We start from the raw sequence: 50856 nt of genomic DNA on the forward strand, positions 1-50856 counted from the left end.
ATTAAGAGCAAGAGAAAGTAGAAAGGGACATCATGTAAACAGTAGGTGGCGGTAATGCGCATAAAAAGCTGAGGGCCAGACGTCATGAAATGGGAAGAAGAACAACAATGGCCAGGTGACTCACAAACAAATACAGATGAACTACAATGACTTATTTCAACAAAGAAATAACATAAAAAGCAATGCATTTATTAAATGAAGAAAACGTGTTTACAAAGTTGCTCCTAAACTAATTTAAAACTAAACATAGCTTACTGTGTTTTAGGGGCAATGTGGAATTCAGCCATCAAATTGTTCACCTCTTTAAGTACATGACAGCTAGGACTTTTCTACATTTCCACATTTTATACTTTCTATAACATTCAGCTTTGCTATTAAAAAAAAAAAACTGGGGAGGAAAATCTTCAGCCCACTCCAAATTAAAAACCTTTCACTTCAGCATTCTTTCACCTACATACTTCAATTAAGCTTCAAATTGTGAACAAGACTTTAATCTTTTAAGCTTTAGTTTCACCTTTTTGTATCACAAAGAGTTGAAGATATCTCCAAAGTCTACCAAAAATATTCGTCTAACTCCATGATTTTAACTCTACATAATAAACCATCTACATGAAGGTATAGGCTACTTGGTGGTGATATACTACATCACACTTTTGCCAGTAGAAGCATAACGCTGGGAGCTGCACTTTTTTGTCCGGGGCAGCCACTTGATAACGCTCTCTCCTCATTGAAAACAATTGACAAAATGTTAGGTGCACAGGGCCGAACGCAAGAGGAGCTTGACCAACTGCTTTATACTGCTCCAATGTTGCAAAAAAAAATCTATTTTAGCTCTGATTTAGATCATCAGGTTTGGCACAAAGAGCTTCAAGGTAACAGAAGCGCTGAACAAACTGTCTTCTGAAATTTCAAACAAAATCAGAAGTTTCTCAAGCAAACCATGTGAGAGCACTTTTGCATCCCTTGTCAAATTTCTGTCCATGAAAACCTTTCTCTGGTGTCTGTTTAATGACTGATGTATGTCTCTTCTGCTGTCCATTCTTCAGGAGTCACCATTCACCATAGCAACTTGGCCTATTTATTGTGTGTTTCTGGTCAATGAACCTATAACGAGTAAGAGTAAGGTCTTTTACCTGCTTTTTGTAAAGTGTCTCGAGATAACACTTGTTATGAGTTGACGCTATAAAAATAAAAATTTATTGAAATTGATAACCAGTTTCCACATGCACATTGCAAAGGGGTTGTCCAAGCTGAGCAACGTTTTCATTATACTCTTCACTGCTCGTTAAGATGTCAGTATATCATTTTCCTTTGTTGTTTTTGTCATGTGCGACAGTTTACACATAAATACAGCAGACATTAAGTACAGTCTGTAAATGTCTCTCTGAGTCATGACTGTCTACAATGAGTGAGAAACGTGAGTCCCGCCAGCTGTGTTGTTGTGGGAACCGTGTTTACATCATGTTTAGATGGACGGGACGGCCTTGCGTATAAAGCTGTTTTAGTCAAGGACTAGAGAAAAGAAGAATAACATAGTCTCCTCACTGCTTATGTGGGTGTCACATAAGTGTGTTTAGATCACGGCCATTCTGTGTCAATTTATGTGCAATATGAAGCTATGTGTTAACCAGTGTGCTAAGATTAGCCTGCTAACACAACAATGCAGGCCACAGGCAATTGCAACTCGAGCACAGGTCAATTCTGTCCGCTGCTTGTGCTTAATGGTGCTTAATTATGGTGCGTTCTCATTGATAACTCCTTTGTGCGAACGCGAGTGGAGAGGGGTTAGAGGTGTGTCGCTGGAGGAGAGTGGAGGCTTCAGACTGGCAGTTTGTTGTTTGTTTTGGTTTAATGCTAATGCTCAAGGTCGACATCTACTGGATCAAAAAGTCACACATTGTCCCTTTAATGTTTTAGTGATTTTACAGCAGAAACAGTTACCATCACTGAAGACTTCTCCTCCCTCTCACCCACCACTGCCTAAACTGAAGTTCTTCCAAGTCATGAGCTGTAAAGCTGTAAACACAAGAACAAAAGCTTGACCATTCAAAATCAGATCATGGTGAATGACCTCCTTCTCTCTGATCAAAAATAAAATTGTCAAGTCTTTAACACACATTTCGTGGCAGCTGGTAACGTCTTTGAGAACGTCAGCCTAGATCCCACCTCCTGTGACAACAATGTCACACAAATTTGCAGCAGTCTTTCAATGTACTGCAGGATACCCTAAATGACCTGCGATTAGTCCTCAATGCTGACAAAACTAAATGCATGCTTTTCCCGAGAGCTACAGAAATGAACGAAAACGATGTCAAGATAGTTGCCAGAAATGGGCTAATGATTGAGAGAGTCACAGAATATAAATATCTGGGCATGTGGATTGATGAAAGACTGACATTTAACTTCAACATTAATAATCTTACAGGAAGATGTTCCAATGTTTCCAATGTTCTGTAGGAAGAGGGTTGTGGAGTCTGTTTTTATGTCAGTCTTGGACTATGGTGATGTCATCTATAGGCATGCACCTGCCACAACGCTTAAACGTCTCGACTCTGTCTACCACTCTGTATTAAGATTTATTACAGGTGACCCCTATGATACACATCATTGTATCTTGTACAACAAGGTTGGATGGTCATCTCTAACAGAAAGACGTGATATGCGCTGGCATCTTTTTATTTATAAAGCTCTCACAGAAAAATGACCCTCATACCTGACAGAACTTATCCATCTTTCGACTGGGCGTTACCAGACACGTTCCTCAAGACGTTTACTGTTGAATGTTCCTCGAGTCAGATCGGAACTGGGAAAATCAGCTTTTTCTTATTCTGCACCGGACTCTTGGAACAACATGCAGCATCTTCTTGAGGGAAATGAACTTTTACCTTTTGGGCATTTTAGAAACCCGATTTTAAGCCTCCCAACCTCTGTTTGTAACTGTTTTACATAAGTGTGTTTGTTTATTGCTGTCGCTTAATTATCTACGTGCATTTTAGACTTTTGTAGACTGATTTCAGCAGTCTTGTATTATCTGTTCCCTGTTTTTCTTTTTGATTTAATGTCTGTTTTCTAATTATCTCTGTAATGACTCGATGTCATTGTAAATGAGGGTTGCCCGTCAACGATCTTCCGAGTATAAATAAAGGTTGAATGAATGAGAGCACGTCAAACTTTCCTACACTGTGAGATGAAAGTGTGAAAGCATCTTTACAGGAACATATGGACTGTACTTTTTATTCGTTTGAAAAAGTGTAATTTACAATATTTGTCTGATAAAAAAGCTTTGTTTTAACATCTATGTTCATTGTTCACTTATCCTGTTGAATTTCTGACGTCCCTGGTAACCTAAACCAATAGCTTTGTAACATTGTAAGATGGAGTTCATGACAGTTAGCATCTAAATAGTTTAAGAAATAAGTTTCACTCCAAACATCGACAAATTGCTGTCCAAGTTTAAAAACATTCCTGATACTTTTGCTAAAGAATTCTGCAAACCAATCACAGGAAAAAAGTCTCTTCACTTTTCAGCTTTTACATTTAGTGTTAGCATCCTCTGCCTAAAGGCTGCAAGTGTTCAGTGTGGACCATGGATCTTTAGCTGCAAGAGTTAATGCTACAGAGTCGTCATTTATTGGCGAGGCATTTGTAGCCTTGTAATAGAGGCGACTCACCAAGCAGTGCATTTGTATGCTAACAGCTTACTATAATATTGTTAGAAAAACATTTTCTTCATTTGTCATATCCAGAGCCTTAGTAACCACATCACTCTAAAATCCTGTCATTTTAAAAATCTTTTTTAACCTTTGTAATGGAACAGAGTGCCTTGGATACCTTTTTGTGTTTGCCTACTTTTACTCATCAGATGATTTTTTTAATTCCATGGAAACATAAAGAAGCTGTTTCTTTACTCAGGGATTGTCACTTCGCTCGTTTGCCAGTTGCACGGTCGCAGGATATAAACGCCATCATCCCCTCCCACCGGCTTAAAGTGAATACCTTTTAATATTACCTGCTACCTTAACACGTTAACTCACACTGACTTCAGACAGATCATACCTTCACACACTGGTGATGACAGAGGCTGCTATGTAAAGTGTCCATCAGCATTAACTAATCCATTCACTCACATTCAGACGCAGCCGTGAAGCAGCGGGAGCAACTTGGGTCATGTATCTTGCCCGAGGACGCATTGGACATGTGGCTGCAGGAGCTGGGAATGGAATCCCCTACCTTCCAGTTCAGAGACAACCGACTCTACCACTCAGCCATATTTTTACCAATTGAAATATCTCGATGGAGCTATACAAGCCATTAAACACACTGCTGCCTTTTCCAAAAAGTGATTGCAGTGACTTCAAGATGTTCTCTGCCTTTAATATTTCAATTTGTCTTAGATGTCAAAGTAACAGGCTGGTTTATGACAATTAGGGTCACAAACTTCAGACTCATAAACAAAGCTGAAGTGTGTCTTGCTGCAGATAAATGATGTAACAATCAGCAGGCAGATGAACAGGAAGTCATCGCTCAGTAATGAATCACTCAGTGTGAAAGATCACACATTTAAAGAGGATTGTGGTATTATGGGTGATGCAGGATGTGGTTAAAGACATTTTGGGTTGCATGAGAAACAACTGTCTGATCTTCTCAGGATCCCATGAGTAACATCATATTCTCAATGAACTTTCAATGTATGAATCCAGACTTTAGGTGACAGCCATACTAAAATGGAAAACTGAAACTGCTTTACTGATGAACATCATTGACCATCACAGGCAATTAGAGCAGTTAATATTTTATTTTATTTTTAATGGAAGTTTACACATTACACTATATGATCAAATACATTATTTTGAGACACAGACATCATATTTAAAACATCAAAAGTATCAAAGCAAAAATCAATTAAAATGTTATTTCTTTCTTAGAAAATGAACATTTGAAAGTGTAGATAAGTAGAATAATGTAAATTATGAAAGTAATGAATGGAATTTATTACATCCCTACACACACACACACACACACTGTCATCTCGACACACACATACACACACACACACACACACTGTCGCATATCTGCGATAACATTAGCCGATTCTGATAGTCACTGAATACGCTAATATCGGCCGATTAATCGGTCGGGCTCTATATCATATCATATACTGTATATCATATCATGTTAATATCATTTCAATATTTACATAGCAAAACAAAACATTTTGTCATTTGTGTTTCTTTTGGGTCTTTGGTGATTATTTAAGGGACATGGTTTCAGGATTCTCCTCATCTTTTTTCCTCTTGCTTCTTGTGCATGCCATATATGCAATCAGTACAATGAGTAAAAATGCGACGATGCAATTTCCGAAACCCTAAAAAGTAGGTAATTAACAGAGATTTTAGTTACATACAAACATCAGCATCGACATTGTCATGCATGGCTATTTCATGGACAGTGAATGCTTTATTCATCCATCTCTTACCTGAGAAAAAATGTAGAACCTGTGTGATTGATTCAGCATTGTTGTATTGTTTGCTGTATTGATCGGTTCACACCATTTCAGGTAAGTATCTTTGGTAGTAACAAACGTGCCTGGCCAGTCTGTCATTGCACAGACCAGGTATTGTCCATCCAGCAACATCAGAGCCAGCCACACAATGGGAGGGAGAAAGCTACACAAAACACTCTTATACCCACTGCAGCCGTGAATCAGCAGCATGAGTGTAGAAGCTGTGCAGGCAGGAATAAGGAAAAATGGGGCAACAAACAAACCGTTCCAAGTGGGATTACAAGGGCAAGCAAACTCCACCTCCAACATCTTCTCCACGCCGGCCAAGATGAAGCCAAAAACCACGTTCGACACAACAGGACGGTTTTCTAACTCGTTTTTGAGTCCTGCAATCAGATTCCCCTCTACTCCCATGATGATGATGGTAATCTAGAAAAATAATGCCAGATGAAAAGGGACTTTAAAGAATAAAGTCGTTATTTGAGTCTATATCAGAAGAGCAGCAGACAGCCTGTTCTCAAATGACTCACGTGGAGCATCTTGTTATACTTTAGTGAAGGTCTCACTAATAAGGAAAAGCTACTTCCTCGTGTACAAAAAACAGAGAAGTTTATACTTCAACTTGCAAGACCTTGTTTATCTGTAAAATGATGTATGAACAGGACACAAACGGTCTCTGCACATGAGACACTTTAACAAGGCAGACAAGTGCAGATAACAGACACAAATAGTTGTGTTGGGGCTTTACTGACTTGGAGGAAGTTGTGTCTGCAGAGGAAAATACTTTTTTGAACTCCTAAATTTACGATATTATTCTCATAAATTTACGAGTTTGATCTGGAAATCAAAATTTTAACGTGGCCCTAATCCTCCATTGTAGTTATAGAATAATTAAATGAATGTATAATAAAACCTATTTTGATATTATTTGTATTTATGGAATATTATAAAGGAGACCCAAGTGTTGTATTGTATATATAAACATTATATTTAATAAAACCTGGAACTAATTAGGTTAAGTTGTCACCTGATAGGATTTGTATATTAAGATTAAAAAATGACCTACCTTAAAATGAGAATACTTAGAAAAATACTCTCTGTTGTTGAGGAGGTGAAATTTTATACTTTCCCTAGCACTTTTGTCTAGCACTTCTGCTTCCCTTGTCTGTTTCTACTGAGGGAGTTTCTTCTCAACACTTTTGGTCAACCTGTCACACTTCCGTTGAACTCTCAAAGCCGTTTTTTTCAACCCAGCCCAGAAAAACATATAACCTCCATCTAAACATTATTTGAAGACGAGAATCTAAAAAGCTAACACTCTTTAAAAGATGAATCATACTTTGGAGAGCACAGAGATGTTGTCTGTAAAAATCCTGCTTTACCAAATCTCAACACAAACTCTGCATTTTGTTAGAGATGACAACATTACGAAAGTTATATAAAGTAGATATGTGCTAAGACATTTCCTGTGGCTTCTCAAGTAAACTGACATCAGTCACGTTCACACAAAAGAATCAAAAGACTGCATGATGCATGGTGTCTGCAAAAGGGAAAGTAAATAACATCAGCATTTTAAGTGTGAATTAAACTGAAAGACAGTTTTACATGGTGAGATTTTATGTAAGAAGTCAAAAAATTGTTTTTCTTAATTACACTTTCCACTGTTTGTAATTAATTATTAATTTTTTTTTCTCACAGTTGTATCCACATGAATTTTAGGGACACCATAATAATCTAATAGTCATTGTGACAAACTGGTCATAATGTTAAAGTAATATAGGCTATATGAGCATTAGCCATTAGAGAACAGCTTGATGTCTTGTCTTTATGCTATGTCCCTTGCCTGTTACTAGTTGAGGCCAGTCAACTATAGGCTCAATAAATTATTGCCTCAGCGTATTTAAACAGCAAAGGTTACACTGTGTTGTAGGTGTGAGGCCGCCATGCCATTACCCCATATATTAGTTCAAAGAGAAATAGGATTAAAAGTCTACTTAAAGCCTCAGCTCGTGTGAGGTCAGGGCTTAGTTGGCCTGTGAAGCCTCTTGACCAACTGCACCATTTAAAGCCTTGATGCATTAAGCACGATATAGCCTAGGCTACGGTTGGTCTTGAGTTGGTTAATTCTATATACAAGGGAACAGGCTGCTTGTCTATGTTTGGCTGTGAAAACTGGTGAAGCAATGTTCTGGTCAAAAGTGGACTCAATTAATGTTAGCCTATATAGGCCTATAATTGCCTCATTAGATTGCAGGTAACCATTGCAGTAGACCTACTAGGTTATGTAACCTACATTAGTCCTATATTTCACTCACAAAAGGGGGGAGGGCTAAAAAGGGCTATCTTAAACATGGGTTAATCTAGAAAATATACAATGTTTGCACGTGATGCCATTGTTTAATGCTTATCTTGAAACGCTTGAGAATAAATATTGTCCTTATCGTTTCTTTTTTGACTGTGTTTCTTTCTAATTGATTTCAGTTCTACTTGGGACGCTTCGCAGTGAAGTGTCTCAGCTGTGTGCACCATGGTCTGCACTCCCCCAACATCTCGCGAGATTTCAGATAACACGGGTTTAAAAAAGGTGGTTCCCTTACTGCACCGGGCTGACAGGCAGCAGAGAGCTGCACAGGTACCCAGCGGAAGTCCCTGCCAGTCTACCCAGCGACACTTCCCCCTTCTCTGCGCGACCCTGCTGGCGTGTCTCGAGGTGCGACCGTTCGGCGAATCCACCCCAGCATCACCGCATCCCGTTCAGGTCACCTTAGCGCTCGTCTACCGGCATTTTCCATCTCCCGTCTCCGAAGATGATACCTGGCAAACGAAGAGCTGCAGTCATGTCCTTCTCCTTGGCGGTATTTGGAGCGCTCATGCTGCAGTCCGTCTCATCCCAGAACGGTAGGAAAATGAGCTGTCCTCTCATTGGGAAAAAAAAACAAAAAACATTACGCCAATCTCACATCATGGCGAAAATTCGTTTTGTAAGGATGTCGCTTCTGCATTAGGGGCATTTTTAATGAAACCTTGCAAGACGTTTTCTGTTATTAAGAACGCTGTCATTCCGTCACGACTGTCTCTCCAGCAGCCAAGTGTCAGTAGATAATCCCCAAATGCTTCACTTAAAGAGACGCATAATAATCGAATGAAGCGCTGTTTTTTTTTTTTTTTTTGGCTTTTGAAACGAAGGGCCAATAAAACATTAATAGGCTACAATCTGTTTTCGTTGCAGGCTGAAGTGGGCCAAACGAAGGCCCGTGCGGTGTCCCTATTATGTCCTTTGAAGTAGGCTATAGAGCTGAATGCACGAGCCGTTCAATCAGCGAGGACAATTTAAGTGTTAATGTGGCTGTGGGATTGGAAAAAGGTGCATAATGGGGTAAAAAAAAAGATGTACACAGGCACACACAATCAACATGCTGGGGTTGCACAGGTATGTCAGGATGAGGCTGAGGAATTCAGGATTTAGTATCCAGCAGTGTATCCTCTCCCACTCTGTGAGATAAATCCCTGCATCACTCCAGCTCTCTGTAGCAGAGTGTAACATGTATGCAATTAGATGTAGGACCTCTGAAGATGTGCGGCTCTGTAAATAGCATCAGTCCATTTTGCTGCATGCTTCTATTTTTAGAGCAGATATGCTGCACTGGGAACCATGGCTTTAATGTCCTCTTGCAACAGTGAATCTGTTAACTCTTCGTTGAGATGCACTGCACCGCAGGACGGCATTGATTTCTCAGCACGCTTGTTCTTGTCCTAATGACCCCTCTGCTCATAAATCTCATCCCCAGCAGCAACCAGTTAAGTGCAATGTGAACCCCGTCTCAGCCGAGTGTTAGTGGGTCTATTTGGTTTCCTCTTCTTGGAAGCGTTATGTTAGAATGAGTGAGAAATTTTCAGCCTTGGCATATCGCTGGAGTTGACCATGTGTAGGAATGCATCACACATCTCCTCCTCCTCCTATACTGCACAGTGCACACCCACCCGTGACATCTCCTCTTCAATCAGCGTTCCAGCAGAAGAACCTCACAATGCTGGTTAAATGGCTGTTTATCAGACTGGTGGCTGGAAAGTGTTTACTAGTGAGTCTCAAGAAGCGAGATGGTTTCAGAGAGGTCCATAGTGTGCAGTAAATATATTTTTTACATGAATTATTATTATTATTATGCAATTAATTGTCATAATTCTAGCTGAGTCTGATATCTGCATTTGTAGTTCTTTTTGCGTACAGAAGAAATGATGAAATCATTTAAGTAGGCTATCTAATAAATGCAAACGGAGGATCCAGTTACCTCATCTGTGAATGGTTTATAGACAGTGAACATTTAGGGATAATCATTCTCGGGTCTGTTCTAATTCATGAGTAAGCAACTAGCGAAGATTTAAAGATGAACAGTCAGGGCATCATGTCAAAGATAAATAAAGAGAAACATTTTCGAAATGACAATGACCTAAAAAAAAAAAAAGACAACTCATCATACGCCTGAAATTATTGATTATTATATTATTGATTGATCCATTGATTACTTGCTTACTTTTCTGATTAAGTGTTCAGTCACCAAAAAAAATACGAATTGGAAATCAGTGCTAAAAATTATTTTGTTAACTGACTAAATGATTTCATGTCTTAATGTGTCAGTTCTCACCTGATATCACCTGTTATATTTAACATTAAATGAATCCTAACTTAAATGAATCCTAACTTTTGATTTAGCCTACTCTATAATGACTCTTTGTAAACCGCCTCTGTTACTGTCTGCCAGGCTCTGGTTCTGCATTCATTTAGCGCCACAATATGTGATGCAATAGTTTTTGGTACATTAACTGGGACAGTGGTCAGAGTTGCTTCGTGATTACACTGGTTTAAATGGATTCTGGGAGAGATCTGGAGAAAAAAGTCTGCAAGGAAACATTCATGGCGGTAATGTTAGATTGATAGTTTGACCCGCATGGAGCAGAAATAAGGATCTCTAGTCATTCTGTTGTAACAATCAAACACGTTTAAACTTTGAGGATAAAAGAAACTGTAAACAAAATATTTTAATATATGACTGAGCATTGAATATATTTAAGCCAATATCAAATAGAAATAACACCATCAAAATAATACAAAGCAAGTAGGTTATGCCATTCACAAAAAAATATTTACAATACTAATTGTCAACAATTTTTCAATTGTCAAAGGGTGAAATAGTAATTTTAGCTGAGCCATATTAAGCCATGTCACCTTTTTGTTTGAATGAATTGTGATTACGATTATGTCTCGCAGATAGATCACATTTTCGAAAAGACATGTTGATTATCGATTGTAAAAAATACTGAGAATCCATCTATCCATTCATCCATCAATTATCTATACTGCTTTCCCCGTCCGGGGGTCGTGGGGGGCTGGAGGCGAGAATACTTAGAATCATAACATTTTAGTAAGTTTCTCAGGACGATTTCTGGCCGTAATAAACAAAATGCAGTCTTTATAGTTTCATTCACACTAAAAGAGCCACACATACCAAAGCTAAAGTGACATCAGCGTGCCATGCGTGACGTGTTTCATACATGTACAGCGCACAGGCGTGCGGGGATGGCGCTTCTGGCTCAGCACTTTTGACACATCTAGAGCATCCGAGGTGACAGGGTCTGTCTCTCAGCAGTTCCATGGTTATAGCTGAGGTGTTGTTTTTCTTCAAACACGGTCATGTTATTTACTGGTACACTTGTTGTGTACACTGATTTTTTTGTTTGTTGCTGTTTTAAGAGAGGAGCGACATCAAATGTAAGCTCAGTCCACCCTATTTATATAAATGAGGGTAAAGGCATCTCCTCTCTAAACGGGACCATTAGAGCCTTTGTGAATGTTGGATCATTGCAGGACTGTTGCTTATAGTTGCATTATATTACCTAGGTGTACTTGAGCACTGTATAGGAATCTATTATAGCGTACAGTAAATGTGTTGTATTGATGAGCCAGTTGTGGGCTCTACAGCAGGTTTAAAAAAAAAAAAAAAAACGTGATTGTGATGATCGTCCTGTTCCATTGGCCGACTCCTCGCTTCCTACTCGGTTGCCGTAGAGTGCTTCTATGGAAACAGAGGGGGTCTATCACCGTGCGCCCACACACTCCCCAGAGACCTGGAGCCGTAGCTTCTATAAATCTCCTCTCAATCTCGTGTGCTCGCCACAGTGCCTATAGACCGTGCTTCTGATTATAAACCCTTCCTCCTCCTCATCCTCTCTGTGTAGCCGTGATCAATTGTTTCACCTCCATTACATTCAGTTCAGACACGGAGACATGGCCATGCAGAGAAATAATCCCCGCAGTGTGCTTGGCCTCTGCGTTCCGCTCCGATGCTTCCCTAAATAGTGTTTTAATTTCACAGATAGGATGTAACGTAAACGACAAGGTCACTTAGAGGACTTTTGGGTGTGAGCCCTGTGCGATCCAGGCAGAAATTTATATAATGTCATTAATTTGACAAAATCAAGTGAGAGCAGCTCTGACAAGGACGTCCCAATAGAATTTAATTAAAAGCGTCCTCGGAATAGCAGCAGTAACGGCGGAGGCAGATCTCACTCAGGTCGTCTCTTTCTCTGTCTTGTGCGACCAAAAAATATACCACATCCTGAAACGTTGATGTTTTCACAGCGTAAGGGTTGGGCTGCTATGTTTTCCTGTTGGAGCTACTTTCAATACCTACTTTCATAAGCTGTACAGTTTAGTGGTTTTCTATGATAGAAAAGTGAATATGTTTGTGTCTCAGCCTCCTGGTCCCCCTTTGTACAGGGATTAGAGATTTGAAACTGTGTTTGACATTATTAGATATTTCAGGGCTAAACCATGAATCAGTCAATCAAGAAAGTAGCAACAGAATCAACTGAAACAGAAAAGTTAGCTACAGCTCAATGTTTTATTTCACATTTTTTTCTTCTTCATCTTTTGTTCTAATTGATTGTCTTTCAGTGTTTTTCTTGATTATTTCATTTAATCATTTTAAGTTTCTTTACTTTTCCTGTTTAATTCATCCCTCTATTTTTTTTTTGCCTTTCCATCCTTCACCTCTTTTTCTTCATGGACATGCTGCCCCCCCCCCCCTCTCCATCCCCCCAAAAAACAAAAAAAAACACCGCCCCCACCCTCAGCGGGCTTCGTGAAATCTCCTCTCTCTGAAACCAAGCTCACAGGGGACACCTTTGAGCTGTACTGTGACGTGGTGGGAAACCCCACGCCAGAAATCCAGTGGTGGTACTCTGAGATCAACCGAGCCGATTCCTTCCGGCAGCTGTGGGACGGCGCCCGTAAGCGGCGGGTGTCCATCAACACAGCCTATGGTGCCAACGCGGTTAGCGTGTTGGGGGTCACTCGTGTGATGCTGGACGATTCCGGGACCTACGAGTGCAGAGCGAGCAATGACCCGCGGCGTAACGACCTGCACCAAAATCCAGCCACTACCTGGATCCGTGCTCAGGCCACCATAACGGTGCTACAGAGTGAGTGGTCAGTGTAGAGGATCCCCCCCCCCCCACACACACACACACACACCCAACCCACCCTGTTGGCAACCAAATTTACCAGCTCCCGTGTGATTCAGCCTCCCTCAGACCTCTCGAGAGGACCACTAGCCTTCCTCTGTTGATGCCATCCTCCCCTACAAGCTTCAGAAAACAGAGAAACCCTCATCAACTAGTCCTTAAGTTCTTCAACCCTCCGACCTGCCGAGCCCGATCTCTTTCTGCTCTGTTTCCACTCCCGCTTCTAATTATCCCCTGTAGCTCTCATCTTCTCATTTCCCTGCACTGAATATCTTTGTTTTCAGTTTACCATTGTCTTCTGATTGTTGTTTTTGTTGTCACATGTTTTATTTCTTTGTTTCAAGATTTCAAATTTTGCAGATCCAGATTTTTACCAAATATATTGTATATATGCTGCCTTTGTATAAAAGGCACAAGCTAACATTTCTGAATTTTAAACGATCAAACGCTAACCTGCAGAAAAGACTGTGTATTTTTCTAGACTAAGATTAATTATTGTGATACAGATGTATCTCCACAAACTGTCTTTCATCAAAAAACAAAAACTTAAACGCCTGTTCTCACTCTGGCAGTCAAATCTCAATACTTTTCTGCACTAACAAAAAAAGATATATGTATGAATGTAAATACACTTTGTTAATGTATCCTTTGATCAGATAGTTCCTAATGTATCGTGAGACAAAGTAACTGCTCAAAGTGTTAAGGTCAGGAGAATTTTCACAAATGGGATATTTTTATCCATGTGCGTTTATTTTCTCCTGAACAAGGAAAGTAAAAAAGGTTCCTCAGGTGTCTCACGTATAGGACGGTGCCAAATACAAATCTCCTGTTTCAGCTTATGACTCCGATTGAGATGTTTACTGCTGGCTGCATGTGCAAACAAGATGTAGATAATCAGGATTAAGCAGAATACAACACTCCAATCAAGGTCTTCATGGTTTAAAAGCTAATCCATGTGGGGATTTTTCACAGGTTGACTTTAAATGAGGTAAAAGTATTTTAAATCGAACCTTTTCCCTCTTCAAAGAACAGTCGAGAAAGTTGCTAATTGAACCTTAACTTAGTGTCATTCTCACTGTCTCCAATCAGGAATACGTTAAACAATTGACTCTTTTGTGTTAGACTCAGGTATACATTGATATAAATTAGCTCCTTCTCACAGAAATTTAGGCTCAACTATCACATTATTCTTACTGAAATGCACCCTGGGAGCTGTAGTTGACCTCTCTACTTACCTCTTCTATGGACATGGTCTTATACTCTTCTTACTTGTATTAATTTTTATTATCAAGGCCATGATATTTTCTAATGCAGTGTCTCATCTTTGGTACTGATAATTCAGCTGAGAGAGTTTCATCTCCCTGCCAGAGCTTTGGAACTGTTTCTACTTCTACCTCCAGCTAATGATGCAGAGGATGACTTCTACTTAAGGAAGCCCTAATTCCTAAAATAATTCCTCCCACTTTGCAGTGCTGTTCCTGCTCTATATTGTATAAAGTGTGTTGGCTGTGGTGTCTGTCTGAACCCTTCGTGTGTTGGTGTTTACATCTCCCCCCCTCCCCCCCTCCACACACCCCCGCCTACGAGTTCCAGCAAGCATCACTTGTGCTGGCGCTGATGTGTGTCTCTCTTACAGAGCCGTCAATCACCGCCTCTGAACAAACCACACTTCCCCTCCTGGAAGGCGACTCTTTCACACTGCAGTGCAACCTGACCAGCGCCCACAGCGTCCACCAGGAGAGCTACTGGATGAAGAACGGGGAGGAGATCCCGGAAACGCGCGGCCCAAACAGGAACACGGAGTACAAGTGGGAGTCTGCATAACACTTCTCTAAATGTTCACGTGTGTGCATGCTAATAACAGAGTTCAGCAGCCTGTTGGGTGTTCATGAGATGTTTTTGCTGTGCAGGGTGAAAAGACCAAGAGGAGACGATGCCGGAGTGTACATGTGTGTCTACACCTTCGAGATGACTCCTCCAGCCAACGCGACCATCGAGGTTAAATGTAGGTGTTGATTTGTGAGCTGCAGGCTTTTTTTTTTTTTTTTGTCATTTTCAAGGCCTTGTTGGATATAATAAATGTGGCCAGAGTGGCCTTGAGCACCAGCAGCCCTGTCATGTGAGGACTTGTGATTTCAAATGGCTCTGCTGGCTGCTCAGGGGCAGTCAGCGCCCTTGACACCTCCATCTAAGCAATGCCCGGCTCAGTGGTAGCAGATGGTGTCTTGTTTGTCTGATGGCAAAGGGATTATGTCTCAACGGTAAAATCTGCTCTGCCTTTCTGCTGTCACATGCAACGCCATTTGGATTTTGTGACAGTTTTGCTTTGATTTTTATGGGGCATTTCTGATCGTCTGGACGAAACAAAGATTTACTGCCTGAATAAAAATAGTCATATAGACAAAACACAGACTAAAGCTGGCTGCTGTATTAAATTTCATCCCAAGTTTCAGATACAAATGATAAAATATCATTTATAAAATGTGACTTCAGTTCACACAGAAGACAAATGTCCTCAGTCATTGATATTAACCTTCAATGGAATTAACCTTATTTAAAAAAAAAAAATGTTTAAAAAAAAAAAAAAAAAAATTAACTCCCGTGTATTTTATTAACGAATGAATCTTTTCAGTAATTTTACGAGACAAAATATCCAGCATTATATAGGCCTACTTGATTTTCTTTTTCATGAATATTAGTAATTGAAGAGGGGGGCGTTTGAAGGTTGTTGGAAGGACAAAAGGTGGAATTTCAGGACATCCCATATTACTCTCTGGATTTAAGAAGTTAAGTCTATAGAATTCAATCTTTAAATATTAAGATTGTTTTTACTATTTACTATTGTTTAAATAATCAGCAGATGAATTAATATTCCTGCAGCTGTAATTCCAGTTTGACTTTATTTTATCTTCCTAAATCCTAAAAGAGATTTTTGGGTCATGTAGTCAAATATTGACCCCTGGAAATGGCCAAAAATACACAATGTTTGACCATTAACTTTGACATATTTTAAGGTGTATTTTTTGGGGGGCTTTTTATGCCTTTATTCAGAGATAGGACAGAGGAGGGAGAGAGTGGGGAATGACATGTGGGAAAGGAGCCACATATCAGACTTGAACCCAGGCCGCCTGCTTGAAGGACTCCAGCCTCCTTACTACTAACCACTCCTCCTCATCAATGTTCATTTTAAACTATAATTCCTGTTAAGTTAACTATATGGGCCCAAGAGGCTTTTCTGTACATCTAGGCAAGGTACATTTGCCTACCAAATCTCATAATCCTAGATTCAACGTGCTTATTATTGTACATTTTATAGGAGGCGCCACTGAGCTAGTTTGACAAACCCACAGACAAAACCCAACTCAAACATCTACATTCACCTCCCTCCACCCCGGGGGGGCCGTGTCTGGCAAATTTTGTGCCTATAAGTATTTAAAGGCCCTGAAAATACTTCCTGTTTCATGTCAAACAAATCACCGCCATGGCAACAGCGTTAAAATGTATATCCCCTCGTGCACATAAGACCTGTTGCTATCTTTGTGAGTTTCTTGAATGTGTTCTAACAATTGACCTCTGTTATTTTGTTGTTCTGTTTCAGCTGCTCCTGACATCACGGGCCACAAGCGTAGTGAGAATAAGAATGAGGGTCAGCGTGCTATACTCTACTGCAAGTCTGTAGGCTACCCTCACCCTGTGTGGACCTGGCGCAAATTCGAAAATGGCGTTTATAGGGTATGTGAAATGATTATCCACTCTCCAGTCACTTGATAAGAATTCCATTTACATCTGAATACAATCCAATGCAACAGATCTTCTGCAAATTCTACATGTCTTAAGTCGAGGTGATAGTGCATAATAGTGAAATGTGTTTGTTATAGTCTTCCCTTGTGATAGAAGTCATGGTAAATGGACTTGAGCTTGTACAGCGCTTTTCTAGTCTTCTGTCTACCCAAAGCTTTTTTTACCCTGCAGGTCACACCTACCTGTTCACACACTGTTAGCAGAGGTTGATATGTGAAGTGACCATCAGAAGGAACTGATGCTAGAATACACATTCATACGCAGCGGGAGCAACTTGGGGTTAAGTGTCTTGCCCAAGGACACGTCGGACATGTGGCTGCAGGAGCTGGGGATTGAACTCCCAGCCTTCCAGTTGAGACTGTACCACTGATCCACAGCCGTCCCACCTAAGTAGATTAGGTGGACCAAAAATGAGAAACATCTCAATGTTATTACACTTATATACACTTTGTTTCCTGAGAGGACAAAGATTCACCCCAGTCCAGTTCCACCCCAGTGTAATCTATAATTCCTATGACACTCACATTTCACTTAGTGCAGTGTCAATCAAAACTTACCTAATGTAAAGGTAGACTTTAATGTCTGGGCTTTGAATTGCACGACTATTTAATGATGAGTTGTCTCTGAGTTTACATGTCATTTGCATGTTGACTAGTTTTTTGCTGTAACATCTAAATTCAGTTTTTAGATCATCTTTGTAGCATACTTAGACCCTAAAGCCTGGACTATCAAATCACAGTTCTTTCTGTAAAGGAATGAAAATCAACAGGAGACTGACCACAGACAACAGGAGGTCGAGTTTTCTTGGTTATATCACACTTGTAGGTGGCCACACCCCCAAAGACACAGGAAGTACTCTGGCTTTTTGTGCTCTGTATCTGGACTTTCTGGAGTCTTCCTTTTATACAAACTCACACTGACATCTGTAGGTTTACATCACTTCTTCTCTGATACCGTTATGAACCCTGTCCATAAAGGAAACTGAGACAAGCATGAGTCGATCTAATAGCACTCAAGAAATGTATAAAGATGTCAGTAGCATGAACTCTGTCATTTGAATGTCCTGGTTTGTGGTAATACATGTATACATATTTTCCTGTAAAGACTGATATTTAAGTTCAATGATACTTTCCGATAAGAAAATAACTAAAGCCACCTGTAGCCTGTATCTTGTTATTGCTGCTTTTTCTTACCTAAGTTTAGTACACCTGTACACAAACAATCCACTTATCATCAACTAACTGCCAAGCGGAGGGGAAACATTGAGCTAAAGAGGCTAAAATCCACTTTAGCTTCAGCTGCCATTTTTTCTAAAGCTGCATTCTTATCTGCTCGTCTCGTGGATGCTGTAGCCTACAACACTATTACTGTAAATACTGAATGTAAAGGGAGCGGTTCGTTCATTCAGGTTTTTCACATCAGCACATAAAATAATATATTAAAAAAACTAGAAACTAAATGAATACAGTTTTAAGAAAGAGGAAGTAAATAAAACAAAATGGAAAATTGTGAATATGATTATATCATAATGTTGAACTGAAATAAATAAAACCTAAAAAAAAGAGTGTAAAAAACAAACAAACAGATAGGTCATATTCAAACTGGAGAAAGTGATTTTGTTTAGCCAGCTTCTCTCTTCTACCTCGGTAGGAAGTTGACAACACCACTGGCCGCTTCTTCGTCAGCAGCAGAGACAATTACACCGAGCTCCACATCGTGGACCTGGACATTGGTTTGGACCCGGGCGAGTACAGCTGCAACGCCACCAACATGATCGGCTCCCGCGAGGAGAAGTCTGTGCTGAGGGTCCGCAGCCACCTGGCCCCCTTATGGCCTCTCCTGGGGGTTTTGGCTGAGATCATCATCCTGGTCATCATCATAGTGGTTTATGAGAAGCGCAAGAAGCCCGACGATTTACAAGACGGTGAGTCACCGGCGTTATATTATCCTACTGTTTGTAATGTATAATGAGGGGAAGGTGTTATTAATGTTCAGTCTGCAACTCTTTCTGTGGGGTCTTTCTGCGTCCACAAACTATGTCATCGAGACGCCTGTGACACGCTCTAGTCGCTGTGTGCTGAAGTCATTCCTTTGCCACAGACACCAGCAGGGTCACATGACACTGTTGACGGGTCTGCATTCAATAATTCAGCCTGCTCTTGTTGACCCAACATGCAGACACTGTTGCAGAAGGTTGCACCTTGTCAGGACCATTTCATACATTTAATATTAATTAGAAATATGATACTGTAGTGTTGTGCAGGTGGACAGCTTCAATTATGAATGGCTTTCCAGGGACCTCATGCTGTCCCCAAAGCTGCAGCAGCAACCTAAACCACGAGACACTCTTTCAGCTCTATAACCTGCGCATGCCATCTTGGGGGGGGGGGGGGGGGTTTCTAATACTTCTGAGTACTTCATTTTCAGGGGGGGCTAGCTGTGTCATAAATAATGCATTAATGATATTTGGACGACCTTTCCTTTCAAACAGAATTTAGATGTTGTCTCGTGCTGATTAGATGCAGCGTGCAGCGGATGACTGACAGCTCGGAGCTGTCAGTGACACTGCACGGCGACAAATAGTCATCACGGTTCAATCAATGATCAGAAATGAAGTGTTGCAGATTTTTTAGACGTGTTTGGGTCACCTTGAGAATCCTCACAGTCTCACAAAATGGATGTGGACTGCGTGAGTCATGCAGCAAATTCTCGCATGAAATCTTAATAATTTATTATTTACTTGCATTTCCTATAAATTAGGCTCACTCTGGCTGTTGAATATTTTACAAGATTGTTGTAATATCTCCCCTCCTCCCCTTCCCCTGCCCCCCCCCCCCCCTTTAATTGCATAACCTAAACCGTGTTTGTGGTAAGTTTTGAGTCTCGGCATGCGTCATGAATTTCAATAAGCATTCAGCCTCATCGTGTTCCAAATCACAGCACAGCACGCACTTCTGTTAGGCAACGTTAGCGTGAAATGCAGTTGAGGATTTTCTGTGAATTTAAAAGCAGTGACTCCATATATTTGCATAACACACAAGCTTTTAAAAATGGCATGCAAAGAAGTGTAAAGGATGTTTGTGTTGTTGAATCATTTCTGCAGTCAGTGTTTGCGTCAGTGACTTTCATACCTTCAGTAGTGGGCTGATATTAACCGAGCTGCTTCTCACTAAGCTCTCTGAGTGAACAGCTGTTCTTTGTGAGCACTGCATGACAACAGTCTTTTTTTTTTTTTTTACCCTAATTCTGTCTGTATGTAAAGTACTCACTTGCTCATGCATTTTTAAAAATCTGTGTTGTGCTGCACTTGACTGCATTCAGTGTAAATGTGAATGACTTTATGAGATGTTGTTTCTGCAGCATGTTTTTTGTTTTTTGTTTTTGATGCGTCTGTTTTCATCCCATGTCACAGTTTACCTTTGGGGTCAAACATGAAACATAGAACTGATCCAAAACATGACGTTTGTCACAGCTGCTCTTCCATGTTTCTACTATTGATGCTTTCTGATTAAAAAAAAAAAAAAAAGAAAAAAAAGAAACTCTTATCACTTCATCCACGTGTGCAACTTCCTGCGATAATTTCATTTTTCTGATGTTTCTCCACATTTTCCCTTGTTGCCTCAGATGATGACCCAGCAGGACCTGTGTAAGTATCACCATCGTATCTTCATTACACTATCTCTAGTGTCTAAAACTAATGTTTTAGTTTTTATTGTAGCTTATCAACATGTCTCCACTCCTCCAGTCCTCACTGTCTTTAGAGCTCAGTTCTCCTCAAAATCTGGGTCACAAACAACCGGGAGCGTCATGTGTTGGAGTTTTGCTGCATTTTCCATGTATCAAAGAGAAAGTCAAAGTCAAATTAAGGCCGTTTTTTATTTTTGGTGTATGAGACAAGCATCCAGCTGAACTGTCCCACCTATGATGCTCTTAGACTCTAAAAGGATATCTTTAACTTTGAACTCATCATCAGTCATAATCAGTACTGAAGGTGTAATACATGGTTTACATAATATGTATAATAAGGGATGGAGGTTAAAACTTTTGCTGCTAATACTAAAACACTCTGATTTAAAACAAATCAATGCTTTTTCCATCCCACAGTGTCGTACACAATGAAGTCAGAGCCAACAAATGATCTGTTATAATTTCATTATAACCTAACAGAAGAGACCATGTAGTGTTTTGTCAATAACTGTTACTCCTACTTGTCTATAAACACTCAAGTGAATATAAAACATCTTTAGAAGAGAAGTTGGAGGAAGATTCTGTCCTTAAAGCTGCTTACAAACTTAAAACCCTCTGTGTATAAAGACAGAGTGAGGGCCTTAGCAATGTATTTTTTTGATATAAAAAACAAAAGACCAGTTCAGGAAGTGTAACTGGACCCTGATCTGGTGTACCTCCTCCAAAGTCAAACAACAGAATATGTGTCAGAGTAATGAGCTGTTTAGTTTCCACTAGAAGTGAAATGATAATTGTCACTATTGATCAGTAGAGACTTCCCCTGCTAACACTGATCATCTAATCAGAGATGTACTTACTGTGTGTGTGGAACCAGTGAAGTTACCTTTTTTTTCTATGTTAAATTCTGTCTTAGTATAAAAAATGCTTAAAGTTATTCTTCAAGTTGATGATTTTAAAATCTGTAAACTATTGACAACCAAAGGTTTCAATAGGATTGTATTTGATAAATCTTTGAACACTTATAATCTAATCCCTCATTTGGTTAGATAGTTGAGCACTTATAAGCACATTTTAAAAATGTGCGCTGTGAACTGATGTGGTGTTTTCTGTCTCGTTTAAGGAAAACTAATTCAACCAACAACCACAAGGACAAGAACCTCCGCCAGAGGAACACAAACTGAGCAGCCTGTCTGCTGAGTAAGTCTTCAATTATTCAGAGGGATTTGTTGATAAATGTGTTACACGCCAGTTGCCACAAATTATAAATGACCCGACTTATGGAATTGTATCAGTGAAAGCTTTAGAGCGTCAGCATGAGAAGGCCGTGAGACTGAAAAACTTTGCTTTTCTCTGCAGGTTTCATCCAACAATGACCACATGAAGGTAAACAAGAAGGGAATCCATAGCCGTTTTTTCAAAGGATTTATCTGCAGTTTAAAGTATGGGTGTGAAGGAGTCGAGTGAGGCATGCCTTATGATTTTGATGTGTGAGGGTGCGAGGTCAGGAGGTACGCTAATGTTAACATTATAACCATTGTTGCTGCATGCAGGTGTTGATGTTTATGATTTTGACATTTATCCAATGATTTGACATTTCTACTACTTCTAAAATAATGCATGCAAGATGTTGACCTTCTGTTTGAAGGCAGAGATGTTTTTTTTTTCTTTCTTGGTTTGTTTTTTTTGGGGGGTTGCTCTTTCCTCTTGAGAGCAGCTTCATGTAGATAATTTTCTGTGCAAAAACAAAACTCAGCAATGTAAAAGAAAATGCCACCCTAATCTGGTATGACAGTCGTGTATAGTTTTATCATTCTGCTGCATACCATTTTATAAGTTTATCATTTGATCTGACTATATCTATTCTATTTAAGGGCTTTGCAATGTCCCTCTAATAAGTTTGGTTAAGGTTGACCTTACTGTATGTACTGTATGTGTTAAATCACTGTAACAATGTATCAGATCACCTATGATATCAAGACTAAGACTATTCATATAATATGATGCACTTCAATGTTGAGAATAACAAACAACTGTATAAAGCTACTTTAGGAGATCTGTACTAATCATTTGAACATGTTGTTTAATAATTATGTGTATTGTACAGCATGGCTATTATCCTATGCAACTATTATCCATATCAGTATATTGAAAATCATTGCAGCTTTTGATTTCTATGTGACAAAGCTTTAAACTAGTAGGATCACGGTAGAGCGCTGACGGCATACATACTGCACAGCTGCATGAATTCTCTCCAGCTGACATGGGAGGCGGAGAAAAAGGCGCCCACGTCAGGACTGACACATGTGAAGCAATTGCAAGATCGCGACTCATTTTTAAGAATAAAAATCTGGAAAAAGAGAGTGTGCCTTTTGAGTTGATTTATTTGAAAACACACGTTGACTTGTGCAGTGCACTTGCAGTTGACAAGTGAAGCTTGTGGAGAACAGCACCATCTAGTGACATTTTGAGTGACTTACAGCCTCCACATTTAACATGATGATGGACATAAAACGTCAGAGCGTCAAGGACAAACTAACATTGATTTTTTATCTCTTCTCTTTATGAGCAAAGGTCCCGAAACTGTCAGAACAAAAGAAAACAGAAGCATCGTGTGGCTCTTTCACCATCTGGAAAGGACTATCAGATAAAAACAACCTGAAAAGCAAACGTGTGTTCATTTACAGCCTTAAGAGAGAATAATCTGATAACAGCAGTTCTGAGAACTATAGTTACAAAAGAGCTGTTCAAAGAAGTAGGGAGCTAATTATTTAAAAAACTGAAACAAAAAAGTGCCAAAGTATGGAGCTCAAGAAGTGACATGGATATGCTTTTTTTTCCCACCACATGGATTTTCTATTGATTTAGTTATACGCACGAGTGTCTTATTTGTATTTTGTGTACCTGTAAATTACAAGAGTGTTTCAGTAATTTGCAACCTGGTTCTAATTTAAAGAAATTAAACTAACATAGACCATGTTCCGACAGTGGCCATGATGCCTTGACGTCACGCTCAGGGTGGGTTGTTGTGTCTTATTCTCCAGGTTTAAGTCGTGTTAATCTTGTGGATCTGAGCAAGTGTTTTCATTTCATAGCTTCACGATGTATGAGGAGGTACACGAGCCAACTTATGAGTTGAAAAACATTGAATATAACCTGTTAGCTACCCTTAACCTCAGTGGCGATTCTAGAGTCTGTTGGGCCCCTATAGGCAAAAATCATTTGGGGGGCCCTTCCAACCAGCGTTCATCGCCGTCATGTCTGCCAGTGTCCCGATGCTTACTCCTCTTCCCTTTTTTTTTTTCTCTACTATAAACGGATAGTTCCTCTACATCATCATAAAAAATGACTTTCATTGACAGACTTTGATTTTCACAGCAGTAATGCGTGCAACGAGAGTGAGTGCTGACACATGGGGCCCCCTTAGGGAGGTTTCCTACTGTCATTGCAAAATTTGCACATTTTGGGCCACAGCTTTGGTTAGAAATGTTCAGCCCTCAGGGGCCCCCCGGACTGGTCTGGGGCCCCAAGCAGTTGCCTGCCTTGCCTATTGACAACCTATTGTACACGTATGATGTGGGCTTTAAGAACTAAACATAGGAAACATATTCATGTCTACAATATTAGCAATGACGACTGGATATGATCTGTGAAGATTTTGTAGGCTTGAAGGTCATGTGCATTTCTTTTTACATTGAGCGATCATTTATTGCTTCAGAAAGAGTTTTTAGACATGTGCTATAACACTTGGAGTTTATTCTGCAAACCCACACGTACAGTATGTCTCAAAGGGGATACAACGAGGAACATTTAGAAAACTCAACTACAAGGTATTGCTGCCTGCAAACATGAGTGATGACTGAAGTGAACTGAATAAAGCTCGGATTGTGAAATTCTAATAATAAACACGAGCTGCAGTAACGAAAACACCAGGTCGATCTGCGGAAAGAGACAAAAAAACAAGAAGCATTTTAAAACCTGAAGCTGAAATGTCTATTGTCTTTAATGTGACCTGGGAAAATTAAAATATTAATACAACAGTCGAGAAAAAAAAAGGAAGTCAGTCTCATGGCAGACTACTCATATTCATTTAGATTCTTTGGATTATTGGTTAAAATGTTTCAGCTGAAGAAACCCTTCCAATGGCATTATGGAATTCCTGTACAGTCTGAAGCACATCAGTGCGGTTTGTATGAAACCATACATCAGTAGTGACACCAGCAGCTGTCAACAGGCTCACCAAATGACTGTTGGTCTGTGTCAGAGAGGTGTTCCATCACTTTACAAGACTGAAAATGTCTTCTTACGGAAATAAAAATGAAACACAGCACCGGTGAGAGTGTTGAAGCATCTGCCTTGATAGGGGGAACTGGGAAATATCTGCATCATACATTTTTACGTATATATTTTCTGTATTGTGTAAATGCCTAAACAACAACAACCCCTCTGTGAATAATGTGATTTGATTTGAATTAGTCACAATTGGGTCTGAAAAAAACTAGACGGCTAACAGGTTATAACACAATGATGTCAGTGATGTTCAAACAAATCGTCATGAACTAGGACAGTATTGAGCATAATTCTCTGCAGTGCTCATGAAATGTAAATTCAACAGCTGGTTTAAGATGTGGATATAGCCTGTTGGCTCTGATAGAAGAAACAGAATAAGAAAATAGACGTCTCCTTCCCGGTTTACATTTTGTTATGCTTCGTTTTAAAATGATTTAAACGTATATCTCTATCATAATTCCTACGTGTTAAGAATATGAATTAATAGCCATTTGGTATACCTCTTCTTAACCCTATAACTTCAATGCACTCCTCAGCTGCCAGTACGATCTTTAGGAGGACAGTTTACGAATTTTACATTATTTAAAACATCAGAGTGGACTTAATAATTATAGCACATGAATAATAGTTTTTCGCTGCTGTGAGACATTATAATATCGAAGAACAAAAAATACCAGTTATAATCGATAAGACACGTTGAATAGATCAAACACAGCGTGCAAAAGGCTGCAAATAAAAGCTCGACAGAAAGTGTTTGTCGGTTTGTTTTGAAGGTGTCGTCATAAATTGGCTGGCAGACTCTGTCACAATATTGTTTCTTCTTCTTCTTCTTCTTCTTCAGGCCTGTCGACACAGAGATTAGGCTCTGTGCCTTCATCGCATTTTTCTCCCAACTAGTTGACTGTCAACTCCAAGGCTGGCTCGCATCCTTGAATCATCCTCTCCGCGTGTCCTGACGGGGCGGGGTGAGCGCGTGTGCCTTTCTGGCTCCTATGGCAACCCGATAGATTAGCTCCATCGATATTCACGTTATTAGAAAGTGGAGGGGAGGGGGGGGGGGAGACTGATGGATCCGTGATGTCAGCGCTCTTTGAATACAGCAGCCGGCTGCGTCCGTGTGTGTCACCACCTTGCACTGACAGAGAGCTCTGATATTTTGGGGAGGTGGAGATGATGCTTTGTCATTGAGAAGCTCAGCAGCAGCAGCAGCAGCAGCAGCAGCAGCTGCAGCAGCAGCAGCGTTCTTCTCCCACTCCGGCACGTCCGCCGCTCAGCATGCTGCATCCTGATGCGCTCTCGTCTGCACGCTGTGGGGATACCTGCTTTTACATGCGTTTCCAATTCACCGTTCTTAAATGATCCTTGGATTGTTGACGCATTTCAATGGTTGAACCGGGAAAGAGAGGCACGTACCCAAGTGTCAAAGAAGATACAACCTGTCCTGCGGATGCGCCGTCACTGTTTTGCCTCCAGCAGCACCCCAAGTGTGTTAGATTCATGATTCATCCCTCTGTTTGTTCGGGCTACCCTTAGAGCGCGTCTCTTCTGCTTCTTCACAATGGAAAGATTCCAGTCATCCATGCGCAAACGGCTCTACAGCTTGCCGCAAAACATTGGGCAAAAACCCTTCATGATGGACGAAGGAGACAACGGCGACAAGGACACTAAGAGGAAAAGTATTCGTTTAAAACATTTGTCCTCCCCGTCGCCTGCGAGCAGCTGTAGGAGCATTGAAGAGGCCAGGAGCGAAGACCTGGACATGGACAGGGAGGTGATCGTGAAGACCAACTTGAACGGCGACTGTCGCTTATTCAGGGGCAGCATCTCCTCCATCACAGGGCGGCATGCTCCCGGGTCAGACCCAGCGGAGCAGCGGCGCCTCATCCCCGAGGCTGACGCCGGAATAAGTGAGAGTTTCCCCGGTGAGCACGGCCCCGGGCCCCAGCAGCGGGGAGCGGGGGGTCTGAGCGGTGCATCCGGGCAAGCGTCTGCATTTGACCAGTCAAGTTTCATCAAGTTGGAGGGGACCGAGCAGATCATACCCGAGGACGAGCGGTTGTACCAAGCCGGCTTCATGCACCGGCAGTTCGGGGCGATGCTCCAACCGGGAGTCAACAAGTTCTCCCTGCGGATGTTGGGAAGTGAGAGGGCCGTGGAGCATGAGAGGGAGCGAGTAAAGTCTGCTGGTTTCTGGATAATCCACCCGTACAGTGATTTTAGGTAAATGTGCGCAAAAACATTTTATTTATTTTTTTACAAGCAGAGGAGTCTTAACCCTGACAAAATGTATTATTCCTTGATTTTTTTTGTTGAGAATAACCAAATCTTAATTATACAGAAAGTGTAACTATAAAGACTACAATAAGGTCACTGCAAACTTAATTCCATAGATGCGCACATAGCTAATCCTCTATATGGCAGTGCTTTGTTTTTTCTTTGATCAGTGATGATAATATGATAACATGATAATCAGGAGTGTGAGCCCGTGCAGAATATCATAATCTGAATGTGCCTCAGTAATCCATGCACACCTTGAATAGATAAATGGCTTCATTTCTGAAAATGATCTTTTTCTACAGATTTAAACACTTTTACTGTACAGGCCTTTCTTACAAGGAAGCATTTAATGTATGTCATGGAGTTAGCTGACAGAAAATCCTCTTATAAGCATGAAGACAACTGAATTCTTCCACATATACAGTAAGACGCTCTCTTGTTTGCCTTATAGGGAGAACTGTGCATGCATACAAGTTCATTTACACAAGAATGGGCTTCATAATAATCTAAGCAGCCGGATTTCTGCACAGCTTTATCCATCTATAAATTGAATTGTGCACAACATTCCTAATATAGCAGCCAGTCATGCATGCACACTCCATGTTTCATTGCATGCTGCATACAAAACCAGTGTTCTGTGCATCACCACCATCAAGCCTTTTTCGTGACATTTAACCTTGAGGCTCACTGTCATCATATTTTCACCGGCCAGTTGTACGCCAATGTGTGTCACTGCAGTTTTTTTCCACTCATCTGAATTACACTTTTTTTTTTTTTTATCATTTAGCCAGGGCAATGGATTACAGAGAGTGCAGCAGGGGCTTGGAAATGGGGTAATCAAAATAGGGTAACATGACCATTCAAGATATTAGAAGCACACATCAGTGCAGATTATTACAGTACAATTAGTCTAATGGAGCAGAGATGGTGTGGACAGGGAGGGGACACACCACCAAACAGTGTGAGAGAGAGAGAGAGAGAGAGAGAGACAGAGACAGAAAGGGAGATTACAATAAAATGATGTGAGGAATCAGGGCGCCCAGCTGTTGACTCCAAGGTGTCATTACTTCATGCTGGTTTGGGTCACACTTTTGAGTATATGAGACAGGTTTTTGTGCCCTGAGTGGACCGCCCAAGGTGAACTTTTAATCCTGCAGATCTTATTTCAAAAACCAGGTGGAAACCTTTGCACTTTAAAGAGTTTTGGGGGTGTTTTTTTTTTTTGGCTCATGGGACATTGTTGAATCCCATCTTAATCCAGCAAACAGTCAACCCCCCTTCCCGAAGATTTGTACCACTTGTGTGCCGACACACTGTGTGTTTCCATGACTGCTGCTCCATCGGCTCTGCAACCCTTGCATCCTCTCCTTGTGTCTTTTACAAACACAGTCCCTCTGTTGTTTATTCCACCCGCAACTGCTGTCTTTTATTAAAGCTTTGTGTGGATGCCGAACTGGCACGCTGCATAAATATGGTTAATATGATTGCTGGTGGGCCTGAGCCACAGTACAGGTGTGTGTTAAGCCACTGAGCTGCATGCAGGCTGTTGTGCTTCAGCTGCGCGCTGGCAGCAAGAGATAAGTATCTCTAGTACAAATGTGATCCCTTTTTCAGCTGTCCTGATTGATCTAAGCTCCTTTCACCATTTTAAGCCTTTTTGTGTTCACTTTGCCTGTAACTCCTCTCTCTTTGTGCTCTCATGCTCTTTTAACGTAGTTGCACTCTGACCCAAATAGTGCAACATTCCTCTGTGGACCAGTCAGGGGTCCAGAAACTCTCACAGCAGTCTTCTTTATGTTCATGGAAACGTCAGATTACACCCACAAGTTGTCTGATCTTCTGTGGGTTGAATGCTGCGTGCACTGTCAGCTGATGAGACAAACGGATGGTCTGCAGGGGACAGTGCATTACTGCTGTCCCCTGCAGACCTTTTTTTTTTTTTTTTTTTTTTTTTTATCATGGTCCAGCTGTTCCAGCATTCTGCAGCACGGTGACGTGAGCAGAGCAGTAATGCTAACTACTCAACATCTGGCTGATGGGAGCTGACTTCTGGAGATGACATGGATTCCCAGGAGATTGGAACAGTGGATTTAGCCAGAGAGGGGAAGTGCAATTAGGACCAGTGTGTCACCAAAGAGACAACAGGCAGATGAAGAGAGGAATGCAAATGCTTTGTTTGGCAGAGAACAACAGAAAGCTGATTAAAACAAATGGTCACCCTGCCCTCGCTGGTTACCTCTTATAATAATGTTCCTCTGTGAAGGTTTGGTGTAAATAACTAGTTCAGGTCAGACTGTGCGGAAATCTGCGTTTGTAAGCTGTTATGTACCCTGATTACATGTCTAATGCCTGTCTACTTTTTCCTTGTCCTGCTTGAGCCTAGAAAATGTCCCAGCATGGTCGGGAACACAGTGCTTCTTTATGGATTTTGATTACAGCATCCAATGACTTCATCAGACATTCAGTCAAACACACTTCTTTCTCCTCAGTCATGAATTTATCAAAGCTTACTTGGTGTCATGGAGTACTCAGGTCAATGTGGTCCCATGCAATCATTTATTATCCCTCCAAAAGTCTACTGATTTCAATGAAATGATCATGTTACCGTAACAAACAAGAGTATCACAGTGCTAATGCAATGTGTGATGTCATTTAGAGCTGGCAAAAGGTCAGCATTCATCGTTTTCCCACCAATAATTTACTCAGATTTGAATCGTACTTCTATCAGCAGGGCGCCATGTATTGGTCAATATGCAAATCTAGCTATGAGATTTAGATATTCCAAGGGACAAAATGGTCTAAATGGGCTCATACTGTGTGGTGACTGTATGCTGCCTCACATGCCACAAGTATCCTTTAAGTGGTGTGATGCATGCACCCTCATATGTACCCCCCCCCCCCCCCCCCCCCCCCCCCCCCTCCCCCTCACCACCACCACCACCACCACCACCTCCCCACTTCCACTTTGTGCAGGTCTTGCAGGTGTGTCAGGCTCCTGCTGGATCGATCACTGGTTAATTAGTCTCCTGAAATGAATCGGATATGCAGTAATTTGAATGCATATACACACACACACACTGAGGATGGTGGTTGGTTAACAAACATTCTCCATATATTTGTTGGTTATCTGTGGCTGAGCTGTGCATCACTGTATATTTTCTGTTATGCGTAAAGGGCTCTTTAATTCCCCCCTCTTGTACAAACACATTTATTGCAAAGCTTTCTGCAAAAACTAGAGAGTGTATATTAATTATCTCTCTGACAAGATTGCCATTTTTTCATTTCTAAGTGTTGGCTATAATTTGCCAAACGTGTACAGGCAGCCTTGGAATGAAATAGATATATTTTGTATAGTCTTTTCTGTAAACAACTGAAAGCAGCATCCACTATATTCATGCAGTTATAGATGCAATTGAACTCAGTGCTGCTGACACTTGAGGATTTGGTTAGTTGTCAATACTTCCTCTTGAGCCTTTCAGATGAATTTCAATAACCCATTTTCCTCTGTGTCCCTGTGGCCACAAGCCCAGTATTGAACTGAATTAGAGACGTATTATTCCTGCCTAGATTCAACGCCTTGTTAGTGTTTGTGCTCAGGCAGTTTGTTTGCATTGATTTTGCTTGCTTTAACATAAATCTGATGGCATTAGAGTCACTGTGTGAGGCTGCACGTTGCACACAGGTTCATTTCTATTTGGAGTTCATGCAAGTCCAGAATCGCTTTAAATTGAAGCGCATACTAAATATGTAGAAAGAAACCTTACCTTTTATAAACGAGTGTGTGTACAGAACAGCAACTGTTGTTAATATAAATACTGTATATTCATAATTTATGTTTTATTACTTTGACTTGCTCCACTAGTTTGCTTTAGACATCCAAAGTACTGAAAATTAAAAGTCTTACTGGGGTGGCAGTTATTAAATATTTTCAGTGTTGATGAAATTGAAGATCATTACCTTGATTTGATGATTTATTATTTGTCTGTATTGTCAACAAAAATGCTGACAAATACTGCAATACTTTTAATTCCAATAGCCCAATGAAAGGACTCAAATGGCTTACTTAGGACCAAAAACGTTAACTTTCTGAATACTATCATATTTGGTTTTAAATGCATCAGTGGCTCCAATGAGAGGAATACATAATAAAAATACATTTTTGCCTTATAAATACAGAATATTGTATTGTGAAAATAGCTGCCGATGGAGAGCTGTGGTCTCTTAGGGGTTTTGGGAAACAACTATAAAGGTCTGACTGTTCCGGTCTCCATCTCTAAGTTCCTGTGTGAGGATGATGATGAAGTGTTTACTACAGTTTTTTTTTTTTGCGCCTGCTGTGGTGTACAGTATGAGTGATGTTTTTGTGGCGGTGTGTTTCAGGTTCTACTGGGATCTGACCATGCTGCTGCTGATGGTGGGAAATCTCATCATCATCCCTGTGGGCATCACCTTCTTCAAGGACGAGCACACGCCGCCCTGGATCGTCTTCAACGTGGTCTCGGATACTTTCTTCCTCATGGACCTGGTCCTGAACTTCCGCACGGGCATTGTCAAGGAGGACAACACAGAGATCATCCTGGACCCGCAGCAGATCAAGATCAAGTACCTGAAGAGCTGGTTTGTAGTGGATTTCATCTCCTCCATACCTGTGGACTACATCTTTCTCATCGTAGAGACCCGCATCGACTCAGACTTTTACAAGACGGCCCGAGCTCTGAGGATTGTCCGTTTCACCAAGATCCTCAGTCTGCTTCGGCTGCTGCGCCTGTCCAGACTTATTCGCTACATCCATCAGTGGGAAGAGGTAGATCCTTCAGGGACAAGCTGTTTGGATCTCTGTTTAAGCTCTCTAGCTAATAGAGCTGTAGCACTTAGTCTGTTACTTTCCAAAGAACGCGACAGGAAAAAAAATTGTCAGCTGTTTTGATCATTATTTTATTTATTATTTTCTTTAAAAGGCCCAGAATTCTCAAATTCTGGACTTTCAAATGTAATATTTAATGTACTGTGCAACAGTAAATGGTCAATCTATGTATTTGAAGCAGGACTTTGCTCTGAGAACATGTGAAAGGTGTGTCTTTCAGTTTTTTGACAAATCATTGAACAAAAAGTATAAACAAAGCCGGAGCCCCTTTCTCGATCTTTTTCTGAATTAAGTGCTTCATAAATTAAGATTTATTTTGCATTAATAGATTTTTTTCCTTAATGTTTTACTACTTCTCATAAAAAAACGTACAGTATGTCCATTGTCCATATTCTTAAAGCTGCAGAGTTTATTTGCTGGTTCGGCTCTGCAGCTCACGCACGCTCAATCAATTTACTCAACAACAGATATTTTCCTGCATTATCTGATTTTATAATTCCTCCTACATTCCTGACATGCCATTAATGTCAGATTGTTACGCAACACAGAACCAGCCTCTGGTTAAAAGATTAGGAACAGTATAGTCTGATATATGATCCAGGTTTCCATAGGTCCGCACACAACCTCCTGTAGGTTGCAAATCCTCTGATCGCATGAGAGAGAATTGGTACTTTTCCTTCACTGTGAGATGCATGCTTTGTTGTTTGATTAATGCTCATAATGTGTCACAGGTTTTCCATATGACCTATGACCTGGCCAGTGCAATGGTGCGCATCATGAACCTGATCGGTATGATGCTGCTGCTGTGTCACTGGGATGGCTGTCTGCAGTTCCTGGTTCCCATGCTGCAGGATTTCCCTGCTGACTGCTGGGTCACTAGAAACAAGATGGTGGTAAGTGGATGATTTATGAGTCACGTAGCGCCCAAATGTGGTCCTCTTAAAGGCCCCTAAAGTCTATTTTTTCCAGAACCATCTGATCAGCAACAGGGACATGCACACACTTTCTTAAACATCTGGAACTGTTTGGGTTGTATTGTCTTCTGTCCAAGTTCTTTCACTGTGTTTGGTGGACGGGTCCCAGGAAAAAGATGATGTCACAAACAAACTTCTTTGAACCAATCAGAATGTATAGTTTGATCTAAAGTGACCACACTGTCCTCATAAGGCCCCTGTCTGAGTTTTTGAATGTTATACTCTCAATAACAAAAACTTCAAACAATAATAATTTTTTTTTTTAAAGACATCAATATTTAATGTTATAGAAAAGTAGCCCACATTAGAAATGACTAAGTAATAGTATATTACATAAAAATAATTAAAGGCTCCTGTGAGATGTTTTTAAACATGTGTGTAAGGGACTGAATTAATACTGACGCCTCTACGCGATCTATTAAAGCAAACAAGACAATCAGCGACAACATTGATCATTTTATATAATGATTTTTAATACTTGTAACCACAGACGCAGGACATGTGTCACATGGCGTGAGTTACAGTACCGTGCCAAAGCAGCCATTGTCGACATTTTCCGCAGCCCGAGTTTCTCATGGAGTAAGAGGTTTTACTGCTAAAAGACAGCAGGACAAGATTTTTCTTCAGAAGAAAGTAACACTACTCCCATTATGATGAAGTGAGGATTTGAACTTTCTTTGTCTCATACCCTCTTCATAACTCTTAGCAACTCTAAGACTGAATCCTTTAATAAATGAAGTGAGAAAATATCTGGCAGACTTGCCTACAATGCAGATACTCTTAGATTGCAGGGCTAATCTTATTCTAGTATGAATAGATTATCTTTATGTACTGTTACTCTTCATTTAGAGTGAAGAACACATACTGGTTGCTTTATATTAGATCAGTAATGCAAGTCAGTGTGGCCTTGATCTTAAACTCTGAATCACTCAGGTTTGTCTGCAGCATTAAGGGGGAATATTATTCTTCTCTAAACTTTCTCTTTCCTCCTCGTCCCTCACAGAACGACACTTGGGGCCAGCAGTACTCCTACGCCCTGTTCAAGGCCATGAGTCACATGCTGTGCATCGGGTACGGCCTGTACCCCCCCATCGGCATGGCCGACGTGTGGCTCACCATCCTCAGCATGATCGTGGGCGCTACCTGCTTCGCCATGTTTGTGGGGCATGCGACTGCCCTCATTCAGTCTCTGGACTCCTCCAGGAGGCAGTACCAGGAGAAGGTGGGTGTTTGGTCTGTGGATGTCTGAAAGGAAAAAAAAGGTTTTTCTTTAAGAGAGCTGAAGTCAGTGTTGGAGAGTAGCCATTGCATGGACTGGAGTATTAACTACAATAATATCAGTTTAAAGGCGCTTCATAGTTCTAGTCCACAACATCAATGTACAAACTTTAGCTACCTGCCTTTTAATGGTCAGACTAACAACGACAACAGCACTTTATTGCATGTTAATGCACAAGTGTTATTTATTTATATATATTTTAACACAGAAAAAGATATTAGAGTGAGATGTCCTCCAGTGGGATAAAACATACATAGATTGGGCACACACACACTCTGCTCATATGTGCTGTGCTGGTGGAGTACAGGCTGAAGGACACAGTAGTTAATGTTATTAGCTGCAGCCTGCGTAGAGCCGCTGTATTTGTCAGATGGGACGGAGGCGCAGCATTGCTCTGTGGGCAGGATTCACAGATGGTCTGACAGTTAACATAATGAGACACATTATAGTGCACAGCTAATCCAACACATCAATCAGTTTAATATATTCATTGTCACATGACTTTGCATTTTGTCTCAGTCACCAGTGCAGTTATAGTTACAGTTCCATGTGTTTCTGTTCGTATTTTCATCTATTCATTGTGTCGTCGTTACAGTATAAACAGGTGGAGCAGTACATGTCCTTCCACAAACTCCCCGCTGACATGCGTCAGAGGATCCATGACTACTACGAGCATCGATACCAGGGCAAGATGTTTGATGAGGAGAGCATCCTGGAGGAGCTGAATGAGCCACTGAGAGAGGTCAAAAGTCATCTTCTTTTGTTCTTGTCTTAATGATAAAAGTGCTGAGTCATCATGAAGCTGACTTCTATCACAAGTAAAAGTTGCTGCCTGTAAAACATCCATAAGCACTTTGTAAAAATAACAAGGTGGTTTATAACACACTATGATATATGCACGTGTTTATTGACTTTTTGTCCCCATCTATAATTCTCACTGTGAGCATCTTTCAAGAGAAACTGCTGTATTTTATTTTATTTCTTCAAATTGGAGAAACTGGATTTACAGACATATGTCTACAAAGAAAAATACAGTACTGTAGGAAAAATAAATGATAATACAATGGACACACTACAGTCAAATCATCCAAATTAAATGAAAGACAACTAAATAAATGAATCAATGAGAGACACAGGTGAACTTCTAACCTCTTACTTTCTATATAATCCAGGAAGGGAGGCTGCTGTTTAAAAAATAATGTTCTCATAAATTCAGCTCTTTTTAAAAAGAAGATATCGCTGTTAAATACGGTGGGAAAATAACATCTTGATAATGTGCTTACATCAGCTTGCTTTGTTATAAACCATTGAGCCTAAAACCTTAAATACATTTTTTTTTTCAAAGATTTGCGGTCCTAAGTGAGCATCCTTCCTCTGAGTGGTTTACAGTTAATTATTTGCGTAATCTAATATGGCCCTCTTACTTTGCACATTATTGTTAATAGTCATGTAATCTGATTAGTAATGGCCGGAGACTGTATGCAGGCAGAGAACCTCATTAACTGAGCACTAAGCTGTTAACCGTCCTGCTTTTATCATGATTGAAATGTACACATGCATTAACATGCCGTGACATGGGGGATGTGATGGACTTTATTTACAGGTAGTTATGATATCAAACTTTTTTTCCTCTTGTGTGTTTCCCCTGCAGGAGATCATTAACTTTAACTGTCGTAAACTTGTGGCCTCCATGCCTCTGTTCGCCAACGCTGATCCAAACTTTGTCACCTCCATGCTGACCAAGCTGCGCTTCGAGGTCTTTCAGCCCGGCGACTACATCATCAGAGAGGGAACCATCGGCAAGAAGATGTACTTCATCCAGCACGGAGTCGTCAGTGTGCTGACCAAGAGCAGCAAAGACACCAAGCTCTCTGACGGCTCCTATTTTGGAGGTAATGTCTGCAAACAGCCCTGTGTGTGTGTGTGTGTGTGTGTGTGTGTGTGTGTGTGTGCGTGTGTGTGTGTGTGTGTGTGTGTGTGTGCTACATGCTACTGTGTTTCTGTAGCTGGCTGTCAGTCAGCTTGGATGTATGTGAAGGAGCGGTGATTGTATGATTATTTTGATTTATTTTGCTCCGGCACTCAGCAGATTAACTTCCCCGACTATTACGGCTGGGAAAAATTGTCCCCATCATCTCCTTAAAAGGGAGCAGGACTAAGAGGAGCAAAGCTTTGTGATCTTTGATTCCATTTGTTGGGTTTTCCCTTTGTTAACACAATATTTAAAACTGAAATCCAACTCACCATTTGTCACTGCCCCTGACATGGTCCCAGGAAGCTGTTGTTGTAATCTGGCTTTGTAGCAAAGTTAAGTATCATTCACCAAAACACATTTTTACTTTCCTGCTTTTTTTTTTAATTTAAAAGCTGCCTACATTTTTTTATATACAAAAAATTGTAGTCTATTTGTAAAAATGTATGTTTTTCTAAAGATAACATTTCTGATATAACAACAGAGTGGTTTATATATATATATTTGGCTTTAAACTACTGAGCAAGTTCAAATAAAATAATGAAGTCGTGTTTGGTTTAATAATGATATCTGAAATCCCATGCTGTCATGTGAAATAAATAGCTAGAATCGGTAAACAGGAGAAGGAAGCGCGAGAGCGTGTGAGTCTGTGTTTCATTTGCATATCCTCAATATGTCTGTCCTGAAAAATATGTCTACTTTTTTTTTTTTTAATGGCGCATTATTTTATTTTCCTGATCTGGCACGACAGATGAGGTCAGGACAAACTGTAAGCTGCAGGAATTGCATTAAGTGCTCCATCTGTGGAGCTCAGAGGCACCAGCCTTTTCATGTTTGATGGTCTCAAACTAATAATACTATTTTACCCTTTCTTTTATGAATGGATATGAAAAGCTATAAATGTGCTTGTAATGTATCACAATACTTGAAAATAATTGTACCACTCTTCATATTAATTACTAAATTAAGATATATATCTGAGGTGAATCGCTGATGTGTTCTCAGCAGGAAAGGTCATCTCAAAAAACTATCTCACAGAGATAATTGAATGTTTTTTCCCCCCTCTCTTTGCAGAGATCTGCCTGCTGACCCGCGGCAGGAGGACGGCCAGCGTGCGAGCGGATAACTACTGTCGGCTGTACTCTCTGTCTGTGGACAACTTCAACGAGGTGCTGGAGGAGTATCCCATGATGAGGAGGGCGTTTGAGACTGTAGCCCTCGACCGCCTGGACCGCATCGGTGAGTCCTTTGCTGAGAAATAAAACTTGTCTATACAGGATACTTCTCTATTTATTATAGTCTAATTCCTATTTTATATTTGTTTTTGTTGTTTTGTTTTGCTCCATCTTTGTTTTCATTTTATTTCTGGCCTAACCTGAACAAAGATATTTCTGTTAATTGTAGAAAACTTGTGCAGAAAAAACTACAGTGACGGTGGTTATTGGGGCTGTGAATTCAGAATCCAACGCTTTATTAATACCAGTTAAAGACAAATGAATGAATCATTAGATGATTTTTTTGCATGCATTGGAACTTTAATTATGCAAACAAATCCATACATAAAAGAAATATATCAGGTCATCAAATAATATTTGCATCTTCTCAGCTCTTCTGATTTAACTGAATAAAAAAACAAGAATTAAAAATTGTTTATTATTAAATGATTTATTCTAACTCCCATATTTGGCTCCTCTGCAGACTGTAATGATTTGGAACACTTGTGTGACAAAGTGTTGTGTTAAAACAACATCCCTGCAGTGTCCATAGAGAGAGAGGGAGAGAGAGAGAGAGGGAGAGAGAGGGAATAGTTAATGCAGAAACATTTTCTGTTTTTCTGCTTTTTCATCCTTTCTGCTATGATTAGTCCTAAAATATGACACGTTTGAAAAAAATGAAAATAGCAGTATATTCATTTGAGTTTTCTTCAACAGGGAAAAGGAATTCTGTTCTCCAGCATAAAGTCCAGCATCACCAAAGCTCTGGTACTCTGAACTTCCAAGAAAGCGAGATCATCCAAAGAATAGTGCAGCATGACCGTGACATGGCCCAGTGCACACAGCTGATCCAGACTAGCCTGAACCTCCCTGCACCCCCGTCTCCCACCCCGGTCATCTGGGCCCCGCTGGTCCAGGCCCCGCTTCAGGCTGCTGCTGCCACCACCCCGCTGGCTCTGGCCCTGGCCCACCAGGCCCAGCTACCCCCCATACTCTTCCATCACGCTTTGGGAATGGGCTCTGGCTCCCTGAAGGACCCCATCAGCCATTCAAAGAGGTTCTACGCTGGAGCCAACACCTCCAGCAGCTGTGGCTCAGGGCCTGTCTCTCCTGCCAGCACTATGAAGTTCAGACCTGGGGTTGAGACTCCCACATTGGCGTCCCTCAGGGCTCCTTCTCATGTGTCACCCACCATGATGTCCCAACCCATCTTTACCAGCAGCCTGCAGCCTCTGACCCCTCTGGCCTCCCACCAGCCTTTTCCCCATCCTCCCCACTCCAACATGACCCCAGTCTACCCAATTGGCCAGACCACTGTCTCGTACACCTGCTCTGCCCAGCTCCACTCTCAGCCTTTCCATGGTGCTATGACCACCCCGCCACTCCCCATAGGTTTACTCCAACAGGGGGCAGCAGGGAGGCTAGTAGGCAGATTCCAAGCCCCCTCTGCCTCCACCTTAAACCCTCTGATCTGCAGCTCGGTCAGCCCTATCCTAAGCCAGCTGCAGCCGCCCTCTCACGGCAGCATGCAGCAGATGGGGTACAGTCATGATAAAGCAGGGAGGATAACTAGTGGTCTGACCCTCCCGCAGTTTCCTTTCATCACCAGCACGCGGTGCTCAACCGGATTTATTCAGCCTGGGTCTGCGGCCGCGACCGGGGCCGGGGCCGCAGCCTCCCTAGCTCAGCACAGCCTTGCAGGTCTCCAGTCTGTTTTCCTCCCCCAGGTTCTCCCTGAGCACTCGGCCCTCGCCTCCCTTGCCCAGTACGGCTCTGCTGATGCTTCACCTTGCTACACGCCTCCCATCCAGAGTCCCAGCATACAGAGCCCTGCAACCGGGAGGACAGTTTACCACAGTGAGCTCCCCAGCATCGCGGGCTCCCACAGCCCTCATCTCCCTCAGACCTCATGCCCTGCAAGGGTGGCGTGTTCCCCCACAGAGAGGGCCCAGTACTCGGCAGATCTCTTTACCCAGGAAATAAAGACAATCTCAGGCTCCCACAGCTCCATACACCAGGACAGGCCTTTGGCCATGAGCGGCGTCTCAGAGGCGGCGCTGGGGGCATCAAGTCCCTTCCCCTCTCCCATGGCCGTCAGTAAACCTTACAGCCAAATCCCAGGGCAAGCCACTCCCATCAGTCGGACACATTCAGGGTCAGAACCTCAGAACCTTCCCATCAGCGGTCATTCTCCCTACACTAGATCTCCCTCTGCAACGTTAGAGGCCGAACAGAAACAGTCCAAACTTCCGTCTAACTTGTGAGGTTCAGACACACCCTCCTTTAACGCCTGATCATAAAAGGGAGACCATCTTCTTCTTGGTGTTGGTTCAGCCACTGCTTTGTGGAATTTTCTAGTAGGAGGGTGTGTTTTTCTAACCAGATTGGAGATCAGTGGTTTCATTTTTAATCAGAGTGAATGGATCTGGGAGGATAATGGATAATTATGGAACATTTTCTACAGGATATTGCATCTTTGAATATAGTAATAAAATCCAAAACCTATTGATGGGTATATATAGCACCTCATGAAAATATCAATTGTTCTATGTATAGTATTATAACCACACGCTGTGATTTGTTATAAGTATTTGTTTAAACCCCGTTGTCCATTCAACTTTGTGTCATTTAGCTTTACCTGTTTGTTTGGAAATGTGTCCACAAGTGTATCCAGAAACCAAAAATTATTGTCCTTTTTTATTTCCCTTCCCACCACTGAGTTTGTCGTGAGAATGCAGGGTTCCCTCTTAAAGAGATTGGAGGAGAGACGGACTGTGCACTTTGCTCGTTTCAGAGATCACCTAAGGTAACAGTTTGATGACGGCATGTCTTCCAAGAGAGCTTTTCAGCAATATTGCACACCCTAAATGGGTCACACAAATCAGATCACATTCAGAGACACTGAAGTAATGAATGTAATGTAATGTTTGTCTGTGTCTGAGTGGGAGAAGTGGGATTAATTTTTGAATATGTTGAACTTTGGGGGCGATGAGAGAGGTTTTCTGGAAAGTAACTGGAAAAGTTAAAAAACGGGTTCCAGAGGTATAACGCACACATTTTTCTGTTTCATGTCCCAGTACAGAACATACGCCTGAGCCAAGGTCTGTGTGCCATCAGCATAGTATGCAATAATCTGTGTTTTTTTTATGGGTACTGTGAATAGAAGCACTTGAGTCGATGAGTGAGAATCTGTTTTTAGATAGAACAGATTAAAACAAGGGAATCAAATGAAATAAAAGCAATCGTGGATAATCAAACGTCCTGAAACCAGCAATGCACTAAGACTGATCTGAATGTTTCTTGCACCAGTCAAAGGGCTAAAAGCAGTTACTAGGACACACGGTTAACCAGAAACCCTGATGGGTCATATTGCTGCATATTTACCTCTTTCATTTCATATCATTTGATTGTAAAAAAAAATTGACATCTGTTCTTGAAAAAATTGCTGCTTTGTGATGCTATGCCGAATCAAAAGTCGTCTAACATGGACTGCTTTTTTTTAATTTTATTCCTTCCACTTGTTAATGAATTCATGTGTTAAGATAATATTTCTCTATCTCTCTCTCCCTGTGGACCTGCGACTGGTGAGGAACTGTAAGCAGCGAACCAGTCAGCAGGTCAAGCCATCGCAGGATGCTGTCCAGTGGCTTTAGCTGACTGGTTACTGAACCCGACGCCTGCTGGGACTCTGAGGGGAGAGAGATACTGTCAGTCACTAGCCAGCCGCTGCCAATGGGCTTAATCAATTCCCCATTATTATTCTCCTCCAACTTACACCACAACACCACCCGCCTGAGGCATCAGCTCGGACTGAGTGTAGCGTTTCTTTGAGTGCTTTTAAGTTAAAGGTGTGTGTAATGGAGGAGGTGTCAGTCATTCATCTATTTATATATTTATATCTCATTTTGCTGCCTTTTACGATTCCATCACCTATGTATGTTAGGAATATTTTATTTTAGCTACTGAATTCAATGCAATAAAATAACAATTAATGATGCTTGTCCTAGCCGTCGTTTTTTTTTTTTTTTTTAAGAGCAGGAGGCATTGAAGGAGAATCTGATAAAACACTGCTGAAGTTACAGACTTTAAGCCGGATTAAAAATGGCGGACTGCATGGTGCCACAATTCAAAATAGGCAGGATTTAAATCTGAGAAATATTCAACTGGTGAGTACAAAAGAAATGATGAACCGCTGGATTAGTGATAAAAATATAGGTATTTAATGCAGGATTTCTTTTCGCCTTTGACATGAAGCTGTGAGGTTTAGCCAAATCTTAAAACTTCTATTTTTTATGTCTTCTTGGAGAAATAGTGGATTTATGTGCCTGTTGTTTTAATAACTGGACCAGAAGTTTGCACTTTGATTTAATGGTCTGATGTAGTTTTTTCCATTCATATCTCCCTGCTGTTACCTACGTACAAAATTAAATTATTATTTTTTAAATCATTCCATTTCAACAATTGATTACATTTAGGACTTGAATTAAGATTAAAAACATCGACTTAAACTTTCCCTTTGTTCTTACTTTAAAGAGAGTTCAGTTTCAAATAATTTAGGGTGAGTCATTTGACTAAATACAGACCAAATATCTGTTATTATATTAATAAAAAACGCTAAATAATCCTGTCATTTTAAAACTTCTGCAGCTCATTACAAAATGTAATTCTTAAGTATTTCTTCTCACTGTTAGTTTAGTCATGTTTTATTTCAACATGTCCATTTTCAAACTGTTCAGATCAGAACCCGTTATGTGGCTGGAAACATTTTCACGACAGCCAAAGTGACAGGCAGTCGTGGGACTGATCGATAGCTGTCTGTTTTCTTGATTGACCAAACAGAGAAGCAGCGTTATCAGATGAAGAGGTCAAGGAGAGAATTTATGTTGGAAAACAAAAACCTAAATATATACTTATATAAACTGATAGTTGGATTTCTTTTTTGTGCTCCTTGGTCATTCTATCTTTTCTGTATTTATTTACAGGATATATTTCATAACCTCTTATGTATTAATTGAATATCTAGCACTGTAGGCGTCTGCAGAGGCTTAATTTGGTTTTAAATTCATTTTCCTCCTACATCAAACTTACAGTGTGAAAATCAGTGTTTTTGTTATGAAGGCTCTGCTGTTCCACCCTGAGCTTGTTTTCAAACTTCAACAACTCTTTTTCAAATGAATCTCGCACAAGGTTAACATTTAGTTTTCTAGCTCGAGTTAGTCTACAATTTATTATCAAACTAAATACTGACCTTGTACATTACATTATTCAAGCTAATTTGTTGTATTTTATCTGATTTTCAAACAACTGGATGATGTGGCTTCTTTGAATATTAGAGTGTTCAAAATTATACAACAATAGCTCAAATTTCTCAATTTAGAGTGATAACAAGCGGAAGACAAACACCACCAACCGAACAGTTCCTTTTAATGGATGGACCAGACATGCCAGATCACTTCACAATGATGTCTTGTGCCAGATTTCAGTTCAGCCCCGGAGAAAACAATAAGTATACATGTAAATGTGTATCCTTGGACAATCAAAGAACAAATAACCAAGGAATGACAGAATGTGAACTTCACTGTGCCCGTCATCTGAACAGAGTCGGCACAGGTGACGGAGGAGTTTCCACTAAAAGGTTCTGAGTTCAGTCTTGGGCAGCAGGATTTAGACAAAAATCAATAAATATGAATAACGGGATTCAGAGAGTTTCTGTTTGTGGAAAAAAGTTTTTAAAGTCCTTTGAAGAAGCGGGAAGGTGTTGTGTTTCTGTTAAGGGAAGGGGATGGGGAAGGGGAGTGGTTACTAATGTCCTCTGATGATGTTCAAGGCACCAGCACGACTCTCACGGTGTTGGTGTAACCGGAACCGGGGCGCCAGCCGGTCACAACGAGAGCCACATCACCAGACTTGAAGAATTTGCGGTGCTTGCCTTTGGAGAGAGAACAGATGGATGTAAGTTTAATAAAAAAACATACAGATATTGAAATATAAAAACACTATAACTTCTGGCTAAAACGGTAATTCACTCCGCGTAAGATCTTACTCGACATGTCCTCCTTTTTTTGAGTTTCATTTCAGCACAACAATGGAAGTGAACACTCACCGTATTCCAGGGCAAAGTTCACGCGCAGATCAACGTCCTCAGCCCAGACGTCGTTGGCAGCCTTGGTGTAGAGCACGGGGTACACGCCGCGGTACAGGTGGGCTTGGCGGGCAGTCTGACCACAGCGGGTCACAGCCATGATGGGAGCACGGGGCCTGTACCTTGACAGCATGTGAGCGGACCTGCAGGTGACAAGGTATTAATCAGTAAAAAGATTGAAATGATGTCTATTTCTACTCCGTGTAGAAAAAAAATAAACTTCAGTGCCAAAAGTTAGTCATGCTGTAAATGACAGTTGGCTGCTTTGTAGCCGTGGAAACAGGTTGTGCAACTGATCATTGATACATTATCACCTTCAACTTGCTATATAAAATTTGTAAACTAGCTTTTATGGCACTCAGTGGTTACGTAACAGCATTGGCACGCAATAAGACGAGAGAATGAGATGTAACAGTGTTTTGCACGATACAATAATACTATCTTAAAACTCTGTTTTAGTCTCCTCTGTCTGTCTCTGAAGCAGCTTAATAACTCAGGTTTCACCAGAGAGCCGCTTGCTGTGTTAGTTACAGTGTTTTTTAACAACTAAAAATTACCCTCTGGGAGTTGTGAGAATCAATAAAAACATTCAATGTGCTGATCAGAGAGGAGGTTCCATGAGCAGAAAGCAAAATTAAGCTTTCCAGAGTTTTAACAAAGCAGCAACAGCAGAGCCCCAAGAAAGTTTGGACTATAACTCTGTTCACATGCAGTAGTCATGTGATCCTTTCTCAGAGTAAAATGTGGATAAAGCTGCTTTAATTATACAATCATCATAAAGAAATCCATCCAGCTGACAGTGTTACATCCTGTGTATCATGAGTTGTGGGGATGAACTACCAAAAGGACAGCAAAGCACATGGAGTTAAAATTAGCTCGTAGAATGTCAGGGTTCACATCAGAAAGGTCACTGCTGGAGCCCAGATTGTGTTTGCCGTGAAAGTTGGCACACTCGATAAGAGCCATCGGCTTGTGTTAGGAATACAGTGGAGGCGGATAGAAAGATGTTATAGCGCATCCGTTTGCTCGCAGTGGGCGACAGGGGAGAATATTATGACTCAGAATGCAGAGGAGATTTACAGGAGGGAGAGTCTCACCTTCCAGACTTGGTGAGCACGATGATGGCGCTCGCGCAGCATTTGAAGGACGCTTCAACTGCACCGATAGCGATGGTCTCCGTGGGGTCACGGGTCAGGTGAGAGGTGCGGCGGAGCTCCTCGAACATCTGCCTGTGGAACATGGCTGCCTCGGCCTCACGGGCAATCTGAAGGTTTGAAAATAGAAAATAAAACAACAGAATGAAGTAGTGTCAGAAGTCACATGGGGGGGGGGGGGGGCTTTAACTGAAGAGTTAGTTTGAATATTGAAGGACAAAACATAGGGAAGGTTAACCTCAGTGCAGAGGTCTTCATACCTGAAAGCACACTGAGACATGAAGCTAAAAAACTGCGGTGGCCATGATGTCCAGGGACTGTTGGTTTGCACTGCAGATCCTCAGACACATGCTAGTTGAGTAACATTATCACACAGTTAAAGCACAGTGCAAGAAGACAAGGTGTTTGGTAACAGAAGGACAAATGGAGGGAGCAGTGACAGAGGGATACGCAAAGCAAGTTAAACAAATACCAAACAAGTTGTTAGTCAAAATCAGGCTGATGCCAGTGATGCACTCACAATATAATTGTATGGTATAGTGTGGTGTGATATCGTGTCCTGTCTACAGTACATTACTGTAAAGCCTGGCTTACAATTCTGCCTTAAATCTACCACCATAGCTACACTGTAGTGGCCTATGCTGTGGTGCGTTCTACATGCTTGTGCGTTGGTGTGTCTGTGTCTGCAGCTGCTAGTTGGCAGTGCGATTGCTACGCTAGTTATATCGCAGTTTCTGGGTTCATTAAAATTCTCTGCTTGTTTGTGTACAGGATATATTAATGTGTTGTGTCGTGTCTGCAGTGTCGTCTCGTCTTGTACCTTGTGTCCGGTCTTAACTTATTGTGTTCCATCTTATTGTATCGTATCATATATAATTCCACATCTTATCATTTTGTACTGTACTGTATCATCACACAGAGTACCTCATCATAATTGTATTGAATCATATCTTATCATATCATATTGTTATTCACAGAACAGTAAGACTATGTATATAAAATCCTGCATAAATATTAAGATGGCAAGGCAACGTTGTTTGCTCCAACCAGTGTGTCACTTCATTCAATCTGGCAGCTTTTGTCATTGGAAAAAAACATTGGCACATCCCCCCCCCTCCCCCTAACAAAAGAAAACCTGACCAAATATGCAAAAACCTTTTCCATAGACTTTAAGCGTTGCTGTTACATATGGTTATGTTGTGCACACATACACTGGACAAGACTTTACCACAGAAAGCAAGTCAGGGGTTCTCTTACTCTGTGCTGCGTGAGCACAGCCTCCAGGGGGTAGTCTCCCTTGGCGGTCTCACCGCTCAGCATGATGCAGTCGTTGCCATCCAGCACGGCATTTGCAACATCACTGGCCTCAGCGCGAGTAGGGCGGGGCTTCTTGGTCATGCTCTCCAGCATCTGTGAAACAACAAAAAGACTTCCTGATACACTTTTCTTTTTACAATATATATATATATATATATGTATATATTTTTTAGCGAAACAGCCGTCCTACTGATGTCACAGACCTGTGTGGCACAGATGATGGGCTTGCCGATCCTGGTGCACTTGCCAGTCATCATCTTCTGGGCAATGAAAACCTTCTCTGTTGGGATCTCAATACCCAGGTCACCACGTGCAACCATGATGCCGTCACTGGCCTCCAGGATTTCATCAAATCTATCGGACAAAAATATCTGTCAGATCACCCGCCACCTTTTTTCCAGAGGAATCATCTCTGTGCTGATTCTGGGCGTCCACGTACCTGCGCACACCCTCATGGTTCTCCAGCTTGCTGATGATCTTGATGTCCTTGCCCTTCTCGCCCAGAACTTTCCTGACAGCCTGAACGTCAGCAGCCTTACGGATAAAGGAGGCGAAGACCATGTCGACACCCTGCTCCACACCAAACTGCAGGTCCTGAATGTCCTTCTCAGACAGAGCGGGCAGGTCGACAGCAGCTCCAGGCAGGTTGACGCCCTTCTTGCTGCCCAGCATACCGCCATTCTCAATTTCACACATGATGAAGTCGTTTCCTTAGGACACAACATAAAGAATGACCTTTTCATTTCCATCAACAAAATCACTCAAGATAAACTGAACAGACTGATTGTTCCCAGCGCTTACCAACTTCCTTAGCCTTTAGAGAAATCAGACCATCATCAATGTAGATGTTACTTCCGGTCTTCACAACCTTGGTGATGTTCTTGTAGTCGAGCCACAGAACTTTCTCATCACATTTCTCCATCCACTGGTCATCGAGTGTGAGCTTGATGGTTCCACCCTTCATGAGCTCAACCTCAGCGGTGCCACTCTAAGAAAAAAAAGATTCTATGTAAATATCTCATACAATTATTTTCGAATAAATAAAAAAATAACCTCTTTGGGTTACGCTCTGGCCAGAACTCACGCCCTTGATAAGACCGGTCCTGATTTCTGGTCCCTTGGTGTCCAGAGCGATTGCCACGGGTCTGTAGTCAGCAGATCCTGGCACAAAGCTCTCAGTTGCCTCGCGCATATTCTTGATGGTCTCAGCGTGGTACTGCGGGTTGTCAAAACAAATGTCGTCAAATGTCATCAAACCCCCTCCTCCACGCCCCAAAAAAACATTAAACCTTTTTTCACAGGGACAAAGACTATCTCCGAATGTGTCAAATTCTTACACGGTAACAGGAGGCCAGTAAGACAACAGGTGGTCAAACTTGGTCATGCAGTCACATGGATAGCACGGCCCTGCTTACATAGCTTCATACAGTAAGTCTACACGACAGCTGCAACACATTTTAAACATGACATTGATTCGTTTGTAACTAGCTGATCAAGGAGAGCAGATAAACAGATAATACGTTTTAATAATATTTTAGCATTAGTCCTACAAAATGAAAGAATTGTTTTTTTGTGTGACACTATGTATGAGTATGTAACTATAATTATCTTGTTTAAAGAAGTTGTTATCTTGTGTGAATCATTATAATTATATTGTGCTTTCAAGTGCATCATTATCATCTAACTAAGCGCACAAGATAAAAACTGTTTCCACAAGATAATCATAGTATGCACACAATAAGAACAATTTTTTCACTTTTTGGGACTTCAGGGGCTCCGTACAATAACCTTTAAAACAGGGAGGTCAAGAGAATGTATTGATAACCTACTAAATATGATAAATATTACAGGTGGCTAGTTGATCTATCGACTTGCACAAAGTAAGAAACTGCCTGTTTTAAACGCTCTATCGTATTGTCTACAGATGATTGACCACAGTCTCCTCTGTTTATAATGAATCCCTCCTCTTCATACAGTTGCTGCCAGGCGGACCCTCAGAGAACAACTATTAATAGTCCGACCACTAACAAACCAATGAGACAGGGGTCATTTCTATTTTGGACCTTTCATAACAACTCACACAACTGCCTTGTTGTGATTTTCTGGAGTTCTGACTGACATTTATTTTTTTTTGTTTTTCGCTACCAAAAACTTGCTGTTCCTTTGTTTAGCCATGCTGCACTGCACATTTAAAATCCACTCTGACGAAAAAAGAGCACTCCTGTTAACCTTTGCAGCTCCAAATATCTCCTGTGGGTGTGTTCCTGCTCCAGCTAATGATAGATCTTAGAGCTCATCCACTCAGGTGACAGGGGAAAAGGTAAAGAGGCATGACTTTTAAATGCAAGGGGTCATTAGTATAAGGTGCTGGCTCACCAAATCACGAGCCACAACACAGACCTGGCACTGAGAGGGTGAGCACATGCTCATAGATCAGATTACAACCACAGACGGTCACAGGAGCAATGTCACACTCATGGCTGCTGCTGTAAAGGGTATATTTATATTGAGTCGCTTGAAGAGGTTGGAGAAAACTGCTGGTGTGAGGCGCTGCCTAGGTTCGAAATGTCACACTTATGTTAACAAACATGAGTCAGTGGTGTCACAGCAAATGTTTACGAGAAGTTGTGGAGACAAAAAGAGTAATTATAGCATAAAATTACTTCATGTGTGCCATGAGAGAAGTTCATTCTTGCAATGTTCATCCCAGCCTTGATCATTTCCTTGGCCATATCCACAGACCGGGAGGCAGGTCCTGCATGGACACAGGTCAATGAAAGGTAAAGCATGAAGCTCAAATTCAGATTTGTAACCTCCAATGGGGTTTCTTAATGAGTCTTACCGATCGTGCAGATGATGCCAGTGTTGCGAGACACGGCAGGTTCAGAGTCGATGTCCAGCAGGCACATGTGCTCGATGAACGTGTCGGCCATGGCAGCATGCATCTGCTGCGTATGGATGATGGAGGAGCCCATATCCTTAGTCTTCGACATGATTGGATCTGAGTCTGCAGGAAACGTCCTGCGGAGACAAAGGAGGAAAATATTGTGGGAAGTTCCTCTCATTTATGTTATTGGTCATTTAGAAGATTTTGTTTTTTCATCGAGCACTGGCCCCTTTTTGTGAGTAAAATACTGTCATGAAAACTGTATTTAAGTAGCAAATTATGACATAAACAGGAGCATATGGATTATCAAAGGGCATGGGAAGTAACTCAGAAACTATTATAAGGTTCCATCAATCATGTCAATGGAAAAGTGCACACTTATAGTAAGAAGTGACCTCTCCATGGATTAATCTTAAGCCTCCACCAGTGGAGAGTGACTGTGCAAGCTGACCTAACAGCCGGTGCAAAAGAGCAACAACGACAGTATGTGCCTGCCTGACTGCACTCTCCCACATTCCAGCCAGAGTTGGTGTGCAGCCGAAGAAGAGGAGCTGCACATTTTAAACAGAGGCTGCAGGTTGCTCATCAAACACACAAATAGTTACTGGACTAATCTGAAAAGTACGTTTGCTGCTCTTGCATTGTGCAGCGCTCGTTGAGAATCCAAGAGATGTCCGTAAACATGACAAAGCACAGTTATCAGGACTGGACTCTAATACAGGAGAGGAACATGCATGTCACACTGATGTCAACCAGCCAGTGCATGGAAAAATGAAGTGTGTGTCCAGGGAGAACATTCCTGCACACAGCATTCACCTAAAATAACATCTGAACTGAGTGTATAAATAGACATCAGAAACATATCAGAAAAATGAGAAAATCCATTATGACATTACAATAAGATGGCAGCGTCTTTTATTTATGTGTAATATATTACAATTTACAGAAAGGCCAGAGCCATATTGCAGACATTTCTGAGTGCTGTCTACAAACAATCCCATGATTTAAACAAGAAATCCAAGAAACACATCAGGCTGCTATTTACCTCATTACTGTCATTTCTCAAGCTAGGAAAGCTAAGAATGAATAAGATTCCCAAGAAGGTAAATATAATAGAACAAGAAGCAGAGCAGATAAAAACGATAATCTAATAGATCAGAGTAAGACAGCTTTATTGACATTTTAAGTTAAAGTTTGTATAAAGAAAGACAAAATAGTGCAACCTCCTCCTGTTGCAGACCACAATGTCATTTAAGATGTCAAACAGAAAAAAATATAGAATTAAATATAATGTATTATTATAATAAGAAGTGTGTGCAAGTAGATTATTGTCATGCATTAGCCTCTAATTTGAAAAGTAATATAAAAAGTGATTAAATGATTTTGAAGTTAGTTAAAAATTTGAAAAGACTTGTACTGTTTTAAAACATGAGAGGAACTACAGTTTAATTCCATCTAAAACTGATCTCAAATCTCCTCTTTCTCTCTCTCTCTCTGTCATACAGTTCAGTCTACTCGCTTTTACTCACCGACGAGGTGAACTTTGCAGGGACCAAGACGGCGCTGCTTCTTCTGGAGTGACAGTTTTTATCCTCCTCACGTACCGGAACTACTTTCCTGCTGAAAAGGAACACCGTATACACTGCATGTAGGGCGCGAAATTTGAGGCAATTTTAACCATCTAAGTAGCAGCTGGGATTAATGTTTTTTTCCCCACGGAAGTTTGTTTTTCCTCCTACACATAGTTTTCGAATCCAGTGGAAAGTTTCCTGATAAAAGTGGAGTTGGACAATTATTGTGGAAGGATACAACGCAGGTGCGAGTGTTGTTTGCCTGTCCAACCTCAAATCCGTACGCTGGTACTAAACATGAGCCTGGTCACTAGTTTAAACTAAAAGCAGGTTATGACAATATTAAACTATTTTCCCCTTGACAAACATCTCTGCAGTTTAACTACAACATTATTTTTGACCAGTG

The 50856-nt window shown here is 41.1% G+C and overlaps 3 protein-coding genes and 2 long non-coding RNA genes across 7 annotated transcripts; 2 read left to right on the plus strand and 3 right to left on the minus strand.

Moving 5' to 3' along the window:
* Window positions 1–4776: 4776 nt before the first annotated feature.
* Window positions 4777–6957, minus strand: LOC132972645 (uncharacterized). Of its 2 annotated transcripts, none has more exons than XR_009672927.1 (4): window positions 6570–6957; window positions 5477–5932; window positions 5063–5365; window positions 4777–5028 (listed from the first exon to the last, which is right to left on the minus strand). It is a non-coding gene; the product is annotated as an uncharacterized LOC132972645 (long non-coding RNA). The 2 variants fall into 2 exon arrangements; XR_009672926.1 differs by having other exon boundaries at window positions 4777–5000; window positions 5035–5365; window positions 6570–6955.
* A 1287-nt stretch (window positions 6958–8244) lies between these two features.
* LOC132972644 (neuroplastin-like) lies at window positions 8245–22872 on the plus strand. 2 transcript variants are annotated; one of them, XM_061035629.1, is made up of 9 exons: window positions 8245–8401; window positions 12635–12982; window positions 14661–14832; window positions 14935–15029; window positions 16623–16756; window positions 18476–18749; window positions 20450–20471; window positions 21633–21709; window positions 21869–22872. In XM_061035629.1, exons 1-8 carry the CDS (start codon window positions 8311–8313, stop codon window positions 21691–21693), a joined length of 1197 nt encoding a protein of 398 aa, XP_060891612.1. In that variant the 5' UTR covers window positions 8245–8310; the 3' UTR covers window positions 21694–21709; window positions 21869–22872. The 2 variants fall into 2 exon arrangements, with proteins under 2 accessions (XP_060891612.1, XP_060891613.1); XM_061035630.1 differs by lacking the exon at window positions 12635–12982 and having other exon boundaries at window positions 8248–8401.
* On the minus strand, window positions 20532–21018 carry LOC132972646 (uncharacterized). The gene is made up of 2 exons (XR_009672928.1): window positions 20889–21018; window positions 20532–20762 (listed from the first exon to the last, which is right to left on the minus strand). It is a non-coding gene; the product is annotated as an uncharacterized LOC132972646 (long non-coding RNA).
* A 2700-nt stretch (window positions 22873–25572) lies between the features above and the next one.
* Window positions 25573–41376, plus strand: LOC132972648 (potassium/sodium hyperpolarization-activated cyclic nucleotide-gated channel 3-like). Its single transcript, XM_061035632.1, has 8 exons — window positions 25573–27019; window positions 31457–31880; window positions 32672–32833; window positions 33918–34136; window positions 34789–34935; window positions 35845–36085; window positions 37240–37404; window positions 38097–41376. Exons 1-8 carry the CDS (start codon window positions 26358–26360, stop codon window positions 39641–39643), a joined length of 3567 nt encoding a protein of 1188 aa, XP_060891615.1. The 5' UTR covers window positions 25573–26357; the 3' UTR covers window positions 39644–41376.
* A 1410-nt stretch (window positions 41377–42786) lies between these two features.
* On the minus strand, window positions 42787–50563 carry pkmb (pyruvate kinase M1/2b). The gene is made up of 11 exons (XM_061035638.1): window positions 50409–50563; window positions 48835–49013; window positions 48656–48747; window positions 47077–47208; window positions 46794–46980; window positions 46432–46702; window positions 46196–46346; window positions 45933–46085; window positions 44619–44785; window positions 43483–43664; window positions 42787–43308 (listed from the first exon to the last, which is right to left on the minus strand). Exons 2-11 carry the CDS (start codon window positions 48983–48985, stop codon window positions 43202–43204), a joined length of 1593 nt encoding a protein of 530 aa, XP_060891621.1. The 5' UTR covers window positions 48986–49013; window positions 50409–50563; the 3' UTR covers window positions 42787–43201.
* Between the last annotated feature and the right edge of the window lie 293 nt (window positions 50564–50856).

Source organism: Labrus mixtus, chromosome 4, assembly GCF_963584025.1.
Source record: "Labrus mixtus chromosome 4, fLabMix1.1, whole genome shotgun sequence".
Taxonomy (NCBI): Eukaryota; Metazoa; Chordata; class Actinopteri; order Labriformes; family Labridae; genus Labrus; species Labrus mixtus.

Excerpts from the sequence above, each read along its gene's own strand:
- LOC132972644 (XM_061035629.1), top strand. The coding sequence starts at position 8,311 with ATGATACCTGGCAAACGAAGAGCTGCAGTCATGTCCTTCTCCTTGGCG. Across the intron at positions 12,983-14,660 it reads CACCATAACGGTGCTACAGA|AGCCGTCAATCACCGCCTCT; the intron begins GTGAGTGGTCAG and ends TCTCTCTTACAG. Across the intron at positions 15,030-16,622 it reads CGCGACCATCGAGGTTAAAT|CTGCTCCTGACATCACGGGC; the intron begins GTAGGTGTTGAT and ends GTTCTGTTTCAG.
- pkmb (XM_061035638.1), bottom strand. The coding sequence starts at position 48,985 with ATGTCGAAGACTAAGGATATGGGCTCCTCCATCATCCATACGCAGCAG. Across the intron at positions 48,748-48,834 it reads TGGCATCATCTGCACGATCG|GACCTGCCTCCCGGTCTGTG; the intron begins GTAAGACTCATT and ends GTGTCCATGCAG. Across the intron at positions 43,309-43,482 it reads GAACTTTGCCCTGGAATACG|GCAAGCACCGCAAATTCTTC; the intron begins GTGAGTGTTCAC and ends CTCTCTCCAAAG.
- LOC132972648 (XM_061035632.1), top strand. The coding sequence starts at position 26,358 with ATGGAAAGATTCCAGTCATCCATGCGCAAACGGCTCTACAGCTTGCCG. Across the intron at positions 31,881-32,671 it reads ACATCCATCAGTGGGAAGAG|GTTTTCCATATGACCTATGA; the intron begins GTAGATCCTTCA and ends AATGTGTCACAG. Across the intron at positions 34,137-34,788 it reads GGAGGCAGTACCAGGAGAAG|TATAAACAGGTGGAGCAGTA; the intron begins GTGGGTGTTTGG and ends TCGTCGTTACAG.